At 42.9% G+C, this 59304-nt stretch overlaps 1 protein-coding gene and 1 non-coding gene across 2 annotated transcripts; one reads left to right on the forward strand and one right to left on the reverse strand.

Moving 5' to 3' along the window:
- The first annotated feature begins 17021 nt into the window (after nt 1–17021).
- On the forward strand, nt 17022–54841 carry ARL8B (ARF like GTPase 8B). Its single transcript, XM_077821409.1, has 7 exons — nt 17022–17279; nt 36032–36112; nt 39467–39540; nt 40025–40118; nt 45185–45252; nt 45529–45599; nt 47430–54841. Exons 1-7 carry the CDS (start codon nt 17022–17024, stop codon nt 47477–47479), a joined length of 696 nt encoding a protein of 231 aa, XP_077677535.1. The 3' UTR covers nt 47480–54841.
- Nucleotides 21156–21258, reverse strand: LOC144268500 (U6 spliceosomal RNA). The gene has a single exon (XR_013346759.1). It is a non-coding gene; the product is annotated as a U6 spliceosomal RNA (small nuclear RNA).
- Nucleotides 54842–59304: the final 4463 nt, after the last annotated feature.

Below are 59304 nucleotides of genomic sequence, written 5' to 3' on the forward strand. Positions count from 1 at the left end.
CCTCTGTGATAGCTGAGCAACGAGTGACATTTCCTTGCATTCAGCGTTGTGTAACACCTCTTCTTGTGGCCTAGCAGCTAGAGCAATGGGCTACAAATCAGAAGAGCAGCTCTGCTACTAGCCTGCTGAGCGACCTCAGGCAAGTCACCGAGCCTTATTTTCCTCCTCTGTACAACAAAGATAATGAAACCTCCTTTGTAAAGCATTGTGAGACCTACTGATAAAAAGTGCTGTATAAGAGCTTAATATAAACTATAAATCTAGTGGCGTGTGGAATAAATGTCCCTGTTTCTTCTCCTTGTGTCAAAGCAACAATCATTTTCTCCAGTTATCTCCCCACTTTTTCAAAGAAAAAAAAAAAAGGTCACGCTGAGGAGGTTGGAATTGACACGTAGACAAAACATCACCGTTGTATTCATTCCTTCTTTGTTACCAACTCCCTGTAGATCAAATAATTTGCTTTGCATTTATTATATGCATTAAAAGATAAGATTTGCTCAAGCACGTGCTGGCACAGCATCACACAGCAGTACATTGCACTGGTAGCCCGGGAGACCCAAAGTCACGAGTGAACCACGTTTCCGGATGAGGATGAGGCGGTTTGTTTATAAGCCAGGGTGGAGGGAAGGTGTGATGGGACTGCAGCCCCCTCTGCTGTACAACCCATGCAGAACCAGAAAACCACTCGAGTAAGTAACAGAGTAATTAGCCAAAGAAAAGGAAGTGGGGAAGGAGTAAAGATGTAAAGAGAATAAATCAAAACCGGTTCCCTATAGTCTATAGGAAAATATTAATACTGGAGAAAGTCCCGAAAACATCAACCTAATGAAAATAATCTTTATTCTATGTGAAGTTTATATATTATATAGTCTCATTCCCCAGTCGTGGTTAGTGAACTCAACCTTAAACACTGTCACAGGGTGAGCTGGCCCTTTAAGGGAGCTGGGACTCAGTCTCACCTGTGCCAGGCTTAGTTCTCCTGCCCAGGTGGAGAGGGAATGAATACAATGGTCAGGTGACAGGAGCCAGGTGACTAAGAACCAGGCCTGCTGACAGATAGAGGGGAGGTTTTAGGGTGAGGAATTGTGAGTTCCTAGGCATGATATATAAGAAGATGTCCTGGGAAGATTTAGATTGGAAGCCATGTAGAACAAGGGCTTTTTTTTTTTTTTTTTAATAATCTCCGTGTTTGTAAGTGCCTACCACAATGGGGTCCTGGTCTGTGACTGGGGCTCCTAGATGCTATGGTAAGATAAATAACTAATAAGTTAGGGCAATTTGGTATGGGACAGATAGCCTGACTGTTTACGGTTCCGGGGCAGGGAACTTCCAGTAAAAAGTAAGTGTGAGTTTTTCCCTCTCTGCTGTTGCCTGGGAGGTTGTCCAAACATCCCTATCCTTGTGGGGGAAGAAGGAACTGATCCAGTGGTTCTCAATCCATGGGCTGCTTGTGGCCCAATCAGCACACAGCTGAGGCCCATGTGACATCCTCAGGGCAATACAGGTAGCATATATATTGTGTGGCTGCGGCCCACATAACACATAGAGAGCTGCATACATGGTCCACAATGGTAAATAGATTGAGAACCACTGAACTGGTCAGAGCACAAGCAAGTTGGAAGCTGAACCAAAGCAAAGAGTTAAACTCTGTTGAGGAAGAGAATCAACCCTGAGAGAAGGGTCTGCGCCTGGTGAGAATCTGGGGTAGGAGAATAGGTTTGTTTCCTTTTGGACTCTGATTAAACTCTGGAATGGGTGGGACTTTGAGACTTAGCTGTAGGACTCAGGTACCCCTGACTTAACTGTTTTGGGGCTGGAAGATGAGCAGGGTGGTTTCCCACCTGACAGGGGAAACTGAGGCATTAGATGGGCTAGACGCTGGACTGGGTGTGTCCCTGGTACAAGTACCGATGAAGGAAATGAACTGACAAAGGCCCTGATCCTGTAATAAATCTGCAAGCCAGGACTTTTCCCTCTGTTGAGCCCTACCCAAGTACAGAGGTCTGTGCTAGGGAATCCAGCTCAGGTTTGGGATGAAGGTGTTTTTATTTATGCTCACAATAGCACCTTTTCTTTACATCAATTTTTTTTGTCTGATCTGCTGATTCATGTTCCTACTACCTTGCCTTAGGAGGAAAGCAGCAGTGTTGCTGGTGGCCTGTGGGACACTTGGCTGCATCGAGTCACATTGAAAAGTGCCTGCTGAAGGTCTCCTGAACAAAATACTCAAGTGTTTTACTGATTTGTATTCTCACTATCAAGTGGTAGCTAACATTATAGCTTGCCAAATATAAAAACCTCTTAGATGACTAGGAGGTGAAGGCATTGCCCTATATTCTAGGAGAAGTAATTTCACCTAGAGAAGTCTAGTGTGGCACCTACTTCAATATCATAACTTGGTGATTCCCAAGTGGGCTCCTCTGAGACAGAGCTATTGTCTCTTTCCAGGACTGGAAAACACACAGTGCAATATGCACCTGCCTGCTTCACCAGCCCCTCACCTAGATATGTACACAAACAATGGCATAATCTCCCAAATTCAGGAGTCCTTGCGTGAATCCCATCTTCATTTTAGAAGAGTACCTAGCTGTGTGCAATCGTCTCTGAGAGGAGAATTACAGAGTTCTAGTTTTCAAAGCCTGTGTTTCAAGGTTAAAGGAATACATCTTGACAGTAGAGAAACCTCAGCCGAACACAAGAATTTAAGAAAGAACACAGTGAAATCCATCTGTCCTTACTGGTAGTGTGTGTTTATATTGTGGTAGTGGCTAGATGTCACTACTGATGATAGTATCCCTGTTGCACTAGGCTCTGTACAAACTCATAGGAAGACATGGTCACTGCCCTGAGCTGTGCCTAGGAAAAGCAGGGTGTTACTTGTGATGTGTTAGTTTCAAGTGTCATCCTACCACTGCTTCTTCCCTATCCACTGCTCCTAAACTCTTAGATATCATCTTTGGTGATGGGAGGCGGTGTGGAAAGAAAAACAAACTCTTGGCTCTTCCCAGCTAAAGGCAGGAGAACAATACCTACCTCTAGTAAATGCGTGCAGAGTGAGGAAGGGAAAGTATATGGTTGGCTTTGTTTTGCCTTGGGTCCCCAGTGGTGATCTGAGCATCATGAAATCACAGGAGGAAAAAGATTTGGAAACCTAAATTTGGGGCCAGGTAGTAGCTTAAGTCAGCGTGGCTTGCCAGGAGTTATAGATGGAGGAGTGATTTGCCTGATCAGGAATCACCCATCTGTTGAGCTCAGATTGGTGCTGCATCTGTTTTGAGCTGTGACCTAGGGGGTAGGCAATCATGAACATCAGACCTTCTTGTCACCATTTCAGCGTCCCTGTGGAAGTTAGAACACTTCATTAGAAAATGTAGTAAAGGAGTTATCTAGTGTAAGCCACTGTTATCAAAAGGAAAAAGATAGCTCTTTGAGCTCTGGATTGCAGTTGCGAATTTGGATATGGATGCCATCTGCTGGCCATGAGAAGTAATTTCCCTCATCAAGGGACAAATCACACATTCAAATACAATTTCAGAGTAGCAGCCGTGTTAGTCTGTATCCGCAAAAAGAACATGAGTATTTGTGGCATCTTAGAGACTAACAAATTTATTTGAAGTACTTGTCCCAATCCTGCGGGTGCTGGTTCATAAATGTTTTCAGCATCATTTTTAGGGTTCCATCGAACCTCTCCACCAGCCCATTGGATTGGGGGTGATACGCTGAGGCCCAACTGTGCCAGACCGCACATTTCTCCCACAAGCACTGGAGCAGGGCCGACATAAAGTTGGATCCTTGGTCTGTCAAGACTTCCTTGGGGAAGCCCACTCATCTGAAAATGGTCAGAAGCGCATCTGCCACAGTGTCTGCTTCAATAGAAGATAAGGGCACTGCCTCGGGGTAGCGCGTGGCAAAATCTACCACCATCAGAATGTATTTCTTCCCCGACCAGGTCATCTTGCTGAGAGGTCCCACTATGTCCATAGCCACCTTCTGGAAAGCTCCTCTATGATGGGCAAAGGTCTCAAAGCCGCTTTTCCCCTGTCCTGAGCCTTCCTCACCCTCTGACAGGGGTCACAGGATCGGCAATACTGTTGTACAGTAGTAAAGACCCCAGACCAGTAAAAGTTCTGTAGCAGCCTCTGCCTGGTGCACCGGATTCCTTGGTGTCCTGAGAGAGGAATGTCATGGGCCAGGTACAGTAACTTGCGGCGATACCTCTTGGGGATCACCAGCTGCTTCGTGATCCCCCATGATTCCATTTCCCCTGGGGGAGCCCATTCTCGGTACAGGAATCCCTTCTCCCACAGGGATCTCTCCTGGCAACCTCTCACCATGGTCTGCACTGCACTGAGGTCGGCCAGGTCCCTGAGCTTCTGCAAGGAGGGAGCTTTCTGTAAATCGGTCTGGAACTCAGCTGTCGGGGAAGGGATGGGGACCTGCTCCCTTTCGCCAGCTGGGTCTGAGGCCGCAGCCTCTCTGAGCCGTGTCCCTCGACGCTCCCTCCCCTCCGGGGTAGGGTCCCACGCCTCTGGCAAGGTACCCTCTCCAAGGTCAGGGTGCAGTGCCCCTCGCCGGCTCTAGCTACAGGTCATGACCAGGGCACCCTGGGGATTGCTGGGCCAGTCCTCTAGGTCCCCCCCCATCAACACCTCAGTGGGCAAATGGTGGTGCACCCCCACATCCTTGGGGCCCTCCTTGGCCCCCATTTCAGATGTATCCTCACCACAGGCACCTTGAATGGGCCTGGCCAAGGAGAATCTGGCCAGAGCCCAGAGGAAGCAGGAAGTCTGGTATGACTGCACGGCGCGGGCTCGTGCCTATGCCACCGGGGACCAGGTGATGGTTCTCATCCCCATGAGAAAAAACAAACTACAGGCCGCTTGGGAAGGCCCTTTTAAGGTGGTCAAGCAATTAAAATGAGGTAAACTACGTGGTGGAGCTGTCTAACTGGGCGCACCACCGCTGGGTGTACCATGTGAATATGATGAAGCCATATTATGACAGGAGGAATGTGGTGCTGGCCGTGTGCGGACATTGGGAGGAGCAGGGAGGTGACCCTCTAGTAGATCTATTCCCTGAAACAGGAGCTGGCTCCTCCCAGGAAACAATTCCTCTCTCTGATCGGCTAACCCCTGCCCAGCAAGCTGAGTTCAGAGGGGTGCTGCATCTGTACCAACAGCTGTTTTCCAACCAGCCTGGACGCACTAATCTGACTGTCCACCAGGTGCAGACAGGATCGCACCCGCCTATAAGATGCTCCCCCTTCCGAGTCACAGGGAAAACTGCTCAGGACCTGGGAAGAGAGGTCAATGACATGCTGGCTTTGGGAGTGATCCAACCATCTTCCAGCCCTTGGGCCTTGCCGGTGGTGCTGGTCCCCAAAAAGGACGGGTCGATCTGGTTCTGTGTGGACTATCAGAAGCTCAGTGCCATCACTGTATCTGATGCCTACCTCATGCCCAGGCCTGATGAGCTCCTAGACAAGCTGGGAGGAGCTTGTTACCTTACCACTATGAATCTTACAAAGGGTTACTGGCAAGTACCACTGAATGAAGATGCCAGGCTGAAATCTGCCTTTATTACCCCCCTGGGGCTCTATGAGTTTCTGACCCTGCCTTTCGGCCTCAAGGGAGCGCTGGCCACCTTCCAGCACCTGGTGGATCAGCTACTGAGGGGGATGGAGAGTCCATTTCCTGGACACTACTGTGCTAATAAGCGATCGTCACATAAACACCACCCTATACCAGAAACCTACTGACCACTATACTTACCTACATGCCTCCAGCATCCAGGACACACCACACAATCCACTGTCTACAGCCAAGCTCTAAGATACAACTGCATTTGCTCCAATCCCTCAGACAAACACCTACAAGATCTCTATCAAGCATTCTTAAAACTACAATACCCACCTGCTGAAGTGAAAAAACAGATTGACAGAGCCAGAAGAGTACCCAGAAGTCACCTACTACAGGACAGGCCCAACGAAGAAAATAACAGAACGCCACTAGCTATCACCTTCAGCCCCCCAACTAAAACCTCTCCAGCGCATCATCAAGGATCTACAACCTATCCTGAAAAATGATCCCTCACTCTCATAGATCTTGGGAGACAGACCAGTTCTCGCTTACAGACAGCCCTCCAACCTGAAGCAAATACTCTCCAGCAACCACAGACCACACACGAAAAACACTACCCCAGGAACCTATCCTTGCAACAAAGCCCGATGCCAACTCTGTCCACATATTTATTCAAGTGACACCATCATAGAACATAATCACATTAACCATGCCATCAGAGGCTCATTCACCTGCATATCCACCAATGTGATATATGCTATCATGTGCCAGCAATGCCCCTCTGCCATGTACATCGGCCAAACCGGACAGTCTCTATGCAAAAGAATAAATGGACACAAATCTGACATCAGGAATCATAACATTCAAAAACCAGTAGGAGAATACTTCAACCTCTTTGGCCACTCAGTAACAGATTTAAAGATGGCAATTTTGCCATAGAAAAGCTTCAAAAACAGACTACAACGAGAAACTGCTGAGCTTGAATTAATATGCAAACTAGATATCATGAACTTGGGTTTGAATAGAGACTGGGAGTGGCTGGGTCATTACACATATTGAACCTATTTCCCCACGTTAAGTATCCTCACACCTTGTCAACTGTCTAAATGAGCCATCTTGATTATCTCTACAAAAGTTTTTTTCTCCTGCTGATAATAGCTCATCTTAATTAATTAGCCTCTTACTCCACCTTTTCATGTTCTCTGTATGTATATATATATATATATCTTCTTACTATATGTTCCATTCTATGCCTCCGATGAAGTGGGCAGTAGCCCATGAAAGCTTATGCTCAAATAAATTTGTTAGTCTCTAAGGTGCCACAAGTACTCCTGTTCTTTTTTCAAATACAGTTGTTCATTTAGCTTCACAGCAGGTCATCCACTTCTCTGTTGATGGAAAAGGATGGTGGCCACAAAGACTGCTCAGCTAGTACCTCCCCTGCTCTGCTTGGCCTGGCTGCCAGCCAGAATGCCCCAGTTTTTATATAGCACTATAATTTACCTGACACTTTACAAATTTAGGAGCCTATCGAAACTACCCATCAAAGCGGGATTGGAATCACAAATGAAAACATTCCCTGCCTATCCACTCCCCCCCGAAGAGTACAGTTCAAATAAGAAGAACAGGAGTAACCCACACCTTGATTTTGTGTGTTCTCTCTCAGGAGGCAAAGCTCAAGCTCCACTGCTTAGTAGGGAGAGCAAGCCGCATTTGCACCTCCCAGATTCTGGGCCCACGGTCCAAATTATGGTGGCTTTGAACAACTCCCTATGGTCCATCCTGCCAGCCCGGAAGAGCTGGAATGCAGAGAGTGTTGGCCATATTCCCTCCTTCCTCTGGGACGATGCAGAGGGCGGATGGCAGCGCCTGCTGACCATTGCTACCCAGTCTTATGATGCCTGGAGAACCCCAGCCTCCAAAAAACACTAGGGTATTCTGGCGGTCTGATTGAGCAGGCTTTGTGGTCCCTTTATGTTGGCTGAGCTACAACAAACCAATGCAGAACTGGGGCTGGTAATTTTTTTAAATGAAAGCCTGGACCAGCGATTCTCAAACTGTGGGCTGGGACCCCAAAAGTGGGTCGTGACCTCATTTTAATGGGGCCACCAGGGCTGGCGTTAGACTTACCAGGGCCGAAGCCTAAGCTTGAACCCCACCGCCCAGTGCTGAAGCCCAAGGGCTTTGGCTCTGAGCGGCAGTGCTCAGGTTATAGGCCCCCCCTTCAGGGCTGAAGACCTTGGGCTTCGGCTTCCCCCCGCCCAGGGCAGCGGAGCTTGGGCTTTGGCGGCCCCTGCCCTCCACCTGGGGCAGAGGGGCTTGGGCAGGCTCAGGCTTCAGTCCCCACTCCCAGGGTCATGCAGTAACTTTTGTTGTCGGACAGGGATGCAGTGCAATGAATTTTGAGAACCCCTGGCCTAGACTAACACTACCGAAGTGTTAGTATGGGGTACGAGTCAGGGTGGGCTGGTTAGAGGCCTGGTGAAAAACCACTGCAGATCTTGCTCTAAATGATTAGTGCAACCATCTGTTTACCTGGTGGCCTAAATGCCCCCCACTCCCACACTTTTTATATGTACTGGTCATTTGCGGATTATAATAATCTGGGGCCCAATAATACTAATTTTAGCCTTCTTTGTTACCTGAGCTAGTAATGTCAATGGGTATTCCTCGGAGTAAGCAGAGCATAAAGACCTCAGGCACTGGCCCTTAATAAGGAATTTCTACTGTCTCCAAATGCTGTATGGACTTGTATGTTCAAGCTAAGAATATTACAGTAATACCCTGTGCCATGTGATTACTGGGATTTAGCAATACAATGGGCTTAATAGACTTAAACAAAGCTAAGTGTTCTAGACCAGCGGTACCCACCACAACTGCACAGCACCCTGCACACCACACTGCTCGCCCAGCACCCCCTGCCCATCGACCTCCCCACTGCCCACCAACTTCTTCACAGTCCCACTATCACAGATGCACAGCACCCCGTATTCCTGAGGGGATTCTGCACCAAAAAATTAAAAATTCTGTGCACGATATTTTAAAATTCTGCAAATTTTATTTGTCAGTAAATAAATGTGAAGGCTCTAACATTGCAGTGGGGAGCACAGGCCGCTGGTTGCATGGAGGTGGGAGATCACCCTGCAGGTTTCCCACATCCCACCCCGGGACAGGGACTTGGCAGTGAGGCTGCATCCAACCCTGACACAGTGCAAGGGCCAGGCCTGCCCCCAAAACACCCTGGGGCCCTGCCCCCCGTGCCAGGTACACCAGGCATGGGTGAGCAGGCTCATTCCAGCAGCAGGATCCAAGTGCAGAGGGTCTTAGTGTGGGGAGATCCAGGTGGGAGTACGAGAATTCTCTGTGGGGCAATCTGGGTGTACGTGGCTCAGTGGGAGATCTGGATGCACAGATGCTCATTGGGGGGTTCCAGGTGCAGGGACAATGGGACTCTGCAGGGGATCCAGGTGCAGGTGTTTGGGGCTCAGCAGGGGCAGGTCTAGATGCAGGGGAAGTGGGGTTCATTTGGGTGGGGGGTGCAGGTGGTTGGGGCTCACTGGGGAGGGTGTTTGGCAGGGCTCATCGAGGTGGTACAGATGCAGGGGAGCTGGGGCTTGTCAGGGTGAGGGTTCGATGGGTCTGCTTAACAGGGGAGCCCCAACTTCTGCCAAGATTCTGCCAAGGCTCCAGATTCCCCCTTCTGACCCGTTCCCTTCTCTTCCCCATCCTATGTCCCTTCCCCACTACTCCATCTCCTCCCCATCCCACCCCTTTTTCTTCCCCCATCCCATGCCCCTTCCCCACCGCTCCATCTCCTCCCCATCCCACCCCTTTTTCTTCCCCCATCCCATGCCCCTTCCCCACCGCTCCATCTCCTCCCCATTCCACCCCTTTTTCTTCCCCCATCCCATGCCCCTTCCCCACCGCTCCATCTCCTCCCCATCCCACCCTTTTTCTTCCCCCATCCCATGCCCCTTCCCCACCACTCCATCTCCTCCCCACTCCACCCCCTACTTTCCACCCCACCCTCGCTTCCCCTAACCCCTTCTCTTCCCCATCCCATGCCCCTTCCCCATTGTCCCACCTCCTCCCCATCCCACCCCCTTCCCTTCCCCATCCCATGCCCCTTCCCCATTGTCCCATCTCCTCCCCACCCCCTTCGTCCCCACTGCCTTTCCCCCCGCCCCTGCTTCCCCTGCCCCATTCTCTTCCCCATCGCATGCCCCTTTCCCACTGTCCCACCTCCTCCCCATCCCATGCCCCTTCCCCACTGTCCCACCTCCTCCCCATCCCACCCCTTTCTCTTCCCCATCCCATGCCCCTTCCCCACTGTCCCACCTCCTCCCCATCCCACCCCTTTCTCTTCCCCATCCCATGCCCCTTCCCCACTGTCCCATCTCCTCCCCACCCCTTTCGTCCCCACTGCCTTTCCCCCCGCCCCTGCTTCCCCTGCCCCCTTCTCTTCCCCATCCGATGCCCCTTCCCCACCACTCCATCTGCTCCCCACTCCACCCCCTTCCTTCCACCCGCCCTCGCTTCCACTATCCCCTTCCCCACTGTCCCATCTCCTCCCCACCCCCTTTGTCCCCGCTTCCCCATCCCATGCCCCTTCCCCACCGCTCCATCTCCTTCCCAGGCTGGAGGGGCAGGGGAGAAACCGCCCCCCAGCACGAGCCGGTGGAGCGGAGCGGGTTGGGTCTGGGTCACTCCATTTCCTGCCGCCTGGTGATTGCAGGGCGGGCCCGACCCCACACTCACGGGGGCGTCGGGAAGTGGAGTGACCCGGCCCCAGCCCGCTCTGCTCTGCTCCCGGACTTGGGGGGCGGAGGGGGGAACCGCCCCCCAGCACTCACCGGCAGCGCGGCTGGGAGCCGGCGGAGCAGAGCGGGCTGGGGCCAGGTCGCTCCACTCCCGCCGCCTGGTGCGTGCAGGGGGGGCCCCACCCCTGCTGCAGTCCCCCAGGACGCAGAGCTCAGGGGAAGGGGTGAAGCGGGGGCGGGGCTGGGGCGGAGGCAGCTTTCCTGGCCGGGGGATCGGGCTGGCCGGGGCCCCTTCTGACTCTGGGCCCAGTGCCATGGCGCCCGCGGTGCCATGGTAAACCCTGTACTGCTAAGAACCACTGTTAGTCTGTTGAAAAGTCAATTCAATTGTTTATCTAGGTTATTGTCCAGGTCTGCCTTTCCTACTGCAGTTACAGGCCTTTTGGATACACTATAAGCTGAGAGCATGTACTATTAAGCTGTACTATTAAGGTGATATAATGAGCTTTAATAGTCGAGTTAAATCAGTGTGGTCAATCCTGCTATGTTGGCCATCAGATAAAGCTTTACAACAGGATTTTATTAATAGAAATATTCACAGTTTTCAAACAGGAACATTGGAGAAGCTGTTAAAGTCTGTGGTACTCTTTTGTGGTACTAAGCTTAAGAGAGAAGTCGTATCATCGCCACCCCATATACTGGAAGCAGCTTGTACTCCATCCCCAAGCCTATTGCCTGGAAATCATGGATCAGGGCATTTCTTATCCATGTGGAAAGCCTTTGTGAAGCTTTTACAATTCCAAGAAAATGAGGGGAATTTTGTGTTCTTCCAAGTATTAATGTGGTTGTTTTCCAGTACATAATGCCCTGTACCTTTGACTCTTTTTTTACTTGCGTGGTTAAGTTAGCAAATTTTACTTGCTCCCAGAAACAAAATGTCCATTAGTGATTGGGGGGGGGGGGGGGGGGAATCTGTGCAATGGTGTGTATTCTTGTCTGTTTTCATCTTGTACAAAAAGACATATATCTTAGTAAATTGTTTATCAATCCAGTAATGATCTATAGCGACAGAGGGAAATGATCCTGAGATCAGCTCCCCCATGTCATAAAATGTGAGTTTCTGTGTGCACAGGCTGTACTGTTGCTTTTGGCTCTTGTGAAATCTTGTTCAGTGTTCATACACAAATCACAAAGCAGAAGGGTATTGCTGTATATATTCTTCTGAGATCCAGGACGGAATGCCAACCAATAAATAATTAATTTGCTATGTTATTTGCTTCAAGAGCCTTGGATGAAGTGTACAGTATCAGAACATTAAGCCTCATTTGCCTGATCCTGGGAAGTGCAGAGTATTCCCAATTCACAGTGACTGCAGTGGGAGCTGCAGGTGGTTAGTGCATCTTAAGATCAGGCCTATTAATTATGATGATGATGATTATTATTATTATCTTATTAGGAATATACTAAACATATTAAATAATATAAATAAATAAAATAAATAAAATCATGTATCTCTATTAGATCTGTAAAGTGTCTTGTGATACACAGGTATGAAAATGCTCTATCAAGTACTGCTATGGTATTTAATTAGCAATGCAGGAGAGACAGAAGCTCAAACAAAAAGTTGAGAGGCTGCAAACCTTGGAGGAAGACTTACAGAAATTGGAGCCCAGAGAATCAATGTGTCTATAGAGGAAGTGTGTGGAGCTGAAATATGTGATACAGTATTCTCATTGTATGTTCACGATCAACATGTGTCATTTAGTCACTGGTAGGAGCAGTGGGGAGTGTGGGGAGCTGGCCTGCCAAATGGGAAACTCAGGATGTGGGTTCTGAACAATGGCTTGCACCTACAGCAATCACAGAACCTCTCTTTGCCTTTGTGATTTCACCTGTGCAATGGGTATACAGCCTAGCTGACAGCAGTGTTAATGAATTAAGGGCCTGCATGTGACTAGCTTAGGATACAACAGACAAAAAGGCTTAAGAAACCTTACTCTCTCTACAGTGGAAGCCCCTGCATAGGGATCTGCCCAATCTAGTCAGGTGTACAGGCAAGACCACAAAGTGTTAATCCTGCTCCTACTGACGTCCCCATTGATTTTGATGGGAGCAGGGTCAGGCACTAGGCTAGCAAAGCTGGTAGCTTCCCCATAAAGGGTGGGAAGGCATGGAGTGAGGACAGGGCTATCAGCCTATTCCATTCCACACAGAGCTGACCCAGTGCAATGGGGAATGCATGCTTCACTCTTTCAAAGGATGCCAGAGCTCCTCCTTGTATGGGTTGCCCTGAGGAATTCTGGCTGAGTCAGGGGGCTGCCAATGCTGTAATGCTTATTCATAACCTTTCATCCCCATTGTGACTGGTTCCCTCAGGAAATCTGACCCTCTTTTTTTCAGTTCCACTCCTCATACTACAGTGGCTCAGGCTCCAAATATTTATAAAATATAAAGTGTTGTGAGACCCCTGAAAACAAGGATAAGTACAAAATATTAATTATTTTCAAACCACCACATTGCATATAACTAACAAAATTATATGGGCATCTGTTAGTCTACACACATTTTTTTTTTAAACTACATCCTCAGTTGCTCAGCTAATGGCCCTCCTCTCTGGGTCTGGCACAGCAAATGTCACAGTTTAAGCACACGGAGGGCTAGCACTAGATGATTTTAGGAATGAAAAATACATTTGGCGCCTCAAAGATGTCTCCCTGAAGAAAAGATAAATTGTTTAAAGAAAGTGTGTAACTTATTTTGTAATTGGCACTGTGACTGGGGCTTGGGAATCTCTGGCAATCACTCATGTCATTTCTGGCTTTTAATAAAATATTATGGTCTGCTTCTTTTTCTGCTGTTCTTTTAAGTTAGGGTCACTGTAAGCCCCTATCTGCTTTGTCAATGTCTTTGCTTGTGGGAACTTTAAAACTCTATGGGCCACACACATCCCTGGCGTAACTCCACTAAGGTCAATGGAGTGACATCAAGGATGAAATTGGGCCCATTTCCCTTGAGCATGGAGAAAGAGCAGATTGTAATATGCAACTATCTCTTATTCATCACATTGTGCTAACAGCTAAATCAATAAAATACTGTACATCTTTTAAGAATAGGAGTTCTGACTCATGTTAATTAGGACTAATTCCTGTGAAGGCAATGGAGATAGAGTGGTGCCAACGAGAGGAGACCCAGGCTCAATCTGTTACAAGACTGGCACAACAACAGGAAGGTCTAGTGTAAACTCCCTTCTAGGTGCAATACACTTGGATTATCAGAACATTATAGAGACTGATAACTGTACTCAAGAACCCTTTTCTTTTCTTTTTAAATAGCTTTAGGACACATTTTATCAGTGTGAAATTTCCACAATTAATAGTATATTAGCGGTGTGTTTTACGTAATATTTTATTGCAGTATAGAATATATATAATATATAGAATATACCAAATGATATGATGATGATTATTATTACTTAAACCCCAGTCCTGCAATTACATTTATGGAGGAAGACCCCTGGGATGCACTTGTGTGGAAGTAGTTGCAGGATGGGGCTTAACTTGTGAAAAATCATATATTTTAAAAGGAAACAATGTTACAATTACCCTGTGAAATACAGTGAATCCCAATGTCAGGAGGGACTCCCTTCATTTGATATTTTGTCCCAATCTTGAATCAAAAAGTAGATTCGTGATACCTTTTGATGGTACCTGGGTGGGGTCAGTTCATGGTTGTATATTGAAATCATGCAAAATATATGGCTATTCATGAAGGTACACAAAAGGTACCTACCTAGCGCTCTTGATAACTGACATAAATTACAAAAATCAAATCAGCTGGAACTAGCAGCTAACAGCCCCCAACAAAACTTGACCTATCAGAGAATTACCAACCTCAGCCCATTGCAGGTCCCTGCTTTCCCCCAAGGACCAAGTAAATAAATAGCTATGCCTTTGTACTGCAAAGTTCAACAGATGAGCTATTTTGGATCAATGGGAGGTGTGGGGAGCAGGTTCCGAAGCCGAAGGTCCCTCCTTGAAAACACTTTGCCTCCAGACCCTGTTCTTTTCACATTTATTAAAATTCTATGAGTCAAACTGTTGATCTCTGCCCAGACCTATATACTGAAGCCAACCTAACTTTAAAAAGACAATCCCCCAACCTGAAGCAAATATTCACCAGCAACTATACACCACACCACAGAAACACTAACCCTGGAACCTATCCCTGTTGCAAACCTCGTTGCCTACTCTGTCCCCATATCTACTCTAGCAACACCATCAGAGGACCCAGCCACTTCAGCCACACCATCAGAGGCTCATTCACCTGCACGTCTACTAATGTGATATATGCCATCATGTGCCAGCAATGCCCCTCTGCCATGTACATTGGCCAAACGGAACAGTCCCTGTGTAAAAGAATAAATGGACACAAATCGGACATCAGGAATGGTAACATACAAAAGCCAGTAGGAGAACACTTCAATCTTCCTGGACATTCTATAACAGATTTAAAAGTAGCTATACTTGAACAAAAAAACTTCAGAAACAGACTTCAAAGAGAAACAGCAGAACTAAAATTCATTTGCAAATTTAACACCATCAATTTGGGCTAGAATAGGGACTGGGAGTCGCTGGCTCATTACAAAAGCAGCTCCTGGAATTGACATCTCCTCATCTATTATAGGGACTACATCCAGCCTGATCGAATTGGCCCTGTCAGCACTGGTTCTCCACTTGTGAGGTAACTCCCTTCTCTTTATGTGTCATTATATAATGCCTGCATCTGTAATTTTCACTCCATGCATCTGAAGAAGTGGTTTTTTACCCATGAAAGCTTATGCCCAAATAAATCTGTTAGTCTTTAAGGTGCCACCGGACTCCTTGCTAACTTTAAACAGTTAATCTACTTTTCCCCATTGACACCATTTGCTTCCTTTATGTACTTCACTCATTTTGAAGAGGGAAACCAGGCTGATCAATTTCTCTTTTTCATTCTCAAACACCAGCACAGGGCTCCAAGGGTAACTAAATTTCAGTGTAATAAGCCACCTGTTTCCAAAGGGTGGATGGCTCGGGTGTTGCAGCAGGCAGGGGGCTGGTAGAAAGGGGAAGTCAGGGCGGGGAATATATAAGAGCAGCAGATATAAGAGGTAGCATCAAAGGATTCACTGTGTGAGTGGGGTGTAATACAGGGCAGTGGGATGGGAGAAGGGAAAGTGGAGATATAGGGAGCAATGTGGGAGAGCAGAGGGCAGTGGGGTTGGGAGCAATAGAGGTATTGGGACAGTGTGGGGCAGTGGGGGTTTCAGGGGCAGCACAGGGCTAATGGTGCGACAGGTTTAAGAGGGGTCATTACAGGGTGGTGGGCTAGCAGTGAAGGCATCAAGGTAGCAGTGGACAGTAGACAGGATATCAGAAGGTGATGGGGTATCAGAAGCAGCGGAATACCGGGGTATCCAGGACAGTATAGGGGGAAGCAGTATTGGGTATTGGGTGGGTAGCTGTGTGGCATAGCAAGCGGTGGCCCATGTTGCCAATTCTCATGATTTATCATAAAGCTTGCAATATTTTATGTTTAAAGCCCTGATTTCTGGAGGCAAGTGACCGTGTGAAAATCTTAGCTTTCATTTTGAAAAAAAAAAAAGTTTCTAACCCTAATGACTCTGGAAAAAAGCTGGAAAATGTGACCCAAGTGCACCCTAAAGGCACAGAAAGCAGAAGACAAATAAAACTAACCTACTATTAATATTTTATTTTTCAAAATCTCATGATTTTTAAGCCAGTTGCATGATTTTTTGGGGAGAGGTGGGGATGACTCAAAATTTCTGAACATTTGGAATAGGTGAGGTGGAATGCAATGTTTATATTCTTAGAATTTCAGCTGCTAATATGGATGTTCATTTTTCAGCATGACATTTTTTTAAATTGATTTAAATTTGCACAATTGTGGGAAATTATGGGGCAGTTGTCAGATAATGGGAGTGTCAGACAATAATTATTTAATGACAAGAGCCAGTGAGATTCAAAAAGTTAAAGCTTTATAGCCATTAAAGCACTAATAGTCAAAAACCCAAAGTAAATGTCCCTAAACCAAACTCTCATAAGTTCTCAAGCAGCATTTTTCTTACCTTGCCTATCTGTAAATTTCCACTATTATCCATGGAAATATTTGTTGTACATACAGTGAAATTGACTGACCAATCTAATCCTTCCAACCCTAAATATGAGGTATTAGGGAGTGGGATGGGGGCAGTAGAGCTATTGGAGGAGGAGGCCTGGGGGTGCTTTGGGGGGATAGCAGGGTGAGAGTAGAAGGGGAAGAGGGTGGCAGTGGGGTGCAGAAACGCACAGCTCACCTTGCACGTGTCCCAACCCCTATTTGTGCACCAGCCCCAGTCCCTATCCCTTTATCCCTGCCCCAGCCCCTATGCTTGCCCCCTATTTCTGCTCCAGGCCCTATCCCTGCCCCTACGTTTGACCTTGTTTGTCCCAGTCCCTATCCCTGCCCCAACCCCAGCCCTCCAGGTGGCCGCTGGGTGGCGCTGGCAGGGCAGGTACGCGAGAATGAGTCCTCCCCGGGCGCCGGGCGGACACCTCGCCGGCAGGGGGCGCCGCAGGCTGGGTTTGCGGCTGCTGCCAGCCGGGCCGCTCTTGCTCCCCAGGCCGGCGTGGGGAGCCGTCATATGACCGCGGCGCGGCGAGCAGGGCAGCGTTGGCCTTGGCCGGAGCCGCAGACCGCGAGTCGCCGCCGCCGCCAGTCCCCGAGGGGCCGGAGCTCGCGCTCGTGCCGGAGGGTCTCGGCCCGCTTCGCCGCCGCGATGCTGGCGCTGCTGTCCCGGCTGCTGGACTGGTTCCGCTCGCTCTTCTGGAAGGAGGAGATGGAGCTCACCCTGGTGGGGCTGCAGTACTCGGGCAAGACCACCTTCGTCAACGTCATCGCGGTGAGCTCGCGCCTGCTCCCGCCCGGGGGGGGGGGGGGGTGTAACCGCCTCGGGGGGCGGGGGGGAAGGAGTGATCCAGGTCCATTGGTCCATCTCCCATTAGGCCGGGGGGGGGCGCGCTCTCTGTGTCTTGGGGTGGGTACTGCGGGGCGGGGGTAGGCGTGATCCAGGTCTCTTGGCGTCTCTCCCCTTGGGCCCTGGGGGTAATGGGGGGGGGAGAGAGGGTGTAGGAGGGAGTCCGAGTGCCTTGGCCTGGCCCCCACTGGGCTGGAGGGGGTGTAAGCAGGCCTGTCTCTGTGGGGGGCTGTTGGGGTGGGGGGTTGGGACAGGCTGCTCTCTCCTCTCCTCTCCCAGCCTTTAGGCAGCGCAGGGTATGGCTGGAGGAGGTTTCTGGTAGTAGTTGGGGGGAAGGGGGGTGATTCTTGGCTCTGTATAGGGGAATGGTGGATTTTTGGGCATCTCTTTGAGCAACCTTAGGGCAGGTCTGAAGACCCAGCCCTCAAAACAGGAGGTTGCAGCAGGCTAGCAGTCCTGGCACTGTACTGATGCCAATGGAAATCTACCCAGTCTGGTAGGGAGACAACTGCTTCCTACCAGCTGCTCCTCCAGGCCTCACTGTAACTCCATTATTTAGTAATGAGGGGTTGGTATGCCTTTTGAGCGGGATTAGGTACCCAGTTGTCTGAGCTTTAATTTGGTTTGTAATTAGCCATAATCTACTGATCTCTCAAATCTCTAATATGAAGATCTTGTTGCATTTTACAGTTCCTGGCACAGTATCCTACATAGCATCTGTGCAACTGGAACATAGAAGTACAGTTGACTAGAATAAAACTTACATTCTGTGTATTGAGTTTTGTGGGCTAAAATACTGGCTGTAATCACTTTCTCTCTGTATAGCTGATGATCCATCACGCACTTTCCTTAAAACAATGAGGAGTCCTTGTGGCACCTTAGAGACTAACAGAGGTATTTGGGCATAAGCTTTCTTGGGCTAAAACCCACTTCATCAGGGAATACTGCATATTCCCTCTCCTGTCCAGTTGAGACGTACAGGACATTTTGATTCCAGTTGTTGCTGGCGTCCCACCATTTCCCCCGTTCTTCACCACTAAAGTCAGTCTTGGCTGTAAAAGACTAGAGGCAGCCCCAGATTACTAGTGCTGGCTAAGAACGGACAGAGCTGAGGGCTCTACCTGATAGGCCAGACAGCTCCCGAAGTCAACAAGCTATCAGGGTTGTGAGGTTAATCCTGTTGCTCAAAGTTTGGTTGTTCTGGCCATCTAGAGAGAGGATCCTGAAGCACAGCATTGCAGGGCCTGCCTTAAGTCTGTTCAATAATTTTAAAACCTCTGCTTTCAGAAGGCTGAGCTAGAGAGCTTAATTTTGAGGACCACCACACTACCTTCCCCTAAAAGGGCCTGTCTCCCAAACATTAATAGCTTAGTCCTGCAGATATGCTTAGGCAAGCAGACAGTAGAGGCTTACTTTATAGAGGAAGTGTTACCCAATGACTAGAGTGTCCTTGTTACACTGTATAAGCATGACACCAAGATAGAGTGACTTTCTTGATTAGGCAATACAACTGTCAGAACACGAGAAAGTCAGTTACATTTACTGAGCAAGACCTAAATTCAACATCTGCAAGTTGAAAACTTAGTAAATAAAGGAACTTATCCTTGCAACAAAGCCCGTTGCCAACTGTGCCCACATATTTATTCAGGGGACACCATCACAGGGCCTAATAACATCAGCCACACTATCAGAGGCTCGTTCACCTGCACATCCACCAATGTGATATATGCCATCATGTGCCAGCAATGCCCCTCTGCCATGTACATTGGTCAAACTGGACAGTCTCTACGCAAAAGAATAAATGGACACAAATCAGATGTCAAGAATTATAACATTCATAAACCAGTCGGAGAACACTTCAATCTCTCTGGTCATGCAATCACAGACATGAAGGTCGCTATCTTAAAACAAAAAAACTTCAAATCCAGACTCCAGCGAGAAACTGCTGAATTGGAATTCATTTGCAAATTGGATACTATTAATTTAGGCTTAAATAGAGACTGGGAGTGGCTAAGTCATTATGCAAGGTAGCCTATTTCCTCTTGTTTTTTCCTACCCCCCTCCCCCCCAGATGTTCTGGTTTAACTTGGATTTAAACTTGGAGAGTGGTCAGTTTGGATGAGCTATTACCAGCAGGAGAGTGAGTTTGTGTGAGTATGGGGGTGGGTTTTTGGAGGGGGGTGAGGGAGTGAGAGAACCTGGATTTGTGCAGGAAATGGCCCAACTTGATTATCATGCACATTGTGTAAAGAGTTGTCACTTTGGATGGGCTATCACCAGCAGGAGAGTGAATTTGTGTTGGGGGGTGGAGGGTGAGAAAACCTGGATTTGTGCTGGAAATGGCCTAACCTGATGATCACTTTAGATAAGCTATTACCAGCAGGACAGTGGGGTGGGAGGAGGTATTGTTTCATATTCTCTGTGTATATATAAAGTCTGCTGCAGTTTCCACGGTATGCATCCGATGAAGTGAGCTGTAGCTCACGAAAGCTCATGCTCAAATAAATTGGTTAGTCTCTAAGGTGCCACAAGTACTCCTTTTCTTTTTAGTAAATAAAGTTTCCTTTCCAACATGTTAGTCAAATAAAACTTTGATCGGGGTGGCATGTACACAGAGCAAAATATGAACACTGATCTGAGCAGGGCTTACCCTTCACAATCAGTAAACTGCAAACAAGCTTTGAAATGCAACAGGACTGTCCAAGTGCCCAACAGTTGTATTAAGCCTTGCACACATTCAGGGACAGTCTGATCTACGGGACCATGCTATCTGAAAGTCCTAATTAAAAAAAAAAAAAAAAAAAAGTAGTTGGTAGTTTTATTTGAGCCTATTCTGGCTACCAAGCTGGTCAGTGACACTTGTAATGTTCTTTCTCTCCCACGTTCTTTGGAAAAGAACAATCCCATGAAAAACCTAGTACTCTAAGTGTACTGTACTAGGAGTTCACTATGGATGAAAACATGTAGTGTGTAACTGGCTGAAGTAGTAGAAGTACCACTTACTGGGAGAAGAGATGCTCACTAAACACTTCTTCCATCCTCCGGGGCAGAAGGGTGAACTCCATGTCTAGTGTTTGAAGATCAAAAGATTGTAAATCTTACTAACAATTGCTTAGTCTTTGGCATTAAAGCACGGAAACTTATATGGGTGAACACTATTATTAAAGACATATATACTTGCAAAACTGTTTGAGTACTGTGTGCGTCAGTAACAGTTGGCCCATGCCAGAACTGCAGCATGTTTCCATCTTTATCTGATTGGGTAGTGCAGCTGTGCCACACATGTAACAGGTTTGAGATAGGTCAGCAGTAGATAGGTTTGAAGCATTTGGACAGCTTTCTTGACTACTTTGGGATGCTAAGGTAAAGCCACGGTCTAAAATACAAGCAGAATCTTGCAATCTGTGGTTTCAGTTTTGTAGGATAGATACAAGGTCTTAGTACTGATTACATGTGCAATGATTTTGTATGGTGGGTGTGGAACACGTCTTCCATGTTCTCTACAAAAATGATCATGTCATAACCATGTCCCTCGCAACTCTTTATAGTGTAGACACAGCATGAAGGTTTCTCGTACCAAGCAGTTTCCTGTAATGACTTGTATCTGATTTCATCAGGTGAAATGTTTAATGCCAATTACTCATCAGCTTATGCCAACTGCTGATGACTCTTAACCTGGAAAGTGCACCAAATAAAATAGGTCCTGTTCCAAATAATGGAAATGTCCCTCCTTTTCCTATAGTTAACAGCTTCCTTCTGTGCTACTTAGTCTTTAACTATCATGGCTTATTAGATCTTCCTTTTTTTATGGAACACTTCACGAATTTGCATGTCATCCTTGCGCAGGGGCCATGCTAATCTTCTCTGTACTGTTCCAATTTTAGTATATGTGCTGCCAAAGATCTTCCTTGTTAAGTAAGTAAATTGGGATTTAACCTGTTTATAGTAGTCTAGTTATAAACTCTTGTAGATAAGTGGTGTGTCCTTCTCCTCTCCTCCCCCCCCCCCCCCCCATTCAACTTAGCTACCATGTGAGGCAGAAAATCTAGCTAAGTAAACACCACCTTTGAAGGTTCCACTTTAGTCACTGTCCCTTTAATTAAATACTACCATAATGAATATAGTTTCCTTGTGTATGAGTAAACCTGCTCACAAGGGAGGATATCATTCCATCATGGGCCATACTTTCCAGAATGTGCCATACTTTCTGTGGCTTTTAGATTTAACATTTTTTGCTGCAGGGTAAACAGATGTAATCTAAGTGAATTTGTCCTGGATTTTAATTGAGGACTTCTAGTGTTCCCTGTTCATAGACTCTGAAACCTCTTTTGCACTAAGTAACTTCTGCTGACCTGCATCTCTGCAGCAAGTGTGTGTTTGTCTGTCAACAGTCTTTCATCAGGCATACTGTCTGAAAGCTGCAAGTCATATTCTTTCTATAACCGAGTGGGCAACCAATCTCCTTAATCATGTAACACAATTGAAACACAAATATTTCAAGTGAGCTGATAGATTCTTGTTGCACAAAGCCTAAAAGTCTTGAACTAGTTTTGGTAAATTGGTTCTACATTTGAACTTCAGCTTCTGAAAGCCACTTCATACATTATGTTTGACTGATTTTTATTGTAAAACTCTATCTGATGCCTGGCTGCCTGATATATGATCCAGCTTGTTAATACCAAACATATTTGCCAAATGTTCTGGTCCCCTCGCTTAATAGTAACCAACTGTTAATGGAAGCATGTACTCCTCTAAAATCTAACACTTTAAACTGCACTAATAATATACCTTTAAAATGCACTGTTAACCAGACATTAAAAAAAACCTTTCACTCATGCTGTTTCAACTGTGTCAAAGTGGAATGAAGACTATTAAACAGAGTGACCCATTCTTCTTCTTTTGTGTTGCATCCAAAATACAGCAGCATTATAGAGAAGTTTTAAACTGAACTTCAAAAAAGTCTAAACCTATAATAAGACATTAAGACCAACATTTATGTTTGTAAGAGGGTTTTAAATTTATAAGACAGTGTTCCTTTAATGAAAATTTTGAGGTTTCAGTTTCTGGACCTATATGTTTAATATCACTTTTCACAACAGACTTACTAGCTATCAATAAATAAATTTACAATGATTTGGATATGTATATGTGCATATTTATTTGGTTTTCCTAAAGCTAATTAAGTATTTTAGGAAAAAGTGTGAGAGCAGCCACCAGCAAGAGTTGGTGGCTGCGTTCTGAGGCCATCAAAAAATTTGTCCTGCGAACCCCTGCACTAGTACCTCAGGCCACCATCATGGCAGGGAAATGATTAAGTGAAAGACACCAAGATAATCCTGGTAAGTGATCCACATCCACATGCTGCGCAGGAGGTGAAAATCCCCTACGGTCACTGCAATCTGACATGAGGAACATTTCTTCCTTACCCCACATAGTGATAAATTAGACCCTGAGCATGTGAGCAAGAACCAGCTAGCCGAGTACCTGAGGGAGAATGCTTAGTCCCACCTGAGATGGCCTGCCCCATCTGGTGTCCAATCTCAAGCCATGGCCCTACCTGATGTGTCAGTGAGGAGATGAAACAAAACAACCAGAATATATTTGCATGGGAAGAATCGCTTCCTGAACCCTGCAGGTGGCCAGCTGAAACTCTAAAAGCTTACGCTTCAGGAACAGAAGATATAAACCAGAAGTGAGCCTCAGGACTACTGAGCGCTGCCCACTACCATCATAAGCAACTGCATCATACAATCATACTCATAAATTTCTCCTCCCATTTATATCAAGGGTACCTCTGCAAACATTCTATAAATGACTGATTTATTTTTCAATATATACATTCACTTACAGTGTCTGCAACGTGAAACTGCATTTTACAGTGCATTAAATTCCATTTCTAAAATGGATGAACTAACAGACTGTAAACTCCTTAGGGCAGGGATTATTTTTCTCTTCTAGGTTTGTGTGGTACCTAGCACAGTGTCCCCTGATCCTTATTTGGAACCTCTAGATGCTACTGTAATACAAATACTGGTAGAATTTTTCCCCAGAGGAAGGATGTTCAAGCCCAGTTGTGCTGAGAGGGACAGATAAACCATCTCAGGATGATCCATATTGGATATGCATGTGCATGGCATCGTAAAGGTAATTGAGCTATAAAGTTATATCCTCATAGGGTTCTGTATTGGGGAGTGAGTCTCCTGGCCTGGGTTCACAGATTTGTGGTAGCAGGGTTTGGATTAGGGCACTAAAAATATCAGGGTAGACTATGTTTTGACCCTGTTTGGGCTGGAACAGGGGCCCTGAAGCCCACCATCCCAATTCAGAGTCTGTGGACCGAGGGTAGGAGGCTTGCCTCCAGGTCAGCATAGACATACCTTTATATTTGTCTAGAAGACGAGTCATGAGCAAGTTGGGCTGACTAGTAGATAAGAATCTGTCTTGTGCAATGGCAAAGCTTTGGTGATGTGTCACTTTCCGAATCCCTTGGGAAACTAAAGGTGGAGGTTTTTGCCTGTGCTTCATTTTAAGGAGCTGCTCTGCAGCAATGCTCAAATATTAAGCCACAGATCTAATCTCTGCACTGTACTCCCTTCTCTCAATGGTAAAAGTCAGTTCATCCTCAATGCCAAGTGCGATTTCTAGGGCTTGGGGTAAAGCTCACCTGTCAAGTGTTTGCTGGGGAGGGGGTTGTACTCTTCTGTTTTGAATAGAGGCAGAAACTTGTAGGCTGAGTCCTAAATATCAGAAAATGACCAAAGCAGGAAAAAAAAGGTCTTAGCATTGGTCTAATGTTAACCTTCCTTCAGAGTCTGAACAGTGTAGTAGTTTCACTTCAGAACCAACTGTTCCCCAGACTTGAAGCAAACTTACACACTTAAGCATGTGGCAGCTGCAGTAACATATCCAAATATCTGAAATGTAGGTCTTGTGCATACTGTCACTAAGTCTATTAGCTGATACTTGTCAGGCATTCAGGATTTCTTTAAACTTATTCCAATTAGTAGTACTTAAACTTATATTTGGGTTACTTTAAAAAGGCTATGATAAAAACTGTGTAATGGCATTACCATTAGAGATCTATTGATTTAAGTTTCAATAGTTCATAATGTACAGTAAAAATGTCTGAAGATTGACTGTGGCAAAGAAACATTGCTTCAAACTTGAACACAAGTATTGTAGATCAACTTTATTTTGTATATTGCCTCTAATACTACAGATCCCATGCTGAAAATTGAAATGAATTGTTGATGCAGATGCAAGGAGTAGCAGCTCTAGAGTTCTAACCATTAAGATCATATGTTGGAGTTTCACTTTACATCCCAAACTGGTCTTCAGACAAAACGCCAGCACAGCTAACAGGAAGCCAGTGTTCTGACTGCAGTTTGCTGCCTGTCATTCTGTAGCTACACCACTCTGCATATTGTGGAGGCTTGCAACACTTCAAGTGGAGATGGAAGTGTTCAGTAAGCAGCTTGCTTTACATATGCAGTGTCTCAAATACAACTGAACATGAAGCACTTCTTTTGGACTAAGATCTGTATAGTAAATATTGGGCAAGAGCCTAGTGTTGCCAGCAAGGCTTGTATTCGGCAAATGCCTAAATAGTTTATGTTCAGATATCTCAGGTATAACATTCTTAATAAAGAATATCCTGTGGTCCAAGGACATTGTAAGAAAGAGTTGAAGAGAACAGTTCCCAAACTGCATGCATACAAGCTTTTTATAACACTGACTTTGTGTTAAAATGAGACCTGTTAGTTGTTGGCTTAAATTCATTCATTACAACAGTGACTTTAAACAAAGTAGGTAAGATTAAACTTTACTACCGGTGGAACTCTCAAGTCTGAAAGTACTATAGTGGTATTACAAATTCATGGTCCGTTTAGGTCAATTTCAGGGTCATAAGATTTTTAAAATAGTAAATTTCATTATTTCAGCTATTTAACTCTGAAATGTCAGGTGTTGTAATTGTAGGAGTTGTTGGGGGCGGGGGGTTATGGTGGGTGGGTGGTGGTGGTGGTACTGCTACCCTTACTTCTGTGCTGCTGCGGATGGTGGCACTGCTTTCAGAGTTGGGTAGCTGGAGAGCAGGGACTGCTGGCCAGGATCCCAGCTCTGATTAGGCAGAGCTGCCACCAGCAGCAGTGCAGAAGTAAAGATAAGAGGGCATGGTATGGCATTGCCACCCTTACTTGGGCACTGCTGCCTGCAGAGCTGGGCCCTCAGTCGGCAGCCGCCACTCTCCAGCTGCCCAGCTCTGAAAGCAGCAGTGCCGAAGTACGGGTGGCATAGTATGGTATTCCTAATCTTATTTCTATGCCGCTGCTGGCTTAACTACTGATCTTGTGTACTTTTACCCTGTACCCTCAATTTCATGAGGGAGACCAGAGTTTCTCAAATTGGGGGTCCTGACCCGAAAGGGAGATGCAGAGGGTCACAGGGTTATTTTAGTGGGGGATCGTGGTATTGCAACGCTTGCTTCTGTACTGCCTACAGAGCTGGGTGGCTGGAGATATACAAGTTAATAGAACTCTTAACTTGTATCTGGTACAGTTCAGATCTAAGGCCCAGCACCCTTTAGTTGTAATAAGTTTGGGGAAAGAATAAAGTTAGATGGTTGTCAGTAGTGCATGTTACAGTGGTACCTCAGATGTTGCATCTGCATTTTGTTCCACCCACAAGCATGTCTTCATAACACAACCCATTTAGCTAATCAGAAAATCAGGCAAAAAGAAGAGTCTAAAATTTGCTCAAGTCTCTTTACCCCAACATTATGAAAGTTTCAGGACTCTGTCCTGCCCACAACTCTTCCTGGAAAATAATGTATATGAATGGCCTAATCTGGTTTGATGCACTGAATGTGTCTGGGAGGTAATTTAAATTGTCCTTTATTTTGAAGGTGTACTTTGCCTATTAACGCGAGAGCCAGTTAGAACACCTGTTTCCCGGTATTATTTATCCCATCTCTTACTCTGTCCCTGTCATAAATATAAAGGGAAGGGTAACCACCTTTCTGTATACAGTGCTATAAAATCCCTCCTGGCCAGAGGCAAAACCCTTTCACCTGTAAAAGCTTAAGAAGCTAAGGTAACCTAGCTGGCACCTGACCCAAAATCTCCAATGAGAGGAAAAGATACTTTCAAATCTGGAAGGGGGGGGATGGACACAAAGGGTTGGTCTGTCTGTGTGATGCTTTTGCTGGGAACAGATCAAGAATGCAGCCTTACAACTCCTGTCAAGTTAGTAAGTAAGCTAGCTAGAAATGCGTTAGATTTCCTTTTGTGTAATGGCTGGTAAAATAAACTGTGCTGGATGGAATGTTTTTGTGCCTTTTTGTAACTTAAGGTTTTGCCTAGTGGGATTCTCTATGTTCTGAATCTGATTACCCTGTAAGGTACTTACCATCCTGATTTTACAGAGGTGATTTTTACCTTTTCTTTAATTAAAATTCTTTTAAGAACCTAATTGATTTTTCATTGTTAAGATCCAAGGGTTTGGGTCTGTGCTCACCTCTACAAATTGGTGAGGATTCTTATCAAGCCTTCCCCAGGAAAGGGGGTGTAGGTTTGGGGAAGACGTCTCCAAGTGGGCTCTTTCCCTGTTCTTCGTTTAAAACGCTTGGTGGTGGCAGCATACGGTTCAAGGACAAGGCAAAGTTTGTACCTTGGGGAAGTTTTTAACATAAGCTGGTAAGAATAAGATTAGGGGGTCTTTCATGCAGGTCCCCACATCTGTACCCTAGAGTTCAGAGTGGGGAAGGAACCTTGACAGTCCCCTTTATGTTCTGTGGTCTGCCTTTTTATTAACTGGCACTTAAAGAAATTTCATCTTAAAGTCATTTTAAAGGGTCCCCTTATGTATTATGGATTGTAATCCCCTTGGCTCAGGTGCCATATTCAGCTTTTACAATGAAAATTGATTACTTTCAGGCTCTAATTCTTTTAGGCTAATCAAATGATGCAGTTGTAAATGCTTCCAAGGAATATTTACCTCTAAATTTTTCACTTTCCTTTTGAATGGATGAAAGGGTGTTCTGGGGTGTTTTTTGCCATAGGTTCTGAAACCCTTTTCTAAAACAAAAAAGTACGTGTTGGGTCTTAATATTAGAGTATTCCTTTAAGAAAATTGGGTCTCTGAAAGGTAAAATATAGAGCCAGAGAAGTAAACTCCAGATAGAACTATGCATTTAATTATTTCCTGGTGGACTTTTAATGTTTGTGTAGTATCCTGTTAATTTAGAGCTGCCAGCTCTGAAGGCAGCAGTGTAGAAGTAAGGGTGGCATGGTATGGTATTGCTAATCTTACTTCTGTGTTGCTGTTGGCCTCCACCCGCCCAGCTCTGAAGGCTGTGAAGAAATGAGTCTCAATACCTCAATACCCCAATCCCTCCTAAAATAACCCTGTGACCCTGTCTCCCCCATGAAATCGGGGGCTATACAGTAAAAGCACACAAGATCAGATTTCATGTGTTGTTTTTATGGCTGTGAATTTGGAAGAGCCCTACAAATAACACACATCTCTAATAGCAATTAATGTTGCTGATAAAATAAGAGAATAAACCAAACTTCAGTGTCTGAGTCATTAAGCAAACATTCTTCAGACTTTCCTCGCTGAAGTGAGGAGTACCTCAAAGTTCCAATTTTCAGGAAAATAAAATTTAAAAAAATTGTTCTAAAAATGTATCTGCAAGTTTTTTTTCATGAAGTTGATGGATTTCCGCTTCATACAACTAAATTCAGTGCCGTATGAAAGCTTATGCCCAAATAAATCTGTTAGCCTTCAAGGTGCCACTGGACTCCTCATTGTTTTTGTGGATACAGACTAACACGGCTACCCCCCAATACGTCTAAAAATGTGAATTTCCTTTTGATGTCTTTGTTGCTTGCCAGTTCCCAATCAGAAAACTGTTTTTTCTGTATCTCATTGAGAGCTGCACAGACAGCGAGATCGGGCCAGAAATTGAAACTGCAGGGTACTTCTTGTGCTCTCTGTAGATGTTTCTCTTTCAGTTCTGGTTTAGTAAAAACCTGTTCTAGAATACTGTAGTTTTTGTTTTGGAGAAGCTTGTTTAACTGGATGTTTACTGTAAGTGAGTAAGAGTGATCTTTCAGGAGGCCTTACTGAAGTACAGGATGTCTAATGAGTGTGGTATTAATGAGCACTGAAAACAAACACTAGCATTCGACTCGAGTCAGCATACTGTGCTTGCTGTCCTCAAAGTGATACAGCATTCATCAGGCTATATAATTGACAGATTATGCAGCAGCCAAACTCCTGCCTCAAGATTGAAACCCTGGGTCAGACATTGCAGAACATGGTGTCTGCAATGTATTATGGGTTAAGGAAGTGAACTTGCCAATTAAAACTACTTCTCTACTCTAAACTAAACAAAATTCACTCTACTTCAATATGAAGTAAAGGCATATGAGTTACAGATGGCATATTTTGTTGATGAGATTCTGTCCCATGCAGGAGTGGGAATGACACTAAGCAGGCTGAATAACTTTTAGTGCTTCTAAAGTACTTAAAGTCTTGGAAAGAAGCAGCATACCTGGCTGGTTTTATCCCAGTGCTACAGATAGAGGTTGAGGGCTCTGCAGCTCGCTTCCACTCTTGAGTCATATAAACCTGCAAGCTTTGTGACATAACCCAGCCTCTAAAGAGGTGTAGCTAAGAAATTCCTGGCAGGCTATTCATAATGCTTTCTTGCAGGGCTTTCTACACCTTTTTCTGTAGCAGCTGGTACTGGCCTTCCCTTCCACTTCTTCATGACGGCTTAAAAGTTGCCTCAACCAAATGCAACATATTTTGTGCTAACTTACTCCACATCTGCCTGCAATATAGTTGTTTCTCAGACTACATAGATTCATGAAAGTATGTTTAAAGCCAGACAACTAGAATTCTGTTGGACTGGGTCCTAAAAAATGGTTGAGGTCATTGATGGGCAGCCTGCAAGAGTTGTACTGCTGAATGCTTGGCCTATGAACTAAACTATTTACCGTTCTTCCAGTAGAACGGATACTCTGGAGAAAGATTTGTCAGCAGTTTTTTGAGCTTTTTGTTCATCAAGGAAGCTGTAATTCTTGCAGATGGCTTCTTCAGAAGCTAGAAATTAATGGAATGGTGTTTATGACTTTCTCCTGTCTAAGCTGTAACTGAAAAATGGAATCTGTACAAGAGCTGTTAAAATTGCCTTCTGAGGGGTCTGGGGAATGGGGAAAAGACACTAGAAACAGATGTAATCTTTTGTCTAGCAATGAATTTAACTTCTTCCATGCTCCAAGGTTGCAGAATTTTACCTAAGATGACTGTGCTGATTTTATTATACAATTCTATATTATAAGCTTATAGCATTAAATAGGTGTACCATCTGTTCAGTAGGCAGATATTATTCTAATGGGTGGCTGTAGTAGCTTGTTAATAGGATGCATTATATTGTACCTAGAAGAGTGGACAACATGACTTGCCCTCAAAGTAGTTCTAATGCTAAATAAAGTTGCTGACCATTGCTTGAAATGAAATCTTAGTTTTATGGAAATACTAAAGCTAGTTTTATTTTTACCTTGCTGTAAAGTAGCAATACTGTCTAGCCAGTTTCTCCAGGATTTGCCACTGGATGCATAGACTGTGTAACCAGCAATGTGACAGGCACCGGTCAATAAACCTTTTTCCCCTTGGGAAGCCCTAAGAGTGCCCAAGGTGGTAGTGGAACTCCCTGGGTGAAGAAAATATCCCCAGAAAAGCAATGAGCCAGAATCCTGTTGGCCAACAGTATCGATGCTCCTGAGACCACACCCATTTAGAAAAGGCACAGTTGCTGACACAATAAGGCAGGTGCTTCCTTCAACTTGGAGTGGTGCTTTGTCTAGAAGTTGCAGCAAATCTCTACCAATCGTCTTGATGGTCACTTGTCTTGGTGGGAAGGACCCAGGCATTGGCAGCAGCTCAGATGTCCAAGCAGCCCTATTTAGGGGTGGCCTGCTTACCCCAGTTTGGGGAAGGCCCTAGAAAAGATGGACTAAGAAGAGCTCCCATCCGATTTCTTCTTTCCTGGCTCTAAATTAATCATTGCTTGTTGGGATGTTAACACTGCATTAACCATACTCGAACTGAAAGACCATGAACTTCAGAAAACAGCCATAATTGATAGAGAACTGCATCAACTAAGTGTTGATATTGCAATCCTCAGTGAGATGAGACTTTTGGAAACTGGATCACTAGATAGAAGTAAACTACCACTTCTGTGGAAAATGAACCAGTGATCTATGGTGTGGGATTTGTTGATGCAAAGCCTCTACCGCTTTTGGCAAAGTTATATCATGTGTCTGGAAACAACGAGCTGCTAACCTGAACACAAAGGTGTCCACTTACCAGGCTTGTGTCCTCAGTACCCTCCTTAATGGCTGTGAAAGCTGGGTCATGTACCCCCAAGCAGGAGCAGAGATTGACTAGCTTCCACCTTCCCTGACTTCTCTAATTTTTCTGAGACACTTAGAACCAACGGATCACTAACAAGATCCTTGAGAGAACCAGCCTACAGTCTAAGCAGACTATGCTGGACGCTTGCAGGCTTCGCTGCGGGGACATGTGAAGTGCATGCCTTAAGATCATCTGCCAAAGGCTGTGCTGTATGGCCAACTTAAGAACAACCCACACCACACAGGTAGGCCACAGCTCCACTACTGCAAGGTCTCTAGAAATTCAGCCTTCTCCCATTTGTCAGAGGGAATGCTGCCCACAACCGCTCAGTCTGGAGAAGCTTGGTCAAGGCTGGTGCAGTCATCGTGGAGACCCATTAGAGAGCCCAGGCTGAAGCCCACAAGCAAGCCAAGAAGCACAGAGTATGCTCCAACCTCCATCTGGTGAGTGGACCTGTACCCACTGTAGGAAGTTCTGCCACTCACATATGGGTTCTTCTCCCACACCATTGACTGACTTCACGGTATTTCCTTTCATCTGTCAAGATGTTGGATGGTCATAGTAAAGAAGCAACTGTACTGAAAGTAAGGACTATCTGAAGATTTAATCTCATTGCTAAAGTGCTGTCTTGACAAAATGGTACTTCATTCAACATCTGCCTTACATGCTGGATTTTGCAACTGTCATCTTTAGCAATAAACTCAAAACAGCCATTTCTGCTGGTTAGAAGTACTTAGTCTCTGCAGCTCCTTGGAGGGCGCAACTATAGCGTGAAATACTTTAACGGTTTGCTTTGTAGGAAGACACTGTTGCCAGGGATGTTGTGTCACAAGGGTTTAAAACAATGACTTTCTCTTTGGTTTAAACCAAAAATATTTTCAGCAGAATAACTAATCTTACTCTGTCCTGCATAGTAGAATTGATTCTAAGCAGACTGAAGAAGAATCCTTAAATCTAACAGTTAACCAGATGTGATGGTAACTGTGGATGATGGTGAAACTTGTGGGAAGGGTGGTAGTGGAAAAGCTAGGAAATAAGGTGTTTCACTTTAATTCTGAACAAATCTTCTGTAGCCCGTAAGGCAAATTATAAAATGCTGAAATTCAGGTTAGAAATGAATCACCTGCACTGATACTTGTGACCTTGCCTAAACAAGTCCTATCCTGTAAAACAAATTTGTACCCTAGTTTTGGTTTAGAGACTCAGACTAGTGACATGTAGTGTATAATAGTTCCTTTGGAAACTTCAAGAGTGCTGCTGGTGTACACTTACCTATACAGTGCTGGACAAATGAGTCACAACCTGGAAGAGCCTACAACCTAAAGGCACAAGTAAAAGATAGTGTAGTCTAATGGCTGAAATGCTTGATGGAATAGGAATGTATTGAGAAGCATCTTGGATGAGGAGAGGGAGACTAACTAGAACTTTCCAAGCATGAAAGGGATCGTGAAATAGCACAGAGTGCAAGAGCCTAAGGGAGCAGTCATGAGAAGGTTGGGTGGAGGATAAGGCTTCTAGGAATTGAGGTATTGGAATGGGGTGGAGTTGTGCAGAGCCTTGAATGCAAGGATGAAAAGCTTTCAGCTGAATAGGGAATAGATGAAGCTCTTGATTATTGGAGGGGATCTATCTCCTTTCCCTTAGTCTAAGGGCAGAATTGGTAGCAATTTGATTTTTAGGGTTTGGAATTTCATTTGTCACCTCAGCAAATCTTTATAGGTATTGGTTGCCCATCCTAATATCTGTCACTATAGCCATCAGAGTATCCCCTGAACTTGATTGTGCTAAAATGGTTGGCAGTGAAACTGTAAACATCACTCAATGGTTAGATGTAACTCATCACCTTTATGAGCTGTTGGCTTAACTACCTGTAGACTTGGCAAATATCTTCAACTTTGGATTGGTTTCACATTGCTTACCTTGCTTAAAGCGTCCAATCACATTCTGAATATACTTAATAAATGAGGTCTTAGTTGTATTTCATAGATTTTTAGGTGATTGGCTTCTTGTTGTGTGAGCCGGTAGAGTACACCTTAATCTAAAGATTTGGCCTGATTCTGTCCTGTGTGGGTAGTGGTGTTAGAGAGACTCTTTAGATCAGAGGTCCCAAAACTGTGGGGCACACCCCCAGAGCAAAGTTGTTGTTGGTTTTTGGTTTTTTTTGGGGGTGGGGGGTGGCAGGGACCAGGTCAGCCCCCATGGGGGTGGGGCCGGAGCGCCATCCAGCTCTGCTCCAGCCCCCGCTCCTGGCTGTGACTCCATGCCTGGCTGTAGCTTCTGCTTCCGCCCCCCAGCCTTATCCCTGTCCATGCCCCTCTTGCGTTTCCCCCTCTCCCCCCCCCCCCCCCCCCGCCCCAGAGCTGTGGCCCTGCTCTGGCCTCTGCTCCTGCAGTGGCAGAGGGGGACATGGCTTAGGAGGGGCATGACCCTGAAAAGTTTGGGGACCACTGCTTTACATAGTAGCAAGTAGGGTAAAGGGATCTCTGGGGAGAAGTGAAACAGACTGCACAGTGCAGGGGGGGGGAAGGGTCATAAGGGGTGGGAGGAAGAGGAAAAACTTAACCAGAAGATCACTACACGCACACAAGCCATCCACAATCCTGTATAGGAAAGAGTGGGGAGTAGGCCTGAAACCTAAAAGGGAAAGGTACAGTCTGACAAAGCAAGTACTTTTAGAGATGTTATCAAGTTGATGTTAAAGTAGAGCTGCTTAGTTCTTGAAGGAACTGTGGGGTGTGGCTTGGCCACAATGTGGCTTTGGGGGACAGAGGTGTTCACCTGAATGGCTTGAATAAATTTCTGAAGCCCTGGCCATCACCTTCAAAAAACAGGTAGAATTTTCTGGGTGCTCAACTGAGAGGCCTTCGGAGTCTAACGTTTTGCAAAATGCTGAGGATGCTCTGAAAACTAGATATCAAAGTATGCAGAATGGCTAGTAAGATTTTTTTGATGTATTACAAAATAAGTACCAAATAACCTGTCAAGTGAGAAGCATCTGGAATAATGAAATGGAACTTCTCTTATAGTTTTGAGGTACTGTGTAAGTAGGTCAGTGAAGTCTCACCTTTTTCTAAGCCACCGACACAACAAAAGCCCTGTCAGTGAGAATGAAAACATGAACTATCAATGGCTTGAAAAATTAGCAACTTGAACCTCCACTGCCAGGGCATCTTAGACACAAAATTTTCTTAGGTTCACTTTTAATTGCTAGTTGCAACTATCTACAAACTAAAGTAAAAATAACTTCAGAATTACACTGTAAAAAGGCCATTGGCTTCTCTGGCCATATCTTAACTCCTAAAAGACCTCCTGCAGTATAAATAGAATCTGTAAATTTACCCAAGTTGCCCACTCATTCATCTGTCACTTAAAGTGTATCTTACTTTACTACTGAACTCTGAAATGCAGAGGAAGAGATCAACCTCTAAAGTCAACATACAACACACTTTTATAACTGCAGAGGTCTTTATATATAATCAGTCAGATGAGCAAAGGTGAATTTGCAATAATCTCTGTTTAAATATCAATTTACATAACAACAGTCTGTATTTATCAGTTTCTAGACTTGTATGCAAATCTGTATTTGAGGCATCAAGTTGCCTTTATTCATTGGTTCAGTAATGGGTAAATGCAGTGGAGAGTTAAAGGGCAACTGAACTGTAGAAGGAGCATAACTTTGTAACCAGGAAATAGAATGGCACAAGGCCTGATGTTACAAGTTGATCATGATCTCTGGATATTACCTTATGAACTATGTTTAAAGCAGTTAGAAAAGGAGTACATGCATCCAGTGAAGTGAGCTGTAGCTCACGAAAGCTTATGCTCAGATAAATTTGTTAGTCTCTAAGGTGCCACAAATACTCCTTTTCTTTTTGTGGATACAGACTAACACGGCTGCTACATTGGAACCTGTCTTTAAAGCAGTTGTAACTCTGCTGCTTTATGCAGAAGTCCTAAGTAATTTACAGGACAGTTTAGCTACTTAATGAGTCAGGTTATGGAAAGATGTGTGCAAGGTCTTGTCTTGTGGCAATATGCTGTTGGAGAGATGGGATAGCTTAGAGTAATGAGAGCTCTCACATCTGAGATGTCCCAAGAGTCACCTGATTCAGTCTGATTATAGTGGACACTGACCCATTTCACAAACCTACTACAGCCAGTACTACTTCAGCAGAGACCCGAGTCTGGAAGAAAGCGTTTACTTTTGCAGAGGCAAACTTAAAGTTGAGGCAGAATAGCCTGGGAGAAATCTGTACTATTGTTACCGGTACCTGTTTGTTTAGCCGCACCCCACCCCCCCCACACACACAAAAAAAGCCCCTGGTTTCCAGTACCATGTAAAAGGCCTCCTTTGGCCAATGTAAGCTAACACTACAGATAAAAGTAGGAACCATATCATTACTATGAAAGGAAGTACCAGTTTATACATCTTGTAAGACCATGATCCATAACTAATCTTTAATACCAAATAGTAATGCACAATAGCATGAACATTCTCTCAAACCTTCAGTCACCCTGAAATCCTCACTTGCTGTCTACAGGTCTGGACACACCCCACTCCCACTTTTCTGAGTACTGTTGAAATTTGTGCAAATTGAGATGCCAGTTTTGTTTCTCAGGAGGCTCAGAGGCTGTGCAAGTTTTTCCAGTTGCCATCTTATTGCCCTAGGGAGTTGAAGCATAGCTTTTTTTTTGTGTTGAAAGCCAGTCCCACTGGAGTTGACACCCTCTGTGCATGTTGCCCAATTAAGCTATGTAAGACTCAGGAAAAATACCTATTCCAGAGTGATAGTGAGGTTCCCATAGCACACAGCTGGAATACTAAGCTCCATCACAAGAAGTACTTGCATCCTTGTTCTTTTAGAGCTCTGTATAACCAAGAGATTGAGTTACTTCACATAGCTTAACGTAAACAAATCATTTTTCCTCTAGTTTAGCTTCATGCACAGTACTTGCTCACTAGATATTCATTCTTTTTGATTTCGAATGAAACATTTCTGGATAGGCCTGAGGGAAATCGTGGTTGGAAATGAGCATTAATAGGCCTCCATACAAAAATTAGTTGCATCACCTATGTTTCCTGGCACTTCAACTAGAAAATCCTCTCCTTATCTGAGGACGCGGTTTTTTTTGTGGATTTTTTTTAAATAGCCGTGTACTGTAAACCGTGTCAATCATGCATATTCATGATTCTGTGCTGAAACATTCTCTGCTTATTGTGACAAGATCTAATACAAACTCTCTCTTCTATTCAGTCAGGTCAATTCAGTGAAGATATGATTCCTACAGTGGGCTTCAATATGAGGAAAGTTACTAAGGGCAATGTGACGATAAAGGTATGTCAAGAACATTTTGCTCCTTATTGGGGCAAAAGTGTTCAATAGCTTTTAAAGGGATGCTCTCAGATTAGGTCACTGTCTGAAATGAACTCCATAGATTGACTTGAGAAAGCTAAATTGACCTTTCATCAGTCCAGCTTTGTTTTGTCTCGCCATCAGTCAGGTGTCTTCCTTCTCTTCTCTCTCCTCCTTTCTCTCCCCGCCCTCCCCCCCCCCCCCCCAAAAAAAAAAAATAAACAAACAACCAAGACAAGCCTGTTTTGCTTGCTGGTTCTTAGTCACTAGTATAATGCTGCTTGTCTGAGTTGCAAACACAGCAGGGGAATTTCTAATTCAATTTTTCTTCCTGAAGCATTTAAAAATGCATGGAATAATCAAACCAGAAGCTTTGGTTAAACTTCTTCATGCATAAGAGCCCTTCTGTGTTAAAATGCAATGTTCGACTGGCATGTTCTGTTATGACTATATTCAGGTATTTCCAGTGGATCAGTAGGAATAACTCTTAATGTTCTTACACAGATAAAAATTTTAAATTCTGGCTTCTCTCCAGGCAGCATTCAACTCTGTATTAAATGAGAAATATACCAGAAATGTACAGGCTAAACAACAGAACCTCTTCGTTCTCTGGAAAACCAAGTTTAAAATGGGATCTTAAATAATCTCTTGTGCCGAATAGGAATCAAATTTCAGTTTATTCCCTTCTGAGACAGGAATTTGGGATTATGAACAAAAAATGGCACTAGCTCCTCAAATGGGCAAAGGAAGGGAGAAGTCCCTTGAATCTTCACACTTGGGAACAGTAGCATAATGGGTTCTCAAGCTAGCAGAAAATGGGCAACTTATCCAATTTCAAGGAAAATCATACCACGGAAAAGTTACTCAGAATGCTCCATATGACAGACTGGTCTAGATCTCCCTTCTCCCTATCTGAAGTTGCATTATGAGTGCCCCACTATGCTGCTGCTATGTTTCTGTTGTCTTGCATCTAGAATACTATGGCATATGTGGCTCTCGCCTTTTTTTAAAGTTTTTATCCACACTCCTGAGGGTCGCTACTGTTTTTTGCTGGATACCATCTAGAATTGACAGAATTCTGATCTGCCCTAGTCCTCCCATTTACAGATAACAGCATCAAGATACTTATTATGAAAGGCTATGGTTACATCAAAAGCTGTGACTCCAGATAACATATGGGCCATACAATTCATTTATGTATTCAGGCTCTCTGCTCGTGACTTGTGTCCAGTGGGACTTCCTAAACTTAATAAATATTTATCTACAACCTTTCCCACTTCCCTTACCCATGCCACTGCTATGGTACCTAGAGTAAAGCTGTAACTTAAAATTAAAATGACTTCTAGTTTTGGGCAAGGGTGTTGCTTTTACATAATTAACAAATTGTAAAGTCTCCTGTTCATCTACAGCACTGTACAGGAAACACACTGTCAACTAATTAGAAGCTCTGAAATTACCTTATAGTAAGTTGTCAATTCTGCCAGTGGAGCAGAAATCCAAGAATACTAGACTCACTTGGATTAACATGGCTCCCAGCTTTCAGAGGGTCGGGGTTTCTGCGCACCTTAATATAATGTCCTGATCCCATTTCCTCAACCCCCAGAAACACCAAGTATGTAGTATTGGGCTGAAATAAATATATTTTTCCCCCCCATAACAGTGTGTGGCTTATGACCCTTCCTATGTACACTTAGCTTATTGCAGAAACATACAGTACCCACAAAGGTATTCTAGCTAGTATCTTTTGGATCAAAAAAAACCCCTCACTGACAACTGACTAATTACACTTAATACATTCTGATTTACAATCCTGACTTAGCCTTCCACTCTCCTTTTTGGTGCTCTGACTCTTCCATATGCCCCAATTTCTTGAGAAACTTGCTTCAAAGCAGGTTTTTTCAGTTGCAGCTAATTGTTCAAATGATCCACAACCTCATACCACAAGTTATGCTGGCTGCTTATACTGCAAGAAGTGAACTTAACAGGTCTGTTTTCTGGCATTGATACACTACCATGACACCTTAAAACTAATTCAGGAAATGCAAGAGTTAACCTTAAATCAGAACACTCTATTGCAAAGCCCAGTTTTGCCCTCAGATTTATGCGATCATCATTGTACAGATTCATGGATGAAGTGGCCCCTGTTTGAAGGTATACATGAGTGGTGGGCAACCTGCAGCCTCTGGGCCACACACTGCCCATCAGGGTAATCCACTGGCAGACCGCCAGACAGTTTGTTTACATTTGCACAGCCGCCCGCAGCTCCCAGTGGCCGCAGTTTGCCATTCCTGGCCAATGGGAGCTGGAGGAAGCGGCGGCAAGCACGTCCCTGTGGCCCACACCACTTCCCCCAGCTCCTGTTGGCTAGCAATGGCGAACTGCGGCCACTAGGAGCTCCAGGCAGCTGTGCAAATGTAAACTGCCTGGCAGTCTGCCAGCAGATTACGCTGTTGGGCCTCAGGTTGCCCACCACTGGTATATGTGGTATAGAACCCAACACTCATTTGAAATATGGATGACTTGAGGTTCTTCAACTTCTTGTATTAATATTAAACTTCTGATATTGTTACATTTACAGGCACTTGCCCTAATAGGCTAGCGCACAAATATTGCTGCATTCTGCTTAATCAGAAATTCTCAACTATGGAAACCCACAGTGAAATAACACAACAAAACTATTGTTACCTCAGTTTTCAGTCTGCATTGTTCAAGGGTCTAATAAATAGGTAACTTTTAACTGGATCATGCTGTGAAATTCTTGTAAACTGCTCTGTAGATATGTAAAGTTCAATAACTTGAGTTTGAGTTTAAGTGTAGGACTTTTTCCTACATATTCTGCTGTAAAGAGACTTTCTCTGGAGGTGCAAGTTAAACATAACCTTCCCCCTTGATATGCCAGAGTTCCTTTTGTCAGTCCTCCAGTGAGACGCTCCATGCAAATAGCTGACTTCAGCGTGTATGCTGAGTGCAAAGTTGCATACTCTTACACTGTCTTTATGTTTTAGAACGACATGCATCTTCTTGTTTTGCTGTGTGCTGGGTAATACAGAAGTTCTGTAACTTCTGTGAATTTTTTAGGTGTCAAGCTTTCAGATACAAGCATCTATATTTTTACTTAATGTCTTAAAGTAGGGGAGTGTGGATAGATGACCCTGCTGACTAGAACCATACCATTATAGTGGAAATAGCCTTTGTATGAAAACTACTGAGAAGACATAAGGATCAAATACTTTCAAGCACTTCACTTCACCTGTTAATAGTTCTTTTATACTGTGCTTTGCGATGTTTAAATATAGACTTAACCTAGTGCCTTGCTAAACTTGCTTTTCCTTTAAGATCTGGGATATAGGAGGGCAGCCACGATTCCGAAGCATGTGGGAGCGATATTGCAGAGGCGTTAATGCTATTGTGTAAGTAAAGACTGTGTCAGGCTGCTCTCATCAGCTGTAGATTTTTCTTCTTCTTTGCAGCTGAGAAATAAGCCTTCAATTTGCAAACTAGTGTTCTGTTTTACTTTAAAATTCGGTTGTAGCCCCTCTAAACTAGCTTTTGAATGGTGTTGGGAAGAACTAAGGCTTGATTTCTTTTTAGCTATTGTTTATGTAACTTCTGATCTAATATATTAACTTCTTGACATCTGAAATCATCTGCACGACCTTTGTGAGACAGTCTGTAGCTTGACTGCCCCAACTCCAAGTACATTTTAAATGGGAGAGTTTATCAAGCTCTACGTGGCTGACTAGTATTTGGGACAGTTGCCCCCTCTGCAAGACTTGTAAATTTGTTCAAACAGATAGTCCTGAAACTCAGTACATGTGCTAGTACATCTAGTTTCTGAAGCTTATAAACCTGCTTAAGTTACTGAATAACTAAATTTACAATATCTTTTTAAAGATATATGGTAGATGCTGCTGATCGTGAAAAGATAGAAGCCTCTCGAAATGAGCTACATAACCTTCTAGACAAACCACAGTTACAAGGAATCCCTGTAAGTAGTATATTCTGGCTCTAACATTGCATGCTTGGTATCAGCGAAAAGGTAGATGTGGTAATATCTTTTATTGGATCAGCTCCTGTTGGTGGAAGCTACAAGCTTTCGAGCTACTGAGCTGCTCTTCAGGTCTGGGGAAGAAAGCAGAGAATCTGAAATAAATACAAGTTGGGACAGATTGTTAAGCAGAAAGGTTAACATAGTTGTTGGGGCATTTAATGCACTGGATGAGGTACACCACTTGTGTAGACCCAGGAATTTTGAAAGGTGGGTATTCATGATGGTAGCAGGGGAGATATGTCTACAGATTTTGCATCTATTCTGCCAGGGTCTGCTTTGAGTTGGTGTGCCCTGGTCTGTGGGAGTTTGCTTCTGATGATGAACGTGGCAAGGTTGGGGGATTGTTTGAATACCAGAAGAGGGGGCTTAGGAAAAATTTCTTTCAGGATGTGGTTCCCATCAAATACTGGCTGTAATTGTTTCATAATGTGATGCTGGCAGACTAGGTGCCAGCTTATGCCAAGGGCCCTAGGCCTCTGTCAAGATTCCTTCCCCACCCTGAACTCTAGGGTACAGATGTGGGGACCTGCATGAAAAACCCCCTAAGCTTATTTTTACCAGCTTAGGTTAAAACTTCCCCAAGGTACAAACTATTTATTTATTTTTTACCTTTTTGCCCTTGGACTTTATTGCTGCCATCACCAAGCGTCTAAAAAATTATATAACGGGGAAAGAGCCCGCTTGGAAATGTCTTCCCCCCCCCCAAAAATCCTCCCCAAACCCTACACCCCCTTTCCTGGGGAAGGCTTGATAAAAATCCTCACCCATTTGCATAGGTGAACACAGACCCAAACCCTTGGATCTTAAGAACAATGAAAAAGCAATCAGGTTCTTAAAAGAATTTTTTTTAATTGAAGAGAGTAAAAATCACCTCTGTAAAATCAGGATGGTAACTACCTTACAGGGTAATAGGATTCAAAACCTAGAGAATCCCTCTAGGCAAAACCTTAAGTTACAAAAAGATACAAAAACAGGAATATACATTCCATTTAGCACAGCTTATTTTATCAGCCATTTAAACAAAACAGAATCTCTCGCATATCTAGCTAGATTACTTACTAAGTTCTAAGACTCCATTCCTTTTCTGTTCCTGGCAAAACGACACAGACAGAGCAAACCTTTGTCCCCCCACCCCCCCTTAAAAGTATCTTGTCTCCTCATTGGTCATTTTGGTCAGGTGCCAGCAAGGTTATCCTAGCTCCTTAACCCTTTACAGGTGAAAGGGTTTTTCCTCTGACCAGGAGGGATTTTAAAGGTGTTTACCCTTCCCTTTATATTTATGACAGCCTCACTGAACACTGACTGACAAATGCATAGCTGGAGACCAATCTGGTCCCACCTGTGTGTTAGCATTATTAAAACAGAAGTTGACAATGTGTTAGTGTTTACACATGATGAAAGGCTTGTAGGCTGCTGCATGTTTTGATCTGTTATAACTTTCACCATGGGCCATAGATGTTATAATGTGTGCATTTTAAACATCTGTAATTGTGTAACTCGGGAAAGAAGCATTAATTAATGTGAAGTGCTGGTCCTTCACACAAGAAGGCCTATGGAAATCAAACCACTATGAAACAGCAAAGGACAAGGACTTTGTTGGTTGAGGCCAACACCCCTCCTCTCCTTCCTCCCCCCCCCCCCACCCCCCCCCCACCCCGCAGAGGAGGTAGGTGCTGCCACTTCTACCATCACAGAAGGAATTGCATCACTATACTGCTTGCAATTTGGAGAGGGCAATATTTGTAAGTTTTTAAGCAAGTGATCCCCAAGCTGCTTAGCTTGTGTTAGCCCTAAAGAACATATAGAGTGCCTCTTACAGCAGCTTCTATTACCTTTTGAAACCTAAAACTGTAACTTATTTGTGTTTATTTGTTGTGACCTTCTAAATAACTCTAAAGATCTGTTAGCCAAGAAAAAGAAATTAAGTTAGTTTATAGAATTGGCCACAAGTATTGTCTTTGAGAGATCTAAGGTACAGTTGACTGGGGTAAGTGACTGGTCCTTTAGGACTGAGAGTAACCTGAATATTGTGACCTTTTGGTGTAAGGGACCATCTATCACAAGGCAAGTTGCCTAGGTGGCAAGATAAACCAGAGTACCCAAGGGGGGCTGTCTGACCACATGTTGAGGCGGTTGTCGTGCTTGCGGAGTTCACACTTGATACTTGGTTGGTGAAATCTAGGTATAGACAACACAACCAGTTTGGGATTTTTGCCCTGTTTTTTTAAGTCTGCCTTGAGATTGGCACTGATGGTCATGAGCCATTCTAGACAGCTTGAACAATATTCAATATGGTTTCCAGTGTGGGATGTTAGCTGACAACTAAGTTTGTTGTCTGAAGGGTTTTTTCCTGTATTGAAGCAGGTTTCCCCTGGGGTATTTGGGTGATCCTTACCATGATGTGATTCACTTCTCTGAAGTATCCTTGTTTTGGTGAAGGTGATTTTAAGTGTTTTAAGGTGTATATCCCAGACTTTCTCCTTGGAGCATATTTTGTGGTGTCTGAGTGCCTGGCTGTAGCTAAGACTTCTTGGGGTGTTTGGAGTGGTTGCTGGATCTAGGAAGGTAAGTGTGGTGATCAGTTGGTTACTTGGGTTTACAGCTGTTTGTAGGCCTCCATTGTTTGAGCAAATTATGGTGTCCAGGAAGTGATCTTGATGTGGGAGTATTCTGGAGAGAGTTTGATAGATGCATGGTGGTGGTTGAAGTTGTGGTGGGAAATCTGAGGAAGTTTAGGTGTTCGGTCTAGAGGATGAAAATAGAATTGAAATTTCAGGTATATCATTGACTTCATGGTGCATTTTTCCAGAAATTCTTCCTCAAGGTGGTCCTCGAAGAGGCTTGCATATTGGGGAGCCATCGTAGTACCTGTGGCTGTTTTTCCATGGTTTGGACTAAGTGTTTGTTAAATGTGAAATTATGGGTGAAAACGAAATGGATGAGCTTAGTGATGTGTTTAGGGTGGATTTGAGTATTGTACATTAATTTGTAGGCATTATTTTGTATGCATGAGGCAGACTACGATGGTATCATTGTGAGGGAGGTGAACACCATCCTTGCCACCATGGAGGTCTGGGCGAGATTGTTCATGGTGAGGAGTTTCTGGAGGAAGCAGACCCTTTCGTGTGGTGAGTGACCTAAGGATGGTTTCTATTAGTCCTGATACTCTCTCAATAAGAGTGCTGTGGCCAGATACGATGGGTCTGCCTGGGTTCCCCTGTCTGTGTCTCTTGAAGCATGTAGAACAATTCTGTGGTGGGTTTGTGAGGGATGAGGTTGTAGAGTTTTTCTTGGAGTTTTTTGGGGCAAGGATTTGATGGTATATTTTAAGTTCCTGTGTGAATTGTGGTGTGTTCTTTATAGGTGGTGTCTGTTGGTCTTGTTGACGTAGTTATGATGAAGTGCTATGATGGCATCTGCTCTGTCTGCACGTTTGATCTCTATCTGCTGGTTAGGATTCAGGGACTTTGCAAAACCTTCAGACGTATCTCCACTGCTACAATGATTAGTACCTTTTCAAGATTCATGAATCTGACATGTGCCTATCACAACATGCTGTGCCTCATCCAGTGCATTAAATGCTCCAATCACAACTATGTAGGGGAAACCAGACAATCACTATGCTCTCGGATGATCTCACTCAGGAAAAATAAGACCAAAACACTGTATCAGCCGTGATCCCCCCCCCCAAAGTGATCATCTCATATCTGATCTTTCAATAATTGTCCTCAAAGAAAACCTGCACAACATACTCAGAAGGTGAGCTTGTGAACTTAACTGTAAGTCTGCTAGACAACAAAAAATATGGACTTAACAGAGACACTGGTTTTATGCCTCATTTCAACAATTTGTAACACACCACACTGCCTGCTGTCCTTAATTGCCCTCTTCATTTCAAGTGATGGTTTAACACAAATTGTAGGCCTTCTGCTTAACAGTCTGTCCCAGCTTGTATTTACTTCAGACGCTCTGCTTCCTTCCCCAGACCTGGAGAAGAGCTCTGTGTAGGTCGAAAGCTTGTACTTTCCACTAACAGACATTGGTCCAATAAAAAAATATTACATCACGTACTTTGTCTCTCTCATCCTGGGACCAACAGTTACAACACTGCAAACATATTCAGTCTCATGCAGATTTGTATGCAACTTCAAATGAAATGTAAGTTTTATGCAAATTTGTAGATTAACTCTTAGAAATCATTAAGCATATAAGGTTGGTTGGTTCATGGTAAAGTTAGCTTGTGCAAACACTTATCACCTACCATGCCTGTTCTATTTTACTTTGCATTTTTATAATGCAGCTATCCCATGCTTTAGGCACATCTTGCTCGATGCTGTTTGAATTGTTTTGTTCAGCACCTACTGCAAGTAAATCATTTAGGGCAGGGACAGGTTTACTGTGTACAATGCCTAACACAATGGGGCCTTGATCTGGCTCAAGCCTCTAAATGTTACCATAACACAATAGTCAATAAATTACAATCATAGTGCAAAGCATAATCCACACTTTAAATTTTAGAAACACAAACAGAGATCTGGGAAACTTGGTACAAAGGTAAACCCAGTAACCATAGAGGCAAGCCCTGAGAAGAATCCATTGTTCAGTCCAAAAATGGAGGGCAACAGATGGAGGAATAGCAGACCTCCAAGAAAGAGGAGCTCTAAAGCACAGGAAACTGAAATAAGACCTGCTGATTGTTCTAAAGACCACCATCAAGGACTTGAGCAGACCTCTGGAAGGGGCTTTCATAATCTGGTCTTGAGGATTCTGTTTTGACCTTAGTAGTCTAACAGCTGAGACATAATTGATAAAATAGACTGAGGGGAGGTGCAAACACTCAAATCCAACTTATTAAATCATCTTTCTACAAGGCCTTGAAAGTGACACAGACCAATGTTTTTGTCTCCCTGTACTCAAAGTAAAATATACATCCCTACTTGATGACTGCCTGTGTTTGTGAGCAATGTTCTGTTTCTCACTGTTGCTAATATCAACTGTTTTAGGTTCTAGTACTTGGAAACAAGAGAGACCTTCCTAATGCTCTGGATGAGAAGCAGCTAATTGAAAAGATGTAAGTCTCAAAGAAAATGTGATTAAGAGAGAGTCTACTATAATTTTAATTAGCTAAATTCTTGTAGATATGTCTAAGTCATACAAAATGAGCAAATTTCAGCTTACTGCTCTCATGTCGTCTTATTTATAGCTGATGGCTTGAAAGACTGTAGAGAAACAAGCTTGCATGCAGTAGATTAAGTGATAGTGTCTAGGAAACGGTTAAGTGACTAATGTCAAAATGAGATCCCACTTTGTTACCACCAAATGTTACTACATGTCTCCTCTCTTTCAGGAATCTGGCTGCTATTCAGGACAGAGAAATTTGCTGCTATTCAATTTCTTGCAAAGAAAAGGATAATATAGGTAATATAACTTAACCCAGAAATGCCAATTTGAGAAAGATACCTTTCTTGAACTGGAGGTACACACACACTCTAAACTCTTGTCTGTGTTCGACATAAGCAATGAGTCTGAGCCATTTTCAAAGTACTGTACAGTATACATTCATTATAGTAACTTCCTCAGTGTCATTTTAGTACAAATAATTTTATGCCACTTTGGAGGAGTTAAGAAGCACTGAACTTGAAGCCTTTACAATACTTGTATCCAGTCAGTGAAATGAAGTTTATTGTATTACTTCAGCTAGTCTCTAGTTATGAGCTGCAAGCTAGAAATAGCAAATTTAGCTTAAAATACAATAGTTCACACCTTCAACTCTTTTAGATTTGAAGCTTATGAAAAGAACTGTAGCTAGGTTCTAGTGTTCAGGAAACCAGTTTCCTGGACACTCATCCATGATTTAATCAGAGGAAATGAAGTATATGAATGCATAAAGGCTCCAATTCCTTATTACATAACAAATCTCATTTGTTTGGTGCAGTAGTGGGTATTCTGTTTCTTTTACTTCTGGGCTAGATGCATCAGAGGGAGCTTGGACAAAAATCTGGAGGGAGAAGTGTGCAATCTACTTTGCTAGGTAACAAAATGTTAGGTGCTCCACCTACTCTACAGGTATAAGAAGGCCAGCTGGTTGAGGCTGTTACATGACCTTAAATGACTAATGCTGCAACTCAGACAAGGCTGTTGCATTGCCAAGATCTGGGGGAAGCTAGATTGTGATATGGTGACTTGACCATATCTATCTCATTAACCATTCTGGGTAACCGATGGCCAGTATATAAAAAGATGTTCTTTATCATTGCCTTTTTATAATATGAAATTAAGTTATCACTTCGAGTGGATATAGCTAACACTTATCTTCAAACCGCATTTTCTGGAATCAGTGCTTCCAAACCAAGATTCAGACATAAGGATGTTATTGTAGATTATCTGCAGGGTGTCAAACCAATAAACTTGGTGTCCTGGCTTTGTATTTCTGGCTGTTCATGTATCTTCCTGTGCTTCAACAGTCTTGTGATTGCTCAGGAAATTGACATGGGTAAGAATCTCTGTATTTTCATTACACTCCCTGCTTACAACATTGGACCGGTGACAGCACATGTACCTAAAACATCACCTGTCTAAATAATCAAAGCTAGAAGGGTAAACATCAGAGTACAGATGGGTAAACTGAGAATACTAGCTCAGTCACAGTTAATTAGCATCTGAACTAAGAGTAGGATGGTCATCTGATTCCCAGGCTAGTGTGCTTGAGGCTTATGTATCTGACTAAAGTTAGCTTCCCCAGAACATGGTATGGTATAGCTAATAAGATCCAATATGTGTGTGGAATAAGACAAGTCTCTGGCTTCAGTTCTTTCTCTTTAATTTTACGTAGCTTGTTTTTGGGATTTGTCTAATGCTGGAGCCCTCAGATGTGCCCAGGTATTCCTTCCACTGGCTTCTTTACAGTTTCATATTAGGTGCTGTTGAAATTTTGCTGATTTTATGTAGCACTTCTGAGGGTGTAGGAGGGGGCAGTAGGACCAGGTACCAGTGAGACATGTTTTAACTTCCAATACAGACTCCTTTGGGGGTGTAGAGGGGAGGTGAAATTTCTCCAGCCTATGACAATATTGAAGGTTCCTCTCAGCTGTGTACTGAGAACAGCATCCTGGAAGAACTTCTATAACATATACTGGAAAACTTTTATTTATATATATAAAAATATAATTTTTGAGGGGGAGGGGGTAACTTAAATCTTTAGCTATATGTAAAAACCTTACACAAGTGCATCTTTTGTTTTCCCTTTAGATATCACGCTTCAGTGGCTTATTCAGCATTCAAAATCTAGAAGAAGCTGAAGTCTTCCTGGAATCTCCCAGCTGGCCATAATCTCAGAATTGTCCACTCCCTCCATGATGAATTACAACCCAATAGTCCTCTTGTATCCAAGAAATGGCCTTTTTCAGTTCATTTCTCATGTGCACTGCTGAAGACCTATATTCCTCTTTCTATCACAAAGAATCAACTAGAGTTGTCATGATAAGTCAGCACAAAAAGGGTTTATTTTTCAGCTGTCTAAAGAGTGTGTGTGTGTGTGTGGGTGGCTGGGGGCTTTTTAAAATTATCTGTACCATATTAAATCAGAGTACATTTCTGTTCTGGTCTTTCTGGGCCAGATTTTTATATTTGATTTTCAGAAAATGTTCATATTTTATTTCTAGTGTTTAGTGGCTTGAAGATGCTGTCACTGCACAGCATTAAGATTCTAGTGCCATATAGGGCATTTAGAAGGCATCCCACATCACGCTTAAAGGTTAACTTCATTTTAATCTCACAAATGCATGTGAGGTGCATATTGTAAGATTTAGAAATGGAAACTGTCTGCATAGGGAAGCACTAGGTCAGCATCACTAATTCTACAGATGGGACTTTATGTAGTCACTTCTAGACACCACTTTTCTGATGAATTAGAAAAGCCAAATTTTGTATTTGTCTAGATCATTACTTGTATCTTCCTTCTTTGTTGTTTTATGGGGATGGAAATGGAATATTTTACTAACCGCTTTCAACAGTTGGAGTATTCTAGGAGACTAAACAAATTTGCTAAGAGCATCGCTTTGCTCACAAATGCATTTTTCTGTCTCCAGATGCTTTAAATGGTCTTTATCTGAAACACCAGAACAAATCTGAGTTGCTGCATGATACTCAAATTACTTTTACTTTAGTTTGGTAATCAGTGATACTGCTGACTTTCAGCACTGCACCTGTGTTACTGTATAGTCAGTGTCTCTTATTCATGGAATAGCTGGGCACAGTTTCATCTGGTGCTATGGAATATCTAGCTATTGTGACAACTCTAGACCTGCCTGCTTGCTCAATGTAATCATGTGCAAAGTCTACAGGTTGTAAGTTGAAATATTTTGTGTCTCAAAGCACAAGAGCCAATGAATTGATCCTGTTTCTTGATTAGCTTCTACAGTATGGAGAAATATGTATAAACTAAAGATTGTAACATGTCTTTATAGCTATACTTTCTCAGTGACTTCAGTATATTTAAAGGGACAGACTCATCAAGACTGGTTTGTTCATATAGTAATGTTAATGTAGCCCACTGTAGTGTATACAACTATGATACACCTGCTCATGTTGCCTCACACTGTGTGTGATTCTTTTAAGCAGCACCTAAACATAGATTCAGATGGTGCACTTTCAGAGCCTTCAGTTGTGAACACTTTCGTCCATCACGTAATTAAGACAAACCAGTTTTAATTTAGATTGCTATGGCCTTACTGTTCTGTATCAACTACTGCACTGTCCGCACACTACATGTTGTCTCCCTTCATAAACCCAGCTTGTGTTTTAGTTTGTCCTTTCATTCTCTGAAGCATGGTTTCAATTAATCCCATAGTAGTGTTGGTACTGTGGAGAGGGGTATATTAACTTGCTACTGTAGTCACTAGTTCACCCTGGACTGCTACAGTTACTTTGTTTAGCAACTTTGCTTGTGCCTAAAGTAAGGAAACTGAACTAGAATGTGTGACTTTCTGTGTGGGGACCAGGTCACTGTTTAGTTAACTGGCCTATAGCTGAACTTGGTGTGTTTGGTGTGTATCTACTTGACTGCTTTTAGAATTTCTGGCATCCAAACACTACTACCAACTATTAACCTGTGCATTAATCTCTGCATGTGAACAATTTAAATAATTACTGAACTTTGTAAATAAGTGAATTTTTTTTTATTTGGATGCATATTGTTGGTTTACTGCTCTTCAGCTTTATTCAATAAACTTACATTTTGAGGGTTATATTGACACTTAGCTTACTGACTCCTCAGTTATAGTCTGGCTTAATGTCTTTCTGTGGGCCACGGGTGAATATTAACTGTATTCTGACTTCTAAAATTAAACAGGAAGTCAAAATAGAATAGTGATTGGACAACATACAGTGTTTCACAGAAGGAATGGCTGGTCCATCTGAAACTTGCCCTGCTCACCTCTTCCTTGCACATAGAACTCATAATTGCATGCTTGGATCCTGGAAGAAAACAGAGTGGACTGTTGTGATCATCTGGTCTGACCCATCTAACACAGAGCAGGCCATAGAACTTCCTCGAAATTATTCCTAGAGCATATCTTAGAATAATGTCCAGTGTTGATTTAAAAATTGTCCATTGGAGAATCTACCATGACCTTGGGTAAATTGTTCCAGTGGTTAATTGCCCTCACAGTTAGATTCAGACTGGAAAAAAGGTGTAAATTTTTGTCTAGCTTCAACTTCCAACCATTGGATCATGTTATAACTTTCTCTGCTAGATTGAAGAGCCCGTTATTAAACATTTGTTCCTCATGTAGGTACTTAGACTGTCATCCAGTTGCCCTTACATTCTCTTTGTTAAGCTAAATAGATTGAGCTCCTTGACTATCACTATAAGGACTTTTTTCTTTTTCTTTTTTTTTTCAGTCCTCTAATCGTTCTCCTGGCTCTTCTCTGAACCCTCTTCAATTTATCAACATCCTTGAATTGTGGACACTAGAACGGGATAGTTTTCCAGCAGCAGTTGCACCAGTGCCAAATATAAAGATTAAAATAACCTTTTTATTTCTATTCAAGATTTTCTTGTTGAGACATTCAAGGATTACATTAGCCCTTTTGGCCACAGTATTGGTGACCTGTCCTCTTCATTATTTACTATTCCCCCAATTTTTCTCATCTGCGAAAACTTTGATTTTTGTTTTCCTCCAGATCATTAATAAATATTTTAAATAGTGTAGGGCTAAGAACTGAGCCCTATGCGACCCCACGAGAAATACACCCTTTGAATGATTCCCTATTAGGTCTCAATATGTAACTGCAGTCAGCCAGCTTTTAATCCATTTGTGTACCATGTTAATTTTCTCTTTCTAGTGTTTCATCAAAACATCATGCAGTAGCAAGTCAAATGCCTTATAGAACTCTAAGTATATTATATCAACGCTATTCCCTGTGTCAGCTAAACCTGTAATCTCCTCAAAAAGGATCAGATTAGTTTGATATGATCTATTTTCCATAAACTGATGCGACTGGCATCGTTTACCCTCCTTAATTATTAAGTTCTGTATCAGGCACTACATTATCTTGTTCAGAAGTGATGTCAGACTGATGGGTCTATGACCACCCAGGCCATCCGGTTCACCCTTTTTAAATATTGACACAACATTGGCTTTCTTCTGGAACTTCCCTGGTGTTCCAAGACTTATTGATGATCAACATTAAAGGTCCAGTGGGCTCCTCAACTTGCATCCAAGAGTTTTTTAAAAGGGCTATCTGGAGCTACTGATTTTAAAAATGTCTATCTTCAATAGCTGCTTTTTCACATCATCTTGAGGTACTAGTGGAATGGAACAAGTGTTGTGACTACCTCTCCTCCAGTTACAGAACAAATATTTATTAAACACTTCTGCCTTTTCTGCATTATATTACTAATTCTACCATTTCCATCTAGTGCCAGACTAATACCATCGTTAGGATTATTTGTTCATTATATACTTTAAAAGCTCTTTTATTGTCCTTTAACTCTGCTGGCCATCGATAGAGCCCTGTGCGGATACAAATTTTTGTATCTGCATCCAATCCTCAAGCTTCAAAAAATGGTCTGCAGATATCGACATAAAGCAGATATCCGTGGATTTGCAGGGCTCTAGCTATAGGTTTCTCCTTGTATCCCTTTTGCTTTCCTTATAAATTTTCTTCAATTCCTAGCTTTGAACTTCACTTTTCGTTTTGTTTTTGTTTGTTCTCTCTCTCGCTCTCTCAAGTTAGATTTTGTGTCCATTATGGCCTTCCTGATTGTGGCTTTTTGGGCATCTAGTGAAGTATTCTTTAAACAATGCCCAATTATCATTCACATGTTTTCTGATTTAAATTCTTCCTCCTGTGGGAATTGTCTCATAATTGTCAAATTTGTGAAATTAGCCCTTAGAAAGCACCAAGCATATGATCACCAGTCTGGACTTTATTCTGTTTGCACATTATAAATGTGATCACTTCTATCTACCATTATTAACTTTTAGTTCTGTGATCCAATTCCTCTTTATATGTCAAGACAAGGTCTAATACAGAATTCCCTGATGTTGGATGCAACACTTTTTTTTTTTTTTTGTTAGGACGTTGTGAACTGTAGTCCTTACAAAATTCCAAGGATGTTTTAATACTGGCAGCATATGACCTCCAGTGTACATCACTCAAATTGAAGTCCCCCATAGTTGCACAGACCCCCCCACACTTGCTATAAAGAGGAGCGGAAGGAGCTGGTCATCCTTGTTCCCTAGTGTCGCTTGAAAGTGTATGGCAGATGCCAACTAATACCCCTTTTCGCTTTATCTGCTAGGACGTTTGATCCAGAAGCATTCAAGATCATTTTATGCTGAGTTATCGGTGACTCAAACAGCTAATACCATTTTTGATGTAGAGTGCTACTGCTGTTTTCCCCCCCCCCCTTCCCTTTTGCACAGTCAATTATTCCTACACAGGTTATGGTCATTGATTTTTAACATTACAATCATGGGCATCATCCCACAATTTTTCCATAATACCAACTAAATCAAATTTATGCTCATAAATGAACAACTCCAAATCTTCCTGTTTTGTTACCCAGGCTTCCAGCATCGGTGTATAGGCAATTAAATTATTTCTTCTCTTAGTGTCTTTCTGGTTTCTTAAGATGTTGAAAATTTTTCTTCTATATGGAGTGCGCATATCTTCCCTCTTCATCCTCCCACTTTTGTGATTAGTTTAACACCCTCTGACTACTCTAGCCAGCTTGGCCCAACAAGCTTACTTCCTCTTCTGCTGAGGTGGAGGCCATCCAAACTATACAGCTCCTATTTCCCCACAGAAGGTGGACTAATGTTCCACAAACCAAAACCCTACATCACTTACCTAGCCAGCAGTTAGCTTCCAGAATCTTCTGCCTTCTCTCTTCCTTGGGTTGTGGGACAGGAATGACTGCTGTCCAAGTGATCTTGATGAGCATGCTTTGGAGGTCTCTGAAATTTATTATCTGTGAAATATACTGTGACAGTATCATTAGTGCCGATTATGAACTGTTACCACTGGATCCTTACCTGTAGACTTCAAAAGCCTATATACAGCTGAGTGACCTCCTGTCTATAGTACTCATTGCCCCATATTTCTACTTATGTTCTGTCTCCATGTATCTCCACAAGAGCTGTGGAAGGAACCATTGCTCAAAGTGACCGTTGTCTAGATCAGGCATATCTCTCAACCAGCCTAAAAATGTAAGGTGATAGAATTTTGGTTCACATGTCAATTGCTTCTGACTTGAGGCGCTATATCAATTTAGTTCTGACCCTGTACGTGTCTTGCCCTTCTTATTTATAGGCTTCTTTAGTGGGACAAGCTACAGTTCCTGTTCCATGACCTCTGTCAATTAAAGTGATGGGCCACACATCACCAAATACCCTTATGTACCCGCATTACTATGGGCATCCTTACCAAGTGGTTTAGGGCCAAGTTAACTTCACTGGGCGTCAACCCCCCCGAGTAAGGCTGCATTATGTCACCTTTATACCTGCTTGCTCTAAACCAGTTAAGGCAAATGAGTGCTGAGAGTACTCAGTTTGCTGCTACCATGCAATACTGGTCCTACTTATCAAGACTTGTCTTCAGTGGTGTCCAGTTTAGCCCTTCTTAGGCATGCTAAAACCACTAGTTTTAGGGGACGGAAAGCATATTAAGAGGCAGAGATGGGCTGTATGAGTAGTTTTGCTGGGCAGATGGTAGGTACTGTAAGGTAAGCTTGTTAATGCCTTAATCACAGCTTCTTGTTTTGAAGAGTAAATATATCCACTGTTCTGTTCTTAGCGATCTCTTTTGTAATTAAATTAGTTTCTGAAATTATAGCATATTGAAAGGAAAAATTGCACTAATCAAAATAGATGTGTATAGTAAGCTAGATGCTCGAACTCACATTTTCACAAGGCTAAGGCAAATTGCTGTGGGCAGGGATGCATGCAAATTGAGTCAGTCAAGACTTCCTCCTATTAAATATGAATGAGCTTTAAGGGCCAATTTCACAAATCTGAAAACAATTGAGAAATAACATGAGGAAGAATTTCACCAGAAACATGTGATTGATGATGAACACTTTACTAGATGCTCCAAAAGCCACAATCAAGAAGGCCATACTAGATTTAAAAAAAGGAAGGGTGGTTCACAATGACCTGTTAGTTCCACAGGAATCTAAAAAAACAAATCTGCATAATGAGAAAAAAACATTAAATCTTTTTTAAAACTACTGTTTTTGCCTTGAAACCTTTACCTCTGATCCAGTTAGCTTTCTAAAATGCACATGTAAAATGGGCCTATCAAAAGTTGACTAGTCAAGTCTCTGCAGAAGAAGAGATGCCTTTGAGCACAGTCCTAGGCTGATTACAGCCTTCAAATTGGGAAGAGTCCTGGATTATTGGCATCAGAAGACTCCATATGTGATATTCAAAGTGAAAGTTTCACAAGCAGTATGTGATTACTTCCCCACTGCTCTAGAATTCAGTGTTGGATTTAATAGAACTCTTAACTTGTATCTGGTACAGTTCAGATCTAAGGCCCCATGCCCTTCAGTTGTAATAAGTTTGGGGAAGAAAGAATAAGGTGAGATGGGTGTCAGTAGTGCATGTTACAGTGGTACCTCAGATGTTGCATCTGCACTGTGTTCCACCCACAAGCATGTCTTCATAACACAACCAATTTAGCTAATCAGAAAATCAGGCAAAAAGAGTATAAAATTTGCTCAAGTCTCTTTATCCCAACATTTTGAAAGTTTCAGTACTCTGTCCTGCCCACAACTCTTCCTGGAAAATAATGTATATGAGTGGCCTAATCTGACATTGGTTTGATACACTGAATGTGTCTGGGAGGTAACCTGCATTGCCCTTTATTTTTTTGAAGGTGTACTTTGCCTATTAACGTGAGGGCCAGTTAGAACACTTGTTTCCCAGTATTATTTATCCCATCTCCTACTCTGTCCGTTTTATGCTCTGTGATCTGCCTTTTTATTAACAGGCAATTAAATAAAATGACTTTAACCTGAAATTTCAAGGGTCCCATTATGGATAGTAATCCACTTGGCTCAGGTGTTTATATTCTACTTTAATTGTAAAAGCTGATTAGTTTCAGCCTCTAATTTTCTTAGACTAATAAATGATGCAGTTGTGAACGCTTCTGAGGAATATTTACCTTCTTGAATGCATGAAAAGTGTGTGGCATTTTGTTTTTGTTCCTCCCCCCCTTTTCTTTTTTTGCCATAGGTTCTGAAACCCTTTTCTGAACAAAATGTACATGTTGGGTCTTACTATTTGAGTATTCATTTAAGAAAATCGGGTCTCCTAGAGGTAAAATACAGAGCCAGAGAAGTAAACTCCTGATATAACTATGCATTTAATTAATGTGGGGCATCAATCATGCTTTCATTATTTCCTGGTGGCCTTCTAGTGTTTGTATGGTATCCTGATAATTTAGAGCTGATGGGTATTTGAGTCCTTTAAAGTATAATTTGTCAGAAATCTCCTAGTCTGGCACTAGGATTCATCTCTGGATGTTACTGATCATAGAGGCGGGTGGCTGTAGACTGGTTTTAGGAGAAATGTTTGCATGTGCACACCCAGAGAACTTTGGCCATGTGAAACTTAAAGTTGAGAGGTGTGAATCTCCCACATCAGTTGATTTGAGAAACTCTTGTCTGGGTTGGTAGATCATCTGAATGAAATTTAAAAGTGCTGTATAGTTCCCACTGTCAGCCTTAATGAATATATCCTAGTAGATACACAGAGCAACTCTCCCTACAAATTCAGTGTGTGTGTGTGTGTGTGTGTGTGTGTGTACACGCTTTAATACTCTGTGATATCTGGCTGAAGTAGAGTGTGTATCCTACTACGAGCTACAAGATCACTAACTTCTAATATATTGGCCATTTGCTGTGGCTGTCTCATGTTACGCTGCACTATTTGATTTCTAGCCATTTTTTAAAATTCCTGTGCCTAAATAGCATAAGAATACCATTTCTTCACAGGTGGTATGCCTCAACTCTGCTCCCTACTGGCTCTATTTTACTTTGCACTCAGCCCAAACGTGTAAAAAGATAATAGTAGAAATATAAATGTAGGTGGTAAGGGAAATGAGATCCAGTTCTTAAGCAAGCAGTTTTAACGAACTGGCTTGCTTTAAAGTGTGTATTAGTTAAGAGACTAAACAGAAAAAATCCATCTATTAGAAATTTTTTTTGTCCCCAAAATGCTAGCTTTTTGAAGACTGACTGGCCTCACTAAACCACAATAAATTTTTACTATATGCTGCTATAAGCTTAGGGATGCCAAGTGGTAATAAGTATATGCCCTAGTAATACACTATTTTTGAGTCACTTAAAAAGTGACTAACACATACATTCACTCTGCAAGGGTGTGTATGCATACTTATTGTTTTTTAAAGGGTCAAAATACTCTCGCTTAGTCATCTATGTGGAAGTGTGGCTGCTCTTAGAATAGATGTTTTCATGCACTATTTGAAATGTCAATCTGCTCCCTATCCCCAGTCCATGCACTGGATGCCATGTATGTGCAAGGAAAAGGCAGCTCTCTAGCCCAAAGGCTTTGTCCCTGTTGAATTTCTAAGTGCAAGTTTTAGTGCTTTGCAAAAAAGTCACATGAATCTTCTATAGTGCTTGGTAGGCTAAATATCAGGGTTACTGCCAGTTCCCCCTATACTTTTATGGATGCCTCTTGCAATAACAAGCAACAGGTGATATGCCTAGTATATAAAGCACAGAACTAGAAGTTGATATATGGCTTCCGTTTCCAGCTCTAAAACTGACTTGCTGTGTGACCTTATGTAAGTCACTTCACCTTCTTATTCATTCTTGCGGCTCAGTCTCCCTATGTGAAAAATGGAGAAAACCAGGTAACTTTTAACAGTGAAAAACACTAAGTACTATCGCTTCCGCACATTGTCTACATATACATTTTCATATATAGTCTTGTGTATGTGCATAGAAAAACTAGCTCCTTCTAGATACTGATGTAATTATTAAGCCATGATTTTTAAATGTTGAAAATTAGTTATAAGTATTAAATTGACAAATGAGGCAATGACTAATTTTCAAATGTTAAAAATTATAGTTATAACATTTGAAAATTAGTCTGACTAATTTTCAAGTTCTCTATCTTTTTGTTTCTGTTGGCTCATAGTTGGGTAGGTGGCAGTCCCATTGCTGAAAATTGAAGAAACCATAGGCTAGACCTCTGTATGTACTTTCATAACACATTTAAATACCTTGTACAATATGGTGAACAATGGGTGCCAATCATTGAGAAGTACCTTGTTGCTTACTACACTGAACAAGCTCTTCTTCTTTCATCACTCTGAAGTTTGGTTGCATCCTGGCCCAGCACCAAAGTAGTGGTTATTACAAACTCCATGTTATAGGTGTGATTCCCACTGAAATCAACAGTAGTAACATCCCTGTAACTTGAGAGCTGAATTTTGAAAGCTATCAGTGACTGTAAACGCCAGGTCAAAACAGAGCAATTTCTTGGTTTAGTGTTTGATCAGGGATGTGTGCAGGAATTTAAATTTCACCGTTTTTGGAGCAGCATGTTCTGTGCCTCCATGCTGACCTCCGGGCCAGAGGAGCTGCTTCCCCTACCCCGCCCCCACTTATGCACACCCCTGTGTTTGATGAAACTTTGCCTTTCCTGATACCTATTTATTTCAGTTAGTTTAAGCCCTGAAACATAAGCTTTCTTGCATTTCAAATCTCTAGGAGATAAAAAAATGAGCATCATTACCAGGGAGGATTTCATAGATCACATTACTTAGCAAGTAAAGTAAATAAATGACCAGGAAAACAGCAAGCTATTGTAATTAGTATGTATTCAAAGCAAAACTTGACTGTTTAAGGCAATAAAAGGGAAAGGACTGAAGCAAATTCACTTTAGTACAAAAAATACATCGCTAAGGGAAGGGATGCTTTCAGTTTTTCATAATTGGATATTCTCTACAGAGGTACTGAGGCATAAGGTTTGCTTTTCTTTTTTCTGACTGTGATTAAAATTGCAGTAAAATGTTTTATACAGTAAGGGTTACACTATGGTGATAGATGTGTGTACAAAGTCCTGAACCTATACATGTCTCTCTTTTCATGACCAGTGCTTTACAGAAGAGCAAGGCTCAAGCGATTGGTTCTGGGATCTAGGTACAGCATACTTCATATACCAGTTCTGTGGTCACAGTGAAATCTATCTAGGTTTTCATACAGGATCATTTCACTGCAGTTCCTCATGGGCTAGTGTACACCTCACGTGAACCATCACCACAATTATGCAGATGGGGGCAGTTGTGTTGAAGGGGCAAACTAGCTTCTCACCTTGAATTAGGGCTGAAACATGTTGGCATGGCACGGTAGGCACTTCTGCTGATTGTACTATTTCTACAGATATATACAAGTCTTACATTGCCAAGACTGTCACTCAAACAAAGGAAGAAAAGGCTTCAGGAAATCTAAAGTAGTCGGGGACGGTTTTCTCAATGGAGATTTATACAGTGATATCTTAGGATAAGTGTGACATGTTTAAATCAAAATAAATATTCATATATATAACTTTTCAGAAGTGATGGACTGTACAAGGCAGCATTACTCTAGAAATCCTACAAATGTAGGGCTGAAAGGGACCTCAAGGGCCTATTTTACAGATTGCGGGGGGAGTTGGGTGGGGGTTAAGGGTAAGAGTTTCAAAAAAATACCCATATGATGTAGGAGCCCTGGTCCCATTTTTCAAAAGTAACTAGGCAAGTGCAAGCCTTGTTGACTTTTTTTTTTTTTTTTTTTTTAAATGAGAGTTAGGCTTGGAAGCCCCCTTTTGAAAATGGGATTTAGGCTCTTAATTAAATTAGACCTAGGTCCTTAAAGGTATTTAGGTGTCTAACTCCCACAGATTTTCATTTATTACCTTTTCTCAATACTTTTGGGAATCTGAGTCTTAGCTGGTTTTGAAATTTTTTACCCTAAGGACTTCTCTTCACTGCACAGTGAATGGAGTAGCAAAAATAGAATTAGAACTCTGAGTTCCTGACTCTCTGTCCCACTAGACTACATTATCTTTCTGAATCAATTCATTTAATTTATTTTTAATTAGAGAATTCCAAGTTTCGGGCTGGAGATATTACTCAGAGCGTGGCTGGAGTTGTGCTGGAAGTTGTCAGGAAATGGGGTCAGAAGTTTATGCATTACAGTCTCTGACAGCTCACAGTATAAAAGCACATATTTTGCAAAGATCTGTGCTTCTGAGGTTAAAAATGAGATTGGAAAAGTAGTAGAAATTCTTTGAGGCATTATTAATTGCATTCTAAATGAAAAAATAACTATACTGAGAATGTTCTACTACCACTCACATTCTGAACATAATAAGCTTTTAACACCTTTGATAACATTCCGATGGGATGGACTCAACCAGGATATTTCCCTATTGGTAACACATTGCAGTGATTGTCTTTAAAAATCAATGAATATCCCTTGAACAAATGTAGAGGTTTTAAGTGAAATTGGAGGGAGTCAATTGGAGTTCTGCTGTAGCTGGGTTGGGCCCAATATTTGTTAGTATGTATGCTAAAATAAATTTCATGCTGCAGAAACTAA

The sequence above is a fragment of the Eretmochelys imbricata genome, chromosome 7 (assembly GCF_965152235.1).
Source record: "Eretmochelys imbricata isolate rEreImb1 chromosome 7, rEreImb1.hap1, whole genome shotgun sequence".
Classification (NCBI taxonomy): Eukaryota; Metazoa; Chordata; order Testudines; family Cheloniidae; genus Eretmochelys; species Eretmochelys imbricata.

Bases quoted from the DNA above. Each gene is read 5' to 3' on its own strand.
- ARL8B (XM_077821409.1), top strand. From the start codon at position 17,022: ATGACCGCGGCGCGGCGAGCAGGGCAGCGTTGGCCTTGGCCGGAGCCG. The intron at 39,541-40,024 runs GTAAGTAAAGAC...ATCTTTTTAAAG, and splicing joins AGAGGCGTTAATGCTATTGT to ATATATGGTAGATGCTGCTG. The intron at 40,119-45,184 runs GTAAGTAGTATA...CAACTGTTTTAG, and splicing joins CACAGTTACAAGGAATCCCT to GTTCTAGTACTTGGAAACAA.